The sequence below is a fragment of the Talpa occidentalis genome, unplaced genomic scaffold, assembly GCF_014898055.3.
Source record: "Talpa occidentalis isolate TD23 unplaced genomic scaffold, MPIMG_talOcc4v2.1 talOcc4.2, whole genome shotgun sequence".
NCBI lineage: Eukaryota > Metazoa > Chordata > Mammalia > Eulipotyphla > Talpidae > Talpa > Talpa occidentalis.
This window is the reverse complement of record NW_023602073.1, coordinates 24,070,326-24,141,258: the sequence shown is the minus strand read 5'-3', so window position 1 is coordinate 24,141,258 and position 70,933 is coordinate 24,070,326. Positions and strand designations below refer to the sequence as shown.

Sequence of the window (70,933 nt, the reverse complement as noted above, 5' to 3'; positions counted from 1 at the left end):
GCTCCACCTTTTGCTATGAGTTGGCGATGAGCGTGGCCACTGGCTCAGAGGCTGTTTTTTCAGCAGAAGCAGAGGGTCCTCCCCTCAGGTTAGGTCCTGCTCTGCTCCGCATCCTACCTTGTGGGTCCTGCCTTCTAAATTCACCAGTTCTGTCTCCTGATCTTTGTTCTTATTGTCAGCATCTTACTCTAAGCCTTTGTTTTCTCTTCCTAGATCAGGGATTGTAAAATGTTTTCTTTAAGAGCTGGATGGTAAATATTTCAGGCTTCATGGACATACAGTCTATCCCAACGACTCAAGCCTGTGGTGGTAGCAGCAGCCATGGAAGGCATGTCGGTGAATCGATGTGGCTGAGTTCCAGCAAGCTCCAGGCCGCAGGCTGAGTCTAACCCTCAAATATAATTTTCCCTGAAAGTGTGCTTCAACCACCTCACCCTGCTCCTGGCTTGTGGCTTTTTTTTTTGTTTCTAATACCTATATCCCCAGGTCCTCCTGGTGCCTGGCACCTAAGAGACATTCAGTAACTGTGGAGAGAGTGAGGGAGTCCCCTAGCCCAAGCATGCACTCTTGGGGTGTTGCTCTGCTTCCAAGCTGCCAAATATTATTTTTAATTTCATGAACTTAAGATGAAAAACTTGGGAGCTCTTATTAGATTTACAAAAAATTAGAAATCCGTTTGCTTTTTAATAACACAATCTTTCTATTTATTTCTTGTCCTGTGAATGGGCTGTGAATGGTGTGCCGTATCTCTTTATGGTAAACATGTAGTTGTTTTGTTTTATTTTTTGCATAGAAGAACTGGCGTGTAGGCCAGAGGTGTAGGGTGGGAGGGTGCATGTGTGAGAGGATTCACCAGAGACAGAGTGGGGAGCAGAGCAGGCCGATTGACTGAAATACACTGCTGAGGGGAGCAGCGGGAGAGACAGGAGAGGTCTGCTGTGCCATAAGTGGGTCAGCTCCTTCCTGGGGGAAGGAATTCAGGCCATAGAGGTGAGAGTGTGGAGACTGAACTCCGAGGCCACCAGGGAGGCCCTTGGTAAGCATTTTAAAAACCTTTCCCCTTGGTGGTAAGTTTGATCAGAGCCCAAACAAGAGGTGTTTTGTTTTCTGTTGAAACAAGAGCACTGCAGACATAGGTGAAGGATGAGGAGATCTGCTCCTGGTGGAAGAATATCATACCCTTGAACTTTGAGTTTGGCCAAGCATATTTAGCATATCTGTAGTGTTAATCATTCTCAGAGGAAATTCCTTACCTATTTACTCTATGTCACAGCAGAAAGGTTTTGCTCCAGCTGTTGGCTTTCACGAGGCAGGGTTGCCAAGGGCACACAGTTTCATTCTGCCTATACCTTACAGTGAGCTGAATGGATGGTGCCCTGACTTGTGGCTGGCATGAACTTGTGCATCCTGTGCCGGGTGAGTACACCCACAGCCAGAATGCAACTCTACATCAGAGTAAGGTTTGGGCTAATTCTTTGCTTGCTCCATCGGTCAACTTGCCCAAGCTACCGTGTTTTGACTAACTATTAGAAGATCATGTAGCCAGAACACTTCCCCAATGCAAAGCAGGCTCGGACCTGGCACCCTGTGCATGCCCAGGAACCCGCGAGATGCTAGAACCAGCCTCCATGCTCACTCAGAGCCATTTGTGTACATCTCCCAGGGACTCCACATTGGTGGTGTGAACTCAGCCATGGGGTGGAGTATCTGCCCCATGGAAATAGGTAAACCATACCCGACAAGACTGTCCCTGGGAGAAAATTGTTTAACCTTTCTTAGTCCACCACTGAATGTGTTAGACACAAGCAACTGACCCAACTAGAGTATTATTTCTAATGGATGTTGGAAAGATCAATATTACTTGATCCCTCCCCTTAAGGAGTCCGTCTGGCAGATGAAATGGGTGTGTGAGGAGAGAATTAATGTTAGCTTCTCAAAGTGTGAAGTTTCTTCAATTCCCTGCAGCTTGGTTTTTCCTTCTGTAAAATGGGGATAAAGATACCTCCTAGAGGAGATAGGAGGATTGGATTATATCATATATACATAAAGCATCTAGCATGTAGCAAGGCTGATAGCTTAATAAAAAGCTATTAATTGAAGAAAAAAGAGGTTGGTGATGAGGAGAGTAGCAGGAAATGAAGACTTGAGGCAGGTAAGCCTGTGACATCTGTTTCCATCTAGAGACACACAACAGTGAAAAAGTCAAGGTCGGACACCTGGTCTATCCCTGAGGTCCTGGTAGCATTTGAACTTGGGGAAGGAGGTGGGGTTGGTTCTGCTTTTGGCTCTCACATCACTTCTGCTGTGACTTCAGGCTTCAGTCAGAGCTCATCTATCAAATAACCCCAAACAGGATCAGGACAGAAGCAGTGGTAGCCAAAACCTATCAGCTAGCCCTGCACAGGAGTCTCGGGAACCCACACAGTGTAGCTTAGTGTAAAGGAGGGAGCGACAGAACTGTGCCCTCCCCAGTGAAATTGGTGTCTTTGGAGAGCGGAAAAAAAAAAATCCCATGCCTTTTGGAACACGTTCTGAACTGGCTGCTTCTCTGCTGCTTTGAAAAGGAAGCTCTCGCTATGGTAACTGGGTCATTGTGGACACTGGGAGCAACCGAAAATGAGAAACAAACCGGGCTCTTGTTTCCTTCCGGGAAGCAGAGAATACTTCATGTGTGTTTTTGAAGGATTCGTTTAACCATTCAATTGACTTTTATACCTCCTTCACCATGGAAATGCAAATACATACAGAGAAAATGTTTTGAGTTTTTACACACCAGCTCTTAACTCATCTTTCTGTTGCTGTCACTCAGAAGGGATGACAAACGGGCAATGTGGTAACAATTGGCTTCTTTCAGATGGTATCACCTTTGGTAACTACTGGATGTGGGTGATCGTATCAATCAAGATTCGTGGTTGTAAGCAACAGAAACCAATTTTGTTATTTTAAGTAAAATGGGGATTGATATAAAAGTTATTGAGACGCTCAAAAACCCTGTCTCCCCACCCCCTCCATCATTATGCCACTGTGGCTACTGCCTCTACAGCGCTCTTGGCATTGGACATCAGCGGGCCCCAGATGCTCCTGCGACGAGTCACTGTCGCTGCAGTCCGTAGACAAGGGACAGAACACCTGTGTCCTCACTTGCCTGGGTCCTGCGCACTCTCTGTGCCTTCACACCACTAGCTCCTGACTCAGGGTTGGCACGGGATCACGTGACCGTGGCACCTAGGTGGCACGTCCAAGCTGAACTCTATGGGGGTTTTTGACCTGAGAGGTGTGCTCTGCCTTTTAAGGTGGGGCATGCCACAAATGTAAAGGGATCCAGCTCTGTACGAATGTTTTTCACTGCAGTACCAGCCCAGCCACTAAAACTGGCCTGAACGCGAAGGGCTTATTTTCTCCTATCATGAGACTCCCAGAAACAAGTGGTTCCACATTTGGTAAATTCAAATACAAACAAAGCTATTAAAGACCGAAGTGCTTCCCCTCTCTCGGCTCCCCCATCCACAGAGCACTGGTTTTCGTTTGGCCCCTTATGATTATGAGATGGTGCATTGCCCTGGACATTATATCTTCACCAAGAAAGTACCAGGTATGAAGCTTGGGGCTTCCCTCTGCGCTGTGTCGGGGAGGAAGCTTCTCCAGAAAGTGACAAGAGGCACTTCCTTTACCCATTCCTTTCCCCACCCCTGTGTCCCATGGACCAGGATTAGGACACATATCTTTGTCCTTGTTGCAAGGGACTAGGAAACTGAGTATCTGATGTTTTCAGCCCCCCTAAACCAGGGTAGACTCTGTCAAGAAAGAGGAAGAGTAAGGGTGGACCTGTTAGATAGACTTGTGTCAGGATCTGCCTGTGCCACCATCTTGGAAATATCTATGACCACAGGCTGATAATATAAAGTGGGATTGATCACCAGTGGATTTCACCCTACATAACAGCTCCAGTCAGTCAGCAACAGGGGCTTGGTGTTGGGAAGGATTCTGAGGTCACTCAACGGAATGAAGTCATCCCTCAGAGATGCTGCCATGGGAATGGGGCAAGGAAGCCCCAGCACAGGGGCTGCAGTTTGCCATACCCATTCTGGAAAGGGGCCAACGTGTTTTAGGAACATACTCCCTTTCCTTGCAAAGCATATCAGCCTGCTTTTGGAGAGCCTGGCACACTGGTGTCGTTCCAGGGGGACAGATGTGGGCCTGGAGCTGTTGTGGTGTCTCACCCACACACCACCACCCTGGATTGATCGCTCCCTGCCACACTTTTCCAGCTGAAATGATTGGCACAAACCCATGACCTAGGAATAAATGCTGGTTGGAATCAGTACTGGCGGGGAGAGTCAATCAGCTGTTATGGGTTGGACCCAAAGTTTTCTTCTCCAAACAGTTATTGCACCTGTAATAGCCTCTTTGTGTGAATTTGCTCTTATCTTATATGGTGTAAATTTTGCTCCCGATATCCAGGGATATTGGGCTCATTTCTGTGTTCTGGGGCAATATGTAGCTGACTCATTTGTCCTTTGTGCATGCCCAACTGCAAATACTATTATTTATTTATTAATGAGGTACAATTGTTTTACACCCTTGTTGATATTTTGACAGTGTAGGATTTCTCCCCTCCAGTGTAGTCGCTGTAGTTCTCCCACCTCCAAAGCATCTACAGTTCATCACCATAGTCCCTTGTGCTCTCTCTCCATTTACCCCTTCTTACCCCTTCTGTCCCCACCCCTCTTGATGCCTCAGATGTATGGTCATCTTTCGAGGGTTAGTTTCAGTGTTTGTCTTTGCGTGACGCTTTGGTTTCTATATAGTCCACATATAAGTGACACCACACAGTATTCATCTTCCTCCTTGTGACTTATTTCATTTCGTATAATCCTTTCCAGCTCCATTCATGTTGCCACAAATGGCGAGAGTTTATCTTTTTTTCGTTGCTGAGTAGTATTCCATTGTGTATATAGACCACATCTTTTTGATCCACTCATCTGTTTTTGGGCATTTAGTTTGTTTTCATATCTTGGCTATTGTAAATAGTGCTGCAATAAACATAGGAGTGCAGGTTTCCTTTCAAATTAGTGTTTTCATGTTCTTTGGGTGGATACCTAGGAGCGGGATTGCTGAGTCATATGGTAGCTCCATTTTTAGGGTTCTGAGGAACGTCCACACAGCTTTCCACAGTGGCTGGACCAGTTTGCATTCCCACCAGCAGTGTAAGAGGGTTCCTTTTTCTCCACATCCTCACCAGTATTTGTTGTCTCCAGTTTTTTTAATATGGGCTATTCTCGCAGATACGAGGTGCTACCTCATTGTGGTTTTGATGATAAATTTTGATGATAAGTGATGATGAGCATTTTTTCATGTGCCTGTGCACCATCTGTTTGCCTTCTTTGGAGAAGTGCCTATTTAGCCCTTCTGCCCATTTTTTGATTGAGTTATTTGTTTTCTTTTTGTTGAGTTGTATGAGCTCTATAAAGAAAACCATTAATAGTAAGCACTGACTATATACATAACTAATAATCAGTAACAAAACAGAGGAAACTTTACCGTTTACAAAGCACCTTCCTATACATGTTATTGCTTTAAATTTCAAGAGGGACGGCAGTCCTGTGGGCTAGTTTGTGTGGGTAATAATAATCGCTGACTTTTATTGAGTTCTCACAACCACCTTTTCATCACTGTGCTGTATTTACGTGTTTATATTCATGTGTAAGCATTTATGTGACTATACTCATTCATTTAATCCTTGCCACAATACCCTGAGGAAGACACTGCTGTTCTTCCCATTTGTCAAATGAGGAAATGGAAGCCCAAAGAATTTAAGTAACTTCCCCATGATCATACAATTTGCTAGTGGTGGAACCAGGACTCAGCTTCCAAAATCTAAGCCCTTATTCCTACACTAGTGTTCATTATCACCATCACGTCCTAAAATGATGGAGTTTTAGCATCATTGTTATTCCCACATGGGAGCTGAGGAAACTGATGCCCAATGAGGACTGGGAGGAACTCAACCAAGGACACCCAACTGGCAAAGGAAAGAGCCACCCACAGCTTCTTTTTCTGTTACCCCAAGGGCTGGAGACAGATGTTTGCTGCTAACAGGTAGGGTTGTAGCTTTCAGAGAAGTTAGAGATCCGGGCATTGTCTAGTTGCCTGATTCATCTGTTGTCACCACCTGACCCAGGCTCCCCAACAGAACCCCACACAGTGCAGCTGAGAGGCAATAAACCGGAAGGCAGACAGACCGGGAGCAGACCTTTGGTCTATTGCTGAAGGCAGAGATACCCAGCTCAGAATTTTGGTGAATTACTTAACCTCCCTGAGCTGGGGCTCTCTACTTGTGAAATACAACCTGTTTTATAGAATTAATGGGAGAATGACATGAGCTCATTTCGCCAGCCATCTCCACAGCACCTGACGCTTTTAATGACAATCCTTGGCCATCTCCACACACCTGTTTTATTTTCTCCGTTCCCAGAAGGCCTGTACTTCCTACATCCTCACCAGGGAATATTTCAGGAGGAAGCAAATCTATATGCACATAGATTTCCCCACGGGGTTGACCGGAAACTTTGACACTTTCATGGGGCCTTATAAAGCACAAAAATATATCAGATGCCCTGTCTTCACATCAGACAGTGAATACCAAATCTGACTGCACAAGTCCACCTGTGTTCAGGAACAGAGCTGTCTTCTTAAGTACCGGGGGGTCTCAAACCCAGGATTTTACAAGAAGATGAAGACAGAAGGCTAATGGCTAACAGGTAGTCAATTTATGCATTTACTCTCTTCAACGTCGACCCCCAAACCTTCAAATGCCAGCCACGACTTAGTCAGACCTTTGGCCAGTCTGCTGGTGATTAGGGACATGCCCCTGAAGGCAGCCTGCAAAGTTGGTCTCCAACAAAAGCAATTATTCCAGCAAGTAGGACTTAACGGGAAACAGAACATAAAAGAGAGTGGATGGCAGAGTGTGTTCATAGCAAGAACGAGGAAAACTAAGGGTCTCTGAATCCAAGCTATGGCCCTTATACACTCTGGAGGCCCCCACACCCCACTTCCATGGAGGGAAAACAGCATCGCCTCCCAGGGGAGCTGTGGGCAGTTGGGGTCCTGTGATGTGCCAATTTGCAAACCTCCCAATTTTGTTTAAAAAGGGCTTCCATGTATGTGTGTCCACACCTTCAAGACTCAAAAAGCAAAAGCGAGGAAAGCTCTGCTGTGGATGTTGTTGATGGGCACATGGGTGATTCCAGCTCCCCCACCGGAGATGCTGTGGGTAGGTGCCGTCCAGGCTGAGAGACCAGCGGTTCAAGAGCCGGTGCCACTTCCTTCTGGGTTTTTGACAAACTTTCCCTCTCAAATGACTTCAGCCCACATATAAAAAGAAAAACTGGATAAAGGAAGTGAGCTTCGAGGGTGACATCAGCCCCAGTCACAGCGGCCTCCTCCACAGGAGGGCCGAAGCCTGTCCCCCAGTGGTCACATCCACGCGACGTGTCCCTGCTTTCTCCAGTGAAGCCCCCGCCACCCTCAGCCACCCGACCTGGGTGTGAAGGCGGAAGCGGCACCAGAAGCAAAAAAAGGGCCATTTCTGGTTTTGCTCTTTTGACTGAACAAGATGATTAAGTATGAAACAGCAAAGAAATTTTTTCCCAGGTCTACTACCCCCTTGGGCAGTTAGCAAGAGCTTTGTCTCAAAACCCTACAGATTTTGCATGAAGCTGCCACTGGCATGTGAGGGCAGATGGACGCAGCCATTTAGAAACGACCTACCGTGTGCCGGCGCAGTGCGAGAGGGCCTTGCTGCCACTGCTCCTGACCCACCTGAAGCCCTGTGAGGGTGTGAGTGGCCTTGTTCATGCAAAGTGAGGGACCTGCAAGCTCAGGGAGCTCAGGGGACTCGCCCCAATTAGTAAAACTAATGAGAGTCGAGATCCAAATGTAAATACAACATTAAGTTTAAATAAGAATATTCAAGGACCTCCCTGGTGGTGCAAGGGGTTAATAAGCACAGCACTGTGAAGCTATCCTCAGACTCTGCAGCACGAATTTGATCCCAGGCCGGCCAAGGAGCTACTCACATGGCATGGCAGACCTCTCCTGGCTCGCCCGCTGCTCCCCTCAGCAGTGTATTTTCATCCTTCTGCCTGTTCTGCTCCCTGCTCTGTCTCTGGTGAATCCTCTCATCCCCCGCATCTCTGGCCTGTACCCCAGTTCTTGCATGCATAAATAAATAAATAAATCTTAACAGGTAAATAAGAATATTCAAGTGAGAAGGATATTCAAGAAGAAAGGCCGTGTGGAAAGTTTGACAGGTGGGCACATCGGCATGTCTGGCACAGGCCACAGAGAGGAAAGCGCTGGGACATGCGTGTGTCGTGACTCACTGGTCCTGCTTTAGATCATGCGTTTCTGTGCCTAAAACAACTTCTAGCAACACACCCAGCTTCTTCCTCTGGTGCCTCTTGTAATCAATCACCTGCAATGTTTGCTGGAGCCTTTACCGTTCAGCGTTTCCCAGCCTGGGGAATACTTGGCCACCAGGTATTATAAAATGGAGCCTAAAAAGTCTTGCACTGCACAGATTTAAATTAAGCAGGATGAAATAAACCACAGAGATGTATTTAATGCAGACATTCCATTTTGGGGGGGTCTTTCAGCTGCTATCAGGCAGGTTATGAACAGTCAAAAGGCTATGGCTTTCCTCAGGCTGATTTGAGTCCCTACTCTTTTTTGTTTTTGCCAAGCTTGGTAACATCTCCAAGAAGAGTGAGGGGCAGCATTTGGGGACGTGATGGCAGGATGGATTTGCTTCGGATCAGGTCAGTTGTTAGGGGCCACTTCTGCCTGGTACCTTGCTATAGTCCGGAAGTGCCAACAGATGAACCAGGAGCTTGTCCTGGGGGCCTAGTGCAACTGTTTCTCTCATTTGTTCCCGGAGAAAGTGAGTGGGCCTGGGTACCGGGAGCCCCAGGATGTTGGGCTGAGCGCCTGGAGGCCTCTGGGCACCTCCTCATCACAGAGTCAGCCAAACCTGCCCCCTACAGCTGAATCGCATCACCAGGAAGGAAGTGGGTCTCCAGATAATGGCATCCAGATCTTCCTACTCTTTTACAAGCAGCCATAAAGCACCACAGTTAATGGTGTGGGTTCTGGAGTCAGACTGCCAGGAGATCTTGGCTCCGCAGAAGACGCACACTCCCATAGAAACATGGGCAGAATATGTCCCTAGACCCCATCCCCCCATGGTGCTGGTGTGGGGTTGGAGGGCCTGCTCAGCCCGTGGCGTTTCCCTGCATGCTTTGGAGGAAGGTGCGGTCTCACAACCACGTTTTCTCCAGGGGTGATGGAGGTGGGGCCACCAGTTTTATGTCTGACCATTTGGGGCTGTTTATAAAACAGCCAAATTTCATTTCCCAAACTTATCATACACCGAGCTATTCACTGAGGTGGGTATTTCCCAGACATGATCTCATTTCATCCTACCAACAACCCCACATAGCAGGTATTATCACTCTCCCTGCTTTTTAGATGAGAAAATTGAGGCCAGGAAGCTGATGGACCTCATTGCTTGTGATGTTTGGATACACAGAAATGGCCCGAAAGTTATGCATGGAAGCAGTGTTGTGATTATTTCTAGATGTCCAGGTGATAAGTACTTGCATGTGTTTTCTCAACAAACAAACCCCAGAGTCATGCATCACATAACAACATGATGGTCAATGACAGGCCACGGGCACTGCGCTTGTCCCGAAGTGCAGCCCTGGTGTGTGGGCGTCTGTGCCGGGCAGGTGTGTGCAATTACATCCCAGGACACTTGCACAACCGCAGAATTGCCTAAGTGAGGTGTGAGTGTTCCTGGATAATTTTTAAATGGTAAAAAACTTTTAAGTGACAGTCATTCAGTAGGAGTTTATGGACAAGAGATTGCACAGCTGAAGAATTTAGCCAAAAATCTTTATCCTCCTCCCTTTCATTACATTTTATACATGAAAAAAAAATCAATGTTCACTTGCAAAATTATAACCAAATCTGAAAGCATCAAGATGGGTGGAAGAGCTAATAATCACTAGGATTTCAAAATCCACCCTCCCTCCCATGATGCTCTCTTATTCACCATCACCTTAGGATGAACGCAGCCTCTCGACCTGGGTCATCGAGTTCATCCCAGAGGATGCAGCCTTGGCCTCTTAGCAACCAACGTTGACGTGCTTTTTGTAAAGAGCCAGACAGTAAGTATTTTAGGCTTTAATGCCATAGGCTGTCACAACTACCCAATTCTGCCACTGTCACGTGAGTGGGGAGCCCTACACCCCAGTAAAACTCTGTACTAAAACAGGCACTTGACCTTGGAGATGTGGCTTGCCATTCCCAATTACAGACCCCTGCTTACTCAAAGTGTGGTCCCTGGACCAGCAACATCCACATCACTTGTCAGAAATGCAGAATCTCAAGCCCTTCCCCAGACGTGCTGACTGGAGTTTGTATTTTAGTGAGATGCCCCAGGGAGCTCCAGGTCTGCAAATGGCTGTTCCAGAAGCAGATGCCCAAGCAGGGCTGCTTCTTGTCTACTAAATTATCCCCCTGGGGAGGTATCCCTTTGGTGAGTTGTTTTTTAAAGTATCCCCTGTTGATTTTTAAAGATACTGATACCCAGAGATTCTGATCTATTTGGTGCAGGATAGACCAGGCACTGGGATTTTTAAAAGGTCCCAGGTTAGGCTACTGTGTGGCCAGGATTTTGACTCTACAGAGATGCCCATCGGAACATCGCTAATTGCACTTAGTCACGACACTGTCCATCAGGAAGATGAATTTAACATTCATCAGCCCTGGCTCAGCTACCGTGGGAGAAATGCCTGCTTGTTTCACCCTAGCAGGCCTGCACCCTAATCCTGGGATGACATCTTTGATGACCCCTAGGGGCAAGGGCAGCTGCCCCCTGCTGCGCCCATCCAGGTTCCCCCAGCCAGTTCCCACGTGGCTCTCAGACCCAGCCGTGGAACTGCAGAGCTGGGCACTGGGCCAACAACGAGGATCCAGGCACAAGGGCTGAGCCCTGGAGAAGCATGGAAATACTTAGATGCCATTAATCCAGAAAAGATGGATTGCTGTGGAAGTCAGGCAGAGCCCCACGATCAGAAAGTCTAGCCCTTAATGTCATCATAGCACGTATTTATAAAAAGAACAAACACAAAACTGCTGAGTAGCAGATGGAGTCCTTTGAAATCTCCAGGGGGTGGGCAGCGGGTGGGACTGGGACTTGCACTTGCTGCAGCCCAGATCTGTTTCGGGGTGGGGGTGGGAGGACCACCCAGGGTGAGGCACCCGTGGGAGTCAACAACATACTAGAAAATCGGATTGTGAATTGTGCAGAGCTTCCTCTGGAAGCGAGTACAGTGCAGCTAATGGTCATGACTCTAAGACCTGCTCCTGTGGCCCCCGAGGAGGAGTCCTGGGGAGCTGAAGTAGGGCCGATGTCAGAAGTGTCCACCTCTCCCCTCCAAACCTGAAACCTGCACACTGCTTCCAAAAATATACCTTGCAAGGATGCAAACCAAATGCACGGTCCACCTGGAAGGTTGGGATCCAGGTGACTGACAGGCACCTGCCTGGCCCTTCTAGGGGGGCAACTGCAGGACTTACCCGCTCCTCCAAGGCCTGTGGGCTTGTCAGGTCACTGCCCATAATCTCAGCAGTGGGGCCAGAAAACTCGGGGCTAGAAGTCGGAAGGCCTGGGGGACATGGACCACGATCCCCACTGGTGGGCTGGCGCTTCTCTCTCTGGGCTCTTCTCCAGATCGGACACACCTTTGGGATCCTGAAATCAGACAGTTCAGGCCCTGCTAAGCTTGCTAAAGCATAAGTCAAATGCGTGAACTTGACCTGTATGTGTTCGGGAAGTTTTGTGATGTGTCTGGGACTGGACCCTTAATACTTTGTAGCCACAGTTCATGCTTCATCTGCTGTGAGGATTCTGGGTGACCTGAAGTAGCCATTATTTTCTAAATCTGGAAGGAGAGTGGCTAGGAAGCTTTGGACAGGAAGACTGTCCCTTCTCTGACACCAATTAGCAAAGGAAACTAATCAGAGCAGAAATGTACATACTGTATTGGCCAAGTTGGGGCAACAGGCATGAGGTGGGGCTGCCCTGGACAAGCCCAGTGTCCTGTCCCTCCCTGCTCCCTGTCACCTGTGTCATTAGCCAGAGCAGCGAGGGAGGCCCCACACCGGGCAAGACGAGTGTGCCCAGTGTCCCCAGCACATTCAGACTGTGTGCGTGTCTCTCCCAGGCCACCAAGGCCTATTTTGACCCCTCTGCTGTCCAATGCTGTCTCTCTACCTTCTTCTGAGCCGTGTTGCTAAAGCACGATTGTTGGCCCAGGAGAGGAGGTGCAGCACGCCCCCCACCCCCTTTGCAGCCCTCTTTTTTTTTTTTTTTAAAGATTTATTTATTTATTTATTTATACAAGCACTGGGTACAGTCAGAAGCGTGGGAGGGTGAGAGGATTCACCAGAGACAGATTGGAGAGCAGAACAGGTAGACTGACGAAACACACTGTTGAGGGGAGCAGCAGGCGCAGCAGGAGAGGTCTGCATGCCTTGTGGGACCCTTGCCGGCAGCCGGGGATAGAACTGGCGCTGCAGAGGCTGTGGGCAGCTTCGCAGCCCAGCACTCAACCGCTGTGCCACCAGGGAGGCCCTGCAGCCCTCTTTTCCCGGTTTGTGCTGACTTGGGATGCACATGGGAGTCATGTCACCCCTAAAAATGCCCCTTTCATAGTGTTCACAAAATTCTGTGGTCCGGGGTGCATACACTCTGTGAAACGTGCTTAAGGACATTAAGTAAATGCCCTTAATGGATGATTTTTGATAGATTGTGCTCTGTTGCAGAGGGACGCGTAGCTTAGTTCTTCGTGCAGGCTGAGGTATGGATGCCCTGCGGGCAGGTTCATCAGGTGTAAAGAGCAGGGGTACTCTGCTTCTGGGCTCGTCCTGCAGGAGCAATGCCTCCTCACAGAAATGTACTTGGGGGATTATTGATGAACGTGGGGTAAATTAAAGCATATGTTTTCCCACTTAATTTGTTCTAAGAGCTTGACTGCTCAGATCTCGCTAAAGCCTCAATTTTCTTATCTGTAAAGTTGGAATGATCCTAGCATTTGGAGAGAAAAAGAGGTAATGCAGGCAGGCCCTCCTCGTGCCTGGCAGAGCTCAGGGTCAGGGCTTCATAACCGTCAGTCATTATTATTGTATATTTCATTACCTACGCATGGCAAGTCCTCCCCGGGCATGGACCTGCCTCAAGACTTCCTGGGGTTGTTGTCTGTTCCTGGATGACCTGACCCCTGCAAGCCAGGGGGATCCGGGGTCCATAGAAATCTGATCATTCTTGCTGGGTGTCAGCTTTATGTACACCCCCATCCCCTGCCTTGTTACGGCCACATTTGGCTCCCAGGGTGAAATGTCACCTGAATGCCCTCAGATACCTCAAAATCAACATATGAAATAAGAACACATGTGTTTTGGGGGGAGGTATAAAATGGTGTCACCACAGTGGAAAACAAAGACTTCCTCATAAAAGTAGCTGTGGAATTACCATTTGGTCCAGCAATTCCACTTTGGGGTAATTTACCTATAAGAATGAAAGCTGGGTCTTGAGTACATATTTGTACTCTCATGTTCATAGCATTATGCACAATAGCTAAAACATAGAAGCAGCCCAAGTGTCCATGGATGGATGAGCGGACAAGATGTGCGTTATACATGCAATGGAATATTACTTAGCCCTAAAAAGGAAGGCTCTTCTGATATAGGTTACAACATGGGTAAGCCTTGAGGAAATGATGCTAAGTGAAATAAACTAGCCACAAAATGCAAATATTTTATGATTCCACCAGAGGCAGGAAGCAGAAATGTGGCTGCAAGAAGAGAAGTGTGTGGGGGGTTAATGTCTAATGGGGGACAGTCTACAAGATGAAGAGTTCTGGAGATGGATATGATGATGTTTGTACAACAACAGGAATATTACATTAATCCTAATTGACCTACAATGAGGGCTATGAGTATAATTTATATGTGTTTTAATTTTCATACATATATTATACTGCAGTGAAAAAAATTGGGGAGAAAAGCCCCAGGTCTACCACATAGACCCTTCCTGCATTGTCTCCAACCTAAGTTGACAGCCCCGCTCCCACACACCTGGCACTCCAAGGACACATGTAGGTTTATAAGCCCTTCTGTGATGGCCCTTTCCTCTCCCCACGCTGGGCAAATCTGCCCTCTCTGAAATGCTCTTCCTTCCATTTCTCACTTTTGATCATATCAAACTCCGGATCCCCCTGGAAGGATCTACCCAGGAATCCCTTCCCAGTCCTGCTGCCTGCCCTGGGCTTTACGCACAGAGCTTTGAATTGTTTCCCCAGCACACTGTGGGGTGGGGCCGTGACCTAATGACCTTGGCACCTGGTTGCCTCTGCTCTCAGAGCCCCCCAGCTTACCTGTGCATGCAGGTAGCTCACCTCATTCACCTTTGCATCTTTCTCACTGTGCGGAGAGCCTGGATCCTTTCAGCTGCTCAGGAAACATCCTTTGAACAAAGGTGTGTCAGGCTGTAAAGGGAACAGCAGGCTGATAATAGTCAGGGCTGAGATTTCCCACTACCTACCAGGAAGGCCACAGAGATGGTTACAACCTTGTAGACTGGTTGGTCACAAGGACACTAGGCCCCACCCCCTTGTGCCCCTTTTTGTGTGCCGGTCTGCCCCCCAGTACCCTCAGATTTCACTATGAGCCAACACCTGAAGATGAAGATCTTGGGCCCAGCAGAGCCTCTGGCCCATCCTCAGCAGACGCCCTATCTGAAGGGCACATTCGTGTTGATGGTTTCAGGCCAGAACAAACGGGAGAGCAAAGAATGTCTGCAGGAGATCCCCATGTTCAGAGAACCCCGGGCTGAGCCTCTTGGAGTCCTTTCCCCACAGTTCAGCCCCGGGCCCTGGCCTATGAGCCCCAGACACTCGCTCACTCCTAGGAGAGGCCGAGAAGCCTGGGAACAAGCAGAAAAAAAAGGAGTGGGTGGCAGCCTCTGGACTCCAAAGTGCCCTTGGCTAGGGGAAGTGGGCAATGAATCACCCAGACTTTGGAGAGCTGCTGGCTGACATCCTCCCGGGCAGCTCTGACCAGTGCTGTCTGGAAGCAGAGTAACCAGACGTTGCACGGAGGCTGCAGGCCCAGGGGCGAACCCCCTTGGCCTGCTGAGCCCACCCCACAGAGAAAGAGCTTAGGGCATGCAGCTTTTTTCAGGGAGTACAAAGTGGGGTATTTCTTTTCCAGCAGCACAGAAATGCTGTGTGCCCCGTGCTCTAAGAGATTACCGCTGGTTACTTTCAAATGCAGACACCCTGAGTTACTTCAGGCTGGTTGGGACACGCAGGATCTGAAGAACAGCAAAGGGAGCACACAGGACCAATTAGGACACAAGTTGGTGCAATTTGTCAGACACGCCACGTGGACGCCAGGCTGAGTCTTACATGGTGGGGGAGACTGGGAGCTGTGGGGGAACCACTAAGGCTGGAGCCCACGGCAGGCATTCTGGCACCTTCCATCTAATGTGGCCTCTCAGCTAGTCAGCAGGACAGAAGTGCTGGTGTCCATCACAATGGGAAGTGTGACAGATAGTGACCCTGGATCCATAGGGAATGACACACGCACATGGCAAGAATATGCACTCATGCCTGATGTTGTCTAAAAATAACAAATGAACACAAACGTGGTTTTAAAAGCGGCTTGAATTTCAATCCTAAGTGAGGGGATGGACGTCACGGTGGCCTGACAGCAGGAGACCCGGGTCAGCTTCAGCTGCAGTTCAGCAGGCAGGCAGAGGCCTGGTGGGAGGACTTAGTCCCTGCGTGGTCTTGCAGGACCTCACCTGCCTGAAGTTATGCATCCCGGCTGATTTCACCTCCTTTTGTTTTCCTGGAAGGAATTTCAAGCTGCTACATGAAACTTATATTTAGTGGTGGGGAAAAAGGAAAAAAAAAAAAAAGCCATGAAAACCCCCCAAACAACCTCTCACCCCCACCCCCAGCTTTCTTGACTAACCCTCAGTATTGGGAAGAGACCTTGGGGGACCCGAGCACCCTCTGTCCTTGCTTCACTGGCAGGCCTCACTTACTGATCTGTTTACTCTGGGAGAAAAGAGCCCACAAAAAAAGGCTGTCTCCTGAATGCTGTGCTGTTGACCGAAACCACTCCTGGGAGAAGCAGGAGTCCGTGAGGAGGGGAGTTTGGGGGGGACACTGACTGGGGAGGTTGGAAGTGGGGCGGCGGACATGGCTGCATCCTGTGATGGATGTTCAGGTCTCCAGAGACCTGATGGCCCCCAAATATCTTCCCCGACTCAGGCTATCATGTTGGGCTCATCCTTGGGGTCCGACTGTGGTTCTCCGTCAATGATCTGGTTTAATGGTGGGGGTGGGTATGGGATCCCCTTTGCAAGGCTGCACAGAGGACTCTTGTGAACCGGCGGGGAGCCCTTCTGGACTAGTTCTCAGCTCCAGCCAGAGTCAGTGCAAGTTTTGGGAGAGTTCATGTTGTTGAAGGTGTCACTGGCACCTGCTTCTATTTTAACTTTAAAATAGCAAACGAACAAAGGAGTTATTCTGAGATTTCCCCCTTAACAACTAACCGCCTTGCATCTCTAAGTATTCAGAGGGGGAGCCTGCACAGGGGTTGGGGCTGCTGAGAATCTGACACCCGAGGCCAGCAGCACACATGGTTGTGGTGGCCCCCAGATTACATTCTTCTTCGTCCTTGTTTTACATAGTTTCGCTCACATCCATAGTGGACCCTAGTGAAATACACATGCATTTGGAATGTTGACATTTAAATACACGTTTATGAAGAAAATAACACAAGCATCCTTAAATCAGCCTCAAATATTTTGCCAGTTACATTTCTGAAAAGTAATACACAGAAACCCGATGTAAGAGGCTGGGAGGGTAGAAGAATTCCCGCGTATGCGCAGTCCGCACGTCAGGCCCCAAACGCCTGGCATCTCTGTGGGCCCCCTAAAAGCTATGGATGGGGGTGCTGGCTTTTATTCAGTCATGGGGGGGTGAGGGGGTGTTGGGTTCACATGTATCTCACCAGGAGACTGCACTTTCCAGATAGCTTTTTTGTTGTTGTTTGCGAAGAAATAATCAATTGCTTTTTGTTTGAGGTCGGTACATTGATTGAGTCCAAATTCTTAAAGGAAACCCAAGGAGTCCCCAGTGACACAAAACCATTGTCCAAAACAGAAAACATGGTGGCTAGTTTACCCAGTTGCTTTTCCATTTATTGAAAAGGAAACGTGTATTATCATTTTAATACAAAAATTCTAAAGATATTATGTCACATGGTCCATTGTTGAGGTTCTAGATATGACAGAATTTCGAATTGCACTTTAATATGAGTTGTTTGCCCTAAACCAAACATAACAGGTCACTTTGAAATTAGTTTGTCAACAAATTGTGCCTTTTACTATAAAAGTGTTTTTGTTTTTTAATAAATATTACAGATTGTTAAATAGTACAAGTAATTCATTAAGTGAGAAAAAGTAAAAATGCATCTACCAATAATTTATGACATCCATTGATATCACATGCATCTAAAATAAGATACAAAAATTAAATTAATTTTTGGTCAATGTCATGCAAAAATACTAAAATTAATTTTTTTTTATTTCGAAGGAGTTCTCCAGATTATTACACAAAAGAGGTATGTGGGAGTCAAAAACTTTTGGGACATACCGTCTTCACCCACAACTTAATTATTTATCAGAATAACACAGGGATCTTGTTAAATAGCAAACTTTGGTTCCCAGCCCAATCCCCCATCCCCAACACACAGCCGTGATTCAATCTCCTAGAGATGCCAGGGCACCTCTATTTTTAATAGGCACCCCAGATGATTCTGATAATGGGCCTGGTGTGGGAAACACCCACCTTGTTTCAGTTCCCTGAGGCAGAAAGGTGGCAGAAAAGCAAGTTTGTCAATTGGCAAAAGAACACACCAGACAGAACAGGCCAGCTCTGGGCATGGCCCTGCCCTGAGGATCTGAGAAAGCTGGTGAAGGGAGCGGGGTTAGGCGGGATTGAAGTGGTAGCTGTTGCGAGCCGGCAGACTGGGTTCCTGGCCTCACATCTGTCTCTAATCATGTGAAAGTCACTTGCCTCATGTTTCTTGTCTATCTAATGAGGATTTAAAAACAACACCAACAACAAAAAACAGCCATCTAGGATTGTGCTAAGAAATCTTGGAAACATAGCACTTGACTCAAGGAATCTAAATGTTAAATAGAAAACCCAAAGAGAGGCTGGAAATCACTCTTTAAAGAGTGATTTTGATTCTGCCTTGGACCTGTCTCAGTGAAATTATTGTATTTTCTGAAACTGTAACTTGCATCCTTTTCTTGTAGGGATGGGCTGCTTAGTTATTAATCCCACCAATCGGGGATTCCACGCCATTTCACCCACTGGCACGCCAGTGATTAAGTGTTCTCTTCAAGTCCTGAAATTACTCCTCGGGGTGATCAAGTTAGAACATCTTGGTGAGTGGGGTCCAACAATGCCGTGTTTGAAACACAGTTGCTTCAAGGTTCTCTGGGTGAAGATGAATGTTCTAGAGAAAGGCATTTTATACGGCACAAACTTTTCTGGAGCAATCGAAGAAGCAAGGTTGGGGGAATGGGGTGGGCATGCTGAGAGCTTTGATTTAATTCTCACTGCAAGGCATTCTTCCATTCAACATCTTTCAATGATGAAAATGCAATTGTTAGCCAGGCTTATAAATCGGAGGTACAATTCTAAGGAGCATAGAATAACTCACTTGGGAGCATACAGGCTGGTGATGAGATTAGAGGCTCAACTCTCAAATATCACACAGAATAAAATACATATTCAGGAAGCTGGAGATGGGTTCCTAGCATGGACCAGAAATATATTATGCAAATATAGTCGTCAGGGAAATGATGAAAAACAGCAAGAAAGTCATCTTGAGCCTTCCTTTGCCTTAAAGGTGCAGTGGGTCAGCTTCAGGGTTGTCCTTGGGAGAGGACCCAGGCTCTCTGGGCCACCGGCTGTTTCTGTAGCACGCAGATGGGTGGGTCTGGGGAGGCACATGCAAACGAACATTACCAGCTGCTGAAGATGCAAATGAAAAGGAGGGAAGAGAATGCAATGATGACTTGGTCCTGGTTCCTGATGGTTCACCTCTGTTAGAGCTGTTGGTGTTTTCTCCCCTTACCTTTCAACACAATGCCTGCACTGTGTAAAGTTACTAGTTCTGCAAAATTGCTTACAGCAGAAGTAGACCACACGGCCCTAATCCTATGCATCAGAAGCAGCCATTGGAAGTTCGGGACATCCTGTTGATACAGTTCCCATCCAGAGCTTCTCTCCTTGATGATTTATTTTTTCCCCCACCGATGTACAGGCTAACTCAACCTAGGACAAGAAACTTGTGCATGAATTTTATAAATATGGAATACCTGTTATGACAAATGTAAGGTGCTGTTTTAAATTCACTGTGGACTCCCTGGTGGTGCAAGGGGTTAAGTCTCAGCACCGTGAAGCTATTCACAGCCATTGCAGCATGAGTGCGATCCCCGGCCAGGGAGCTACCCACATGGTGCAGCAGACCTCTCCTGTTTCGCCTGCTGCTCCCCTCGGCAGTGTATTTCAGTACATCTGCCTGTTCTGCTCCCCACTATGTCTCTGGTGAATCCTCTCACCCCCCACACTTCTGGCCTTTACCCCAGCTTTTGTATGCATAAATAAATAAAATAAATCTTTAAAATAAATAAATTCACTGTGGAGAAAGTGTCCTTTAAAATGGGTGAGGAAATTGGTCCAGAAATAAATGGTCTGATGTTTGCGTTTTCCAAACAGCCTTGTCTAGAAGGTACAGCTGGTGCACAGGCACCAACTAGAAGTGAAACAGGTTTCTGGAGAACTCACGCTGATCGTGGCCAGACAGCAGTCCCCTTTGCTTACACTATGCACAACTTTCTTCTACGTTGAAAATTAAACCATGGCAGTATTAAAAATTGATATATGAAGTTATCGGAGGCACCAGATGATCAGCTTCTCAAATATCACCTCTCCTTTCTCGCAGCCCCCATGATCTCTTAGGCGAGCAAATCTGAATTTTAAAAACACAAATGAAAACCCTAAACACCTGGTTACTTCTCAAGACCCAGAGGGAATGTTTTCTTTTCTAAAGAAGCAGCCAAAAGTACAGAAGAATTCTCTGTTCCTCTCTGTGCTGCTCTCACTTGATTTACCACCTGGTGATAACAATGAATGAATGAATGAATGCATGAGCAATAAAGGAATGAAAGTGTGGACACAGAGGGAGAGAAAGACAGCGATACACAGATCTGTTTTAAAAATGAAACTGGAAGAGTGATAAAAATTTACACAGGTCAAAAAAAAAAATCACCAGTGCTTTGGGCAAATAGTCATAAGTTTTGCACCTGGAGTTAAATCAGTGAGCTGTAAACACAAAAAACAAAAATTTCTTCCCTCATGACTGCCAATAAAACCACAGAGGCATTTCGGAGTTTCATTTCCTTAGGAAGCATGCTCATTTCTACCATGGGGTCAGAGAAGCTTTTTTCAAAGTTTATGTTGTTCCACTGAAGACCCCAGGAGACCAGCGAGGACTGGATCAAGACACAAAATCCCCCTCTACCTTCCCCTCCCTCCATTCATTCACTCTTCGACCCAAAGAACTCCGACCTTTGCCGACGAGAGTTCCTGGAAATGCCTTTTGTTTTGAAACGCTGACTCTTCCTCCCTGGCAGTACCCAACCAGAGAAAAAGTCCAGCTTTGAGGAACAGCCTTGTCTGCAGAAGACACTACACTGGCTTTGAGAAGGCAGCACACTTCCTGCTCAAGGGGGTTAATTTGGGACATGTAGCTCTTTTTACCCACCAGACTAAGATGCTCTTAACTCTGTATTTGTATGTATCAGTTAAATGAAGGCTTGAAAAATGGCCCAAATAATACACTGGGGCATGTTGGTTTTCCTCTAAGCCTAGGATTTGAACCACCTCCCCTGGGCCATCAGCCTTCCTCACTCCTTGAACCTGGCCGGATCCAGGGGGGTGATGTCTTCCAGATAGGCCTCGATTCTACCCAGGTGTCTTAGCTGTGAATTTCATTCTTTTATTCGTTGTTTTGGAAGCCACTTCAAACCTTTTTGAGAATGAAATCGTTATGACAGACGGTTGAAAACTCTGTGTATGGGGGTTCTACTTTTCTTCTAACGTGGGACTTACGTCACTGGAATTACTCAAAAATATTCTCAATTCCATCTTTTTTTCCCTGAGTTTGAAAAAATCTAACGACGTGCCCACACCCGTTTTCCTGATTGTGACCAAAAGTAGCACAACTATCCCCAAGGAACTGTTGTCATTTGATGGAAAAGTAAGTGAGGCCTTGGAAGACCCGACCGTGTTCAACACCAGGAGGCTGTGGCTACTGGGTAGTGGGTGGCCATCTCGTGGCCCTGTCTGTCTGCCTGAAGCCCACCCACCCAGCCAAAAGGGTGACCACTATCTCAGGGAGATGGCCTTGAAGTGAAACCACCACACAGTGGGGTCTCGGGACATCAGGGGGTTGGGGGCACTTGGTCAGTGGCTTCTGTGTCCTCTTTGCCTTCCAAATCCAGTGCGCCTGCCAGCCAAGAAAACACCTTTCTGTCAGACTCGGATTTGCTGATGTGGAGCGTGGAGTTTCAGGCGTATAATCAGAACCAAGGGAGAGGCTAGGGAGCTGAACTTCAAAACAGGTTATTAAGAAAAAGCGAAGCCTGCTTGAGCAGCCTGCACCACGTAGCTTCGCGGCAGTAGCCGCAGCCCCAAGTCGGTCTTAGACCCAGCCCTGGTGTCCAGGATATAGATGCATATATTCGAGGTGGCTGGAAAGTCTCTCGAGTGTACGCATTCTACACAGACGCACTCCTTGACTGGAAGTTCAAAATAAGCATGATACACAATTAAAAGCACTTTAAAGAAAGGAAGCCAACATTCCAGCTATTCTTAGCTCCTTTCAATCATTGACCCGAATCGGATGTTTTGGGAAGCAGTGCTTTCTCCCTCTCTTTAAAAATGTATTTCCTGATTTTTTTTTTTTTTTCCCAATCTTGTGACTCCTGCTCTGGGCTACCAAGACCCGGTCATTTTGAATGTTCGAGTTAGAAAACCCTGGGGAAAAGAAACTTCAATTATTTTCCTGTCTGAGTAAGTGTCAGAACAATTCATCATAACAAGTACAAATGTACTTACTTCTCTAAAATTCAGCTCCGTGAACCGAGACGCTGGTATTTGCTCTGTTGCCCTGAGCATTTTTTTTTCTCTCCTGGTCTCAGCTCACTGACCCCTTTGTGCCTGGCAGGATGTGAGGCCCGCTGGTGAGTTATTCCAAGACAGGAGCCATGGGATACACAGAAATCTGACAATACGCTGAAGTACTTGGGATGTGCAGACAAGTCAGTTATGTAATTTGTTAGGCTGGTACTTGGGAGTAGGGATTCAGGCTGACGAGAGAGAGAAGGAGCGAAGGGTAAAATTAGAAGCTTTCCTGAATGTGGTCATGCCCACACTGAGAAAACCTTGGATGAAAATATAAATCTACACAAAGGCCAAAAAGAAAGTCAAGGCGTGTTTAGTTGCTTTAGAAAGGTGGGTGTGCATGGGGCTCTTCAAGTCTCTTACAGTGAGATAGCTTTGAATACTAGCTTTTTTTTTTTAGGGGGTGGTTATGTTAGGGGACAGGTTGAGGAGCACCCTAGGATCGCTAAACCTACATGCTATGTGTGGGTGCTGCCATCTGCCACTTAAAGACCAAACATGCTCTTTCCAATGGAAAAGAACTTTAATACAATTAGTGTGCAATAGAGAGAAGAGAAAGGAAAGAATATAGTTAAAATAGTTTCCACATGAAGCACCCAGGGTTACCCATCCCCTCATGGGTAAATGCCCAGCCAAACAGGCTTGGCCCAAAGCTAACCACTGAGGCCGGAAAGCCTGCTCCAAGTCTAAGGCTCCTTCTGGTGGGGCCAGTAAGTCTGGAAGGAAAAGAGCAAAATCAAAATCAAGATAAAGGCTGCCATTGTCAACCTCCCCACGGGTCTCTCACTCTCGTCTCTTCCAAGTGTCTCCTTCTAAGTGTCCCCAAGTTCCTAAGGCCAAGAAGCAAGTGTGGCTTCTTCACCATCTCTGCTTCCCTTCCTGCCCAGCTCCATCCTTGCCTACGGTAAGGCAGGGAACTTGGAACTTCCCTTTCCCCCAGGGATTACCCTGTTACAATTATCCATTTGAATTTTTAAATGGGGGTGTAAGTGTCAGAGCATTATATTAGTATAATGATTTGGTATTTGTGTACACTGTGCAATGCTCACCAGAACAATTCTACTTAATATCTATCGCCACACACCGTCACCAAAAGATTTCTTTTCTTATGATGCAAACGTTTAAGGTCTACTCTCTTAGCAACTTTCTAATGTGTGGCTCAGTGTAATTCACCATAGTCTCCATGTGCACAGGATACTCCCGGATTTATTAATTCTATAACTGAAAGTTGGTATCTTTTAACCTGCTTTAATCATCCCTACAGCTCCCATCCCCAGCAACCACTCTTCTGTCCCCTGTATCTGTGATCTGGGTTTGTTGTTGTTTTGTTTTTGCCTTTGGAATCCTCACAGAAGTGAGTTTTTACTCACTATACTCACTCAAGGATTTGTCTTTATTGCTTCAATCCATTTAATCGGGATGGGCAGCTTACACCATGGTGGTCCCGGGAGGCCAACCACCTAGCCCAAGTGTGTGGGAGGCTGGACCATCTTGGGTGTGTGATGACACCTTATGAGGTCTGCATAGCAGGGAAACCACCTGGAGATTCTCAGGATCTGCTCCTGTTGTTAATCGACACATGACTGTAATCCCCACCCTCACACCCTAGCACACCTAGTCCTTGCTACTCCATGCTGTCAGGAACAAACCCAAGTCCCTTTGTGTGGGTGGTGTTGAATGGCAAAATACCCCCATGGTACAAGTTCCTGTCCATGCTAATTTGATTTATAGAAATGTAATCAATCCATGTCTTTTGGTAAACATAGCTTCTTCATAAAGTGAGGGACACAGAGTTGACCTTAATCGCCACTGAGAGTTCTTGATCTCCCAACACCAAGGGCCGACGATGTGAATTGATTGACAGGGCACTAAGCGGACAAGATGGCGGGCGTGCCAGTGTGAGCATCGCAAACGCATGCGCAGTGAGCGCATCTCGGCCCACACTTTCCTGAAGAATCCTGACGTACCTCAGTTTCCATTTCATTCACTCATAAAATAAACAACTTACTGAGTACCAGTCTAGAGGGCCCATGTTATGTGGTGTAACTGATGCAAACACATTCAGGGGCCTATCTTTTCTCTCAGGATCATTCATAATATTATAACCAACATTACCACCATTAAATGCCATTAAAGTCCTTTTGGCTAGCAGTTTAGTTGAACATCTAACTGGGGGAGTTGGGGTATAAAAGGCAACATTGTGGACTTCCCTTGCAGGGGCTCGTCTCCCGTGGGGAGGGTGTGGGCAGGTCTGGGCGACTGGGGACCAAGGAGCCTTTAAACATGGCAGACAACGCCCTCTCCATCACCCCGTGTTGGGCATCACAGATGCAATGTTGGCCGATGTTGCTTTCCCCTTGACCTTTAAATCAGTGAATAGCGACCAATTGGGAACTAATTTTAGCATACTTGACAAAAACCCTTGACCGCTCATGCTTATATAGAATCTGAGTCCCTCACACTGATAGTATCAGCAGAAAGGTGTGGTCTTCTCAAGGCAGAATACGGGATTTCCGCCCTCTCTTCTCATTAATTTATGCCTTACTGATTCAAAATCACATTTAGGGCCTCCCCTGGTGGTGCAGGCGGTTTGAGCGCTGTGCTGTGAAGCTGTCCGCAGCCTCTGCCACACGGGTTCGACCCTGGCCGGCCAGCGAGAATCCTAAATGGAGCAGCAGACCTCTCCTGTTTCACCCGCTGCTCCCCTCAACAGTGCTTTCGGTCAGTCTGCCTGTTCTGCTCCCAGCTCTGTCTCTGGTGAATCTTCTCACCCTCCTGCGCATCTGGCCTGTACCCTGGTTCTTGTATGCATGAATAAATACATCTTTAAAAACAAAACAAAACAGGGCCTCCCGGGTGGCGCAGTGGTTGAGCCCTGGGCTGCGAAGCTGCCCGCAGCCTCTGCAGCTCCAGTTCCATCCCCGGGTATCCTTGAGGGTCCCCTATGCCCCTGCAGACTTCTCCTGCCACCAGCTGCTCCCCTCAGCAGTGTACTTCGTTAGTCTGCCTGTTCTGCTCTCCCCTCTGGCTCTGGTGAATTCTCTCACCTCCCGCGCTTCTGACTGTACCCAGTGCTTGTATAAACAAACAAACAAACAAATAAATAAATCTTTAAAAAACAAAACAAAACAAAATCACATTTAGATTTCCTAGATACTGCAAGGAGTGGGATTAAAATATGTGATTCAATTTGTATTTGTGAAAATCTTCAAATCTTCAGATAATGGAAAGAATAGAGTAATAAAATAAATCACTGACTCCTTTCTATTACTCACCAGTTATCTTTACTATATTCATTCATATATCCATCTCCTTCCTCCTTTTTTCTTTCTTTCCTTCTTACAGTGTTGTGGAGCCAATTGAAATAGGTTTAATTTTTGACATGATGACATTTCATTGCTAAGGGCTTTAGCATGCAAAACCTAAAAACAAGGACATTTCCATTACAAACTAATACTATTACACTTAAGAAAGCAAACAAAAATTCTGAAATACCATCTAACGTCCTGTTTATATTTCCTCCCAATGGTCTAGGAATGACTCTTTAAAAAAAAAAAAAATTGAGGTAACATTGGTTTGCAACACTGTACATTTCAGGTAGTTTCACAACTTGACATCTGAGTGCACCACCCCGAGCCCACCACAGGTCTGGTTTGCAGCCACACCATCCAATTGACCCCTCTATCAGTTCCACCACCCCACCCTTCCCCTTGGGGAACCACCACTGTTGTCAGAATCTACGGCTCGTTTTTGTTTTGTTTATTCATTTGCTTTGATTCCTTACCTTCCTCGCATGAGTGAAATCATACAGTATTTGTCTTTCTTGGTGTGACCTCACTGTTACTTAGAATGGCCCACCTGGACATGGCACGGGGGCATCTCCTGGCAGCTGGTCAGAAATGCAGAGTCTCAGGCCTCACCCGAACTGCTGAATCAGGATCTGCCTTATAACAGTCTCCCCAAGAATCCCCTGTGCTTAGGGTTTGAGAGTGAGTGGGGTGGCTGGGCATAAGGCCCAGGCGATGGAGGGAGGGGCCAGCAGCCAGGCTGGGAGTGAGCATTCTTGGGTAGGAAGGTGCTTGGCATTTGGAGCAGGTGAAGGAAGGCCAGTGTGGCTGTGACTAAGGCCAGCTGAGCAGGTGGGGTCAGCAGGGAGGCCCCCAAGGAGGGCTCACCATGGGTTTGAGACCATCAGACACCCCCTACCCCACAGCCAGCCTCCCATTGTATCATCTGCTGAGGAGCAAATACCACCTCCCCCCATGCCTGAGGACTCCCGTGAGGCTCAGATCAGTTAATAAGTGTGTGAAGGCTCACAACCCTTAGGCCCCATCCTTGTTCACCTTCTGATGAGAAACTGGGCTGTGGCTGGTGGGGCACTCTTGGCATTTCCTTGGTGTGTCTACCATAATTTTGGAAAAAAAAAAAAAAAAACTCAGTTGAGTAACTTGTGGTGCCCGGATGAATATCAAACTCAAACTCGCCCCAGGCATAGGGAGTCCCGAAAAAGACTTTAGAACTCTAATCTTGCATATCAGAGAAGGTAGAGCTGGGGAGGGAAGCCACAAATCGTGGAACCTGTGGGGTTGGCGCTACCTGGAGCCAGGATCACCACCCTCACCCCAGTCTCACTACCAGGCTTTGGGCTATTGGGGAAGGACTCCATCTTAGTTTCCAGAATCCAGCAGTGCAGCTTCCTATTATATCAGAGCAGAGTGAGTGCGGCAGAGAGGGTGACCCCCAGGGATGAACCCCACCCTCCACACTGTCACTCTCTTAACTTTGAGGGCCAGGGAGAAATGATTAAAAAAAAAATCGGAGCCAAAACAAAGCAGCTGCTGAAGGAAAATAAACAGAAAACCAGACATCCCCTCAAAAGCCCAGGCCTCAAATTGCATGGCCTTCTCTTCCCATTATTTACTCTTATTAATCGGCTCCATGTATCTGGTTTCCAGCTCTCTTACCCACAGCCAGGGCGCCTCCTCGGATGCACCTGTGTCATTCTACACCTGGCTTAGAAGACGAGCAGGTGACCCAGAGAGCTGCTTTGTTCTCCATTGTCACTAGCTATTCTGCCCAGCCGGGCACTGAACCAGCTAATCGGCTTGATTTACAACCTGAAACCACTCCACCGCCTGGGTCTCCGTTGCTAACATTTATGCAACATAGGCCCTCAAAGGTGTTTACAGCACACTTTCAGTCATTTCATGAGTCCCTACAGCAATGGTGGGCTTTAACTAATTTTTGTTTTAAATTCCTAATTCACAGAAAGGCAAATCCAGGCAAAGAAAGTTCAGGTGAGCAGTTTGAGTTTATAGGCTGGAGTTAGCGGCTGGGCAGAGCCAGTAGTCCAGAGTTCTCATCCTTCCCTCACAGACACTTGCATCATCATGGTCAGAAAATATTTAAGCAACAAAAAAAAAAGACTAACAAAATCTCAAGGACATTTATTCCCACCACTGAGAGTCAAGCGCTGCTAACCACCTGTCGGGTGCTTGCAGGCCACGCCCACCACCTTGCCCCTTTATATATCACACCAGTGCTGTGTGCATTCATTGAATTCAGAGATACTGGAGGTCTGGCTCCAGATGACCACAGTAATGCAAATAATGCAATAAAGAGAGCCCTACAACTGCTTTGGTTTCCCCGTGCATATAAAACTTTGTTTATACAACACTGTGGTCTATTAAGCATGCAGTGACATTATGTCTTAAACAGCGTACACACCTTAATTAAATGTGACACAGACAAAGTGAGCACCTGCTGTTGGAATAAAAGCACCAACAGACTTGCTCACTGAGAGGTTACCACACACTCCTAGGCTGTCAAAAACATAACATCTGGGAGTGCAGCAAAGAACATTCTAGAAAATGCAAAAGTCCTTCTTCATACTCTCCTACTCTGCTATCTTGACTGGTTGATGACCACAAGGTGCCTCAGTGGGCTTGGCAGGTATTTTCCAAATGTAGTCATTTGCACTGACAATTTTTCCACTGTCATTTTGTTCCTGAGATCTAACTATACTTTTATTATGGATTCATTTTTTATGGCTCTGTAATATTCCATCTTATGCAAATGTCTCTAATTTCTTTGTTCCCCTTTGGGTTTACATTTAAGTCATTTCCAGTTTCTCTCTGTGGCACACACTGCAATGATGAATGTTTCTGGCCAGTGCTCTTAGTGCCAATGTGGAATGTTTCCTAGAATGGAATCCCAGGAGGGGAATGGCTGATGGACACAAGTTATGTGCATTTTCAGTCTTAACTGCTCTTGCTAACCTGCCTCTCAAAGAGCCTTTCCAAACACTGAGCCAAAAAATTGCCTGTTTTTGTCAGACTTGTCCAAGTATAATATTCAAAAGTTTAAAAAAATGACTCTCAAATATGTCTTTACAAATATGGTCTGCACATGTGGAACACTTATTCAATGTATTCATCAGTGAGAAACTTTGTAAGATGACAAACCGATTCAAAGACCACTTGGGGAAATGGGTTTATATGGGTCTTTAAAAAGTATGAAAGTACAATTGTTAGGTGAGATATAAAAATGGTTAATGTCCTACAGGGTGATAAATTATAACCTTGGAGGTTATCTTTTCTTTGGGACAAAAATAATTTGCATCCCTACTAGGCACAAACCTATAAGTTAATTTATAACCTTACTGAGTCTTAGCCTTTCATTAGTTGTAAATAGTAACATCAAAGAGTGGAATATTCTAGAAAATTACATAGTCCTTGGGCTCTTAAATGATGTTTCAATTTTTTTTTTAAATTTTTTATACACGAACTAGGGTACAGGCCAGAGGTGTGGGGTGGGGGGATGGTAACAGGATTCACCAGAAACAGAACAGGGGAGCAGAACAGGCAGACTGACTGAAATACACTTCTGAGGGAAGCAGCAGGAGAGGCAGGAGAGGTCTGCTGTGCCCTGTGGGCCACCTCCCTGGCCGGGGATTGAACTCATGTTGCAGTGACTACAGATTGCTTCATAGTGCTGCATCTTAACCTCTTGTGCCACCAGGGAGGCCCCTGATGTTTCAATATTAAAAGGACAAACAGGGCCTCCCTGGTGGTGCAAGGGGTTAAGCGCTGCACTATGAAGCAATCCGAAGTCTCTGCAGCACAAGTTCAATCCCCGGTCGGCCAGGGAGCAACCCACATGGCGTAACAGACCTCTCCTGTCTCACCCGCTGCTCCCCTCAGCAGTGTATTGCACTTAGTCTGCCTGTTCTGTTCCCTACTCTGTCTCTGGTGAATCCTCTTACCGCCCCCCTCAACCTCCACATCTCTGGCCTGTACCCCAGCTCCTGTATGCATAAATAAATAAATCTTAAAAGAAAAAAATAAAAGGACAAACATTGAGAGGATGACTTCTTGGCCTTATTTGCAGATTTTGGGTAATTTCCCTTAACAGGTTTTTGAACTCGGTATCAATGCAATGGATTTAGGAATGGAAGTTCTTTGTGTTTTGATATGAATCTTTGTCATTATTAGTGACTTTTGGCAATTTGTTTTTACATGACCATCTAGCTTCCTTTGTTTCAGATCTCTTTAATAAAGCAACCAACATCCCTGACATGAAAATAGTCTCCTAGTGACCAGGGATGCTTGGCACACAGGGAGGGACAACTTTGCAGACTTAGACCTTAGGCGACAGGGGGATGAAGACCTGATTGTTCTTTGGAAGGATTTAGCACAGCAAAAGGTGTCCAGAAAACTCCATGCATGAAATACCAGGGAATCTGGCCTGTAAAGTCCCAGAAATTGGTTGGTTTATCCATCATCCAACTCACTCAACACTTGTGGAAGCCACAGTTGGGGGTGAGAGGCAGTGTTTTGCCAGAGGCTGAACAGCACCTCCCCCAAGTTCACAGGTAAATGGGGGATGCCAAAGAGAGGTAGATAAACCTTGATGAATTTTGAGGATAGGACATGTAAAGCCGGGTGGTGGGGTGGGGGTGGGGGTTGACCCAGACCGTTTGGATCTAGTCAGGACTGGCCAGTTGCCCTCAGCCCCTAAACGTGCCCACGCTCCAGCTGGCCACTGGAGACTTGCCAGAACCAAGCGCAGAAGGGCCAGACTTTGGCTATCCCGCCCCTGCCTAGGGCGATGTGAGGTCACTGGGAACACTCCTGGAACCGACTTCCAATTCTTAAACTATCGCTTGAAATTATCTTCCAATTAGGAACAGCCTGAGGACCAGGAGGCGGTGAATCCACGCTGCCCTGAATTCCAGCTTTCCAAGTGGGCGGTTTCCCCAGCTTGACCCCGAAACCCCTGCGTCTCACAAACCACCAGCTCACGCGGGGACGCTCTTTCCCAGGAGACCCTCATTTCCACCACCAATTTGTCCCACTTTTTAGCAAGGAGAGGGGGTCCCCTGGCATTGTGAGGGGCGCCCCCTTGGCTGGTGAGCCCAAGTCCTCGGGGAGACGCCCCTTCCCTGGCACGGGCCTGCCCCGTTGTCCGTGTGTCCCGCCACGTCGCAGTTGGTCTGCGCCGGCCTCCTGGCCCTGGCCCTGCCGAGGCACGACTGGAATGCGCGGGAGGACGCGGGGCGGGGACGCCGGGCTGGCCAGCACCGGCCCCGGGCTCCCGGCCCCCGGCCCAGCCCAGGGTGGGTGGGCGGTGGCGCAGAGATGGGCTCCAGGCCCCCGGCCCCGGCGCGCCCGGCCCTCGCCACCGCAGCCTCGCCCCGCCAGCCCCCGGCCCTGCCCCAGCCCCGTGGCGGGCGGGTGGGGCGCGCAGCCCCCGGCCGGAGAGTTCCCGGGATCGAGAAACGGAAAGAGAAAAAACTCCTCCGAGAAGCCCGGGGGCGCAGTCCCGCCCCGCGCGCCCTCCCTGTCCCGCGTCCCGCCGCGGGCTCGCAACTCCCGGGCCGGCGGGGAGGGAGCGGCGGGGGCGGGCCGGGCGGGGGCCGGGGGCGCGGAGGCGGGGCGGGGCGCTCGGGTTTCAGCCCAGCTCGGGGGTCTGGGGTGCTCCGCGGCCGGGCTGCGCGGGCCCGGGGTAGGGGCGGGGGCGCTCGGCCCGGCCACCCCTAGCGCGCGAGCCGGGCGCGTCCCCTCCCGGAGGCGGGGGGAGGCGGACGCGGCCGAGGCCTCGACGTCGCCCGCACGGGAAGCGCCTTATAAAGCCGCGGCTCCGCGGGGCCCCAGCAAGTCGCCTGCGCGCCGCCGGGAGTGCGCGCCGAGGCCGGGAGCGCCCAGACAGCCCCTGGCGACTCCGCCTCCCGGCCCGCCTCGGCCGGACTCCGCCGGGGACAGCCCCGTCCCGAACCCGCGCCGGTCTCAGCCCGGGACAGGCCGCGACCGGGACAGACCTCGGGTCCGGGTGGACCTGGGTGGACCCCGCGGGGCCCTGGAGCGCCCCGACTTCGGATAGACCCTGACTCTCGGCGGGTCCCGGGCGGATCTCAGCCGCGGACAGAGCCCGGCTCCGGACAGACCCGGCCCGGGACAGACCTCGGACCGCCCCGGCGCTGGGGGGACCCCAGTGAGACCCTGGAGCGCCCCGACTTCGGATAGACCCTGACTCTCGGCGGGTCCCGGGCGGATCCCAGTCGCAGGCGGGCCCCGGCCCGGGACGGCCCGCGGAGGGACGCGCGCCACCCCCGGGGGCCCCGGCCGGGCCCCTGCGCGGCGGGGGCATGCGCGGCCCCCGGCATGGCCTCGGCGGTGTTTGAGGGCACGTCGCTCGTGAACATGTTCGTGCGCGGCTGCTGGGTGAACGGCGTCCGGCGGCTGGTGGTCAGCCGGCGCGGCGACGAGGAGGAGTTCTTCGAGATCCGCACCGAGTGGTCGGACCGCAGCGTGCTCTACCTGCACCGCAGCCTCGCCGACCTCGGCCGCCTGTGGCGGCGCCTCCGCGACGCCTTCCCCGAGGACCGGCCCGAGCTGGCGCGCGTGCCGCTGCGGCAAGGTTTGGGGGGACTCGGCGTGGGGGGCTGGGGGGGACCCGGGGGGGACACGGTCGCGAGTTGTTTTGCAGCGCAGCGCCGGGAAGGGGAAGTTACTCCGACCGCGATGGCGGGGCGAGGACGCTGGGACCGGCCGCCCGCAGAGGAGGGGCGCCCCGGGCGCCGTGGGCGAGGACGAGGGGCCGCCCCTGGACGGAGGCCGATGGCACAGGGCGCGTCAGCGACCGGCCGGGCCGCCTCCCTCACTCCCTCACCAGCCTCGGGAGAGCCGGGACCCCCGCCCGGCCCCGCCCCGCCCGCTGGAGGGGTTGGGGAGCCCCTAGGGAAGGGTGAGCAACAGGGTCCCCCTGGGGTGCGCACTGGGGTCCTCCCCTGGACCGGGCAGCGCCTCCTGGCCACGCCGAGACCGCAGCCTGAGCGCTCGGGGCTGCGCGGGGCCTGGCGTTGCTCTGCAGGCGGGGGCCTCGCAGTGCAGCCGGGTTCCCACCCCAGGGTGGGTGCGCTTCGGCCTTGATGAGCTGCAGCGGCCTCCTTGGCTTCGTGGCGGGTCCTGCCTAGGGGGTCTCGAGTTTCCTTCTGAGCCTGCAAGAGGCAGGAGGAGGAGGCTGGCAGACCGAGGCGGAGACAGAAGGCTTGGGAAGTGGGGCTCCTGAGCTGCCCCCTCTCCCCAGCAGGTGACCACCTGCGGCTCTGAGAGTGGGGACCCTTCCCCCAGAAGCCTCTCTTTCTGCACTTCTCTAAGGAACTTGGAGCCCTGGGGGCACCTTTGGGGGGGGGGTTTGCTGGAGGGTCTCCTAGGCTACCAGTCTGCCTCAGGGGCTGAGGTGGCCTCTTCCCCCCTGACAGCCACAGCCCCTGCCCCGCAGTGTGTGTGCAGTAGCGCAACCAGCTGGCTGCTCCTGACGCATCCTCTGGCCGACACACTCTTCCGAAAGGCTCGCACAGCCAGCGAGCTGGGAGGCCCCAGGTGCGAGGGTGTGCGGCCCAGGCATCCCAGGCATCCCTTCCTCCGGAGCTGCCCTTTAGTGGAGTCTGGAAATAGGTTAGCGTGATGTCAAGCATGGCTGCGGGTTTCCTTGGGGTTGCCCTTTGGCTGTGTACTGATGGCCTTTTTAATGTAACAAATGAAGCCCAAATCCCAAATCAGGAAAGCTTAGCTGAAGGACAGCAGTTTCTGTGAAGACTTAAGTCCTTTCTGGAACAGCACCCAGGCCCCTGCCCTCCGCTCTGCCCCCCAGAACTCACTGCGGTCCGGTCAGGTGGTGAGTGAGGGGCCCCGCAGGCTGGGTGGAACCCGGCTCCCCATCTGACTGTCTGACTGCTGCCTGTTGCCTACCTGGTTTGGGGAGGGTCCAGTGTGTGTTGGGGCATCTGGCCACAGTAAGCAGGTTTGTCCCCTCAGCATCAGCTGGTTCTGGCAGGAGGTGGGGGAGGAGGGTGTGGCTTTGGCACTTCTGGACAGGGCAGAGAACCACAGAGCCTGGGGCAGAAGGGAGGTGGGTTGGAATCTCCACCCCTGCACACACCCGGCTCTGTCCTTCTGTGCTCCGGGGAGTTGTGCTGGGCTGGTAGATGACGATTACCACAGAGAACAGACGGGAGGGACAGGAGAGCCCCTGCTAAGTGGGGCACAGACCCCCAAGTAAATGGATATTGCTGCCAAGAGCATCCTGTGAAGTTTTTGTCTTCCCAGTGCATATAAGAGTCACATTTAATGAGGCTGTGGCTTATCAAAACTCTGCACAGACCTTCATGAGACAGACACAAGGGGAGCCCCTGCTGTTTGCTGGAACACTGCTCCCGTCAGGTTGCTCATCCCGGGGTGCTGCAAACCTCACTTGTGTCAAAAACACACTCCCTGGGGTGCAACAAAGTGAGGCATGCCTGCATCTAAATAGGGAAAAAAATCCCAAATAGGGATTGCATGTGGTTCTATGGGTGTGTGTGTGGGGGGGTGGGATGGGTTCCAGGATGGGCAGGGCTTCAGTTGCTGGCTCAGCTGCAGCCCCGTCCTGCGGCACCTCCTGCGGGGCTGGCTCAGCACCCCTCGAAGGGCATGAAGGTCCAGGCCTGGGACAGGAGGGTGACCCGAATCTCCTGAGCAAGCCCTCAATTCTCTGTGAGGAAGAGAACCCGGTCCCCCAGCACCTCCCGAGCATCCCCGTACAATCCCAGCTCAAACTCTTTTCCTTCCTTAGATCCTGTTAAGTTCAGGGAAATTGTGAAGTAAAATACATCCCAGTCACAGGAAAAAGAGATCCCACCTTATTTCCATGTGGTTATTTGCATAAGATTATTTGGATACACAAACTGTCAACACAATGGGCACCCAGATGTGTGTTTGGAGGAAACACCAGGTTTCTCTGCCATTTGCCATCTGAGTCCTTTGGATTAAATGTGGGGAACTATTTCTGGGCAGGTGATGCATGACCAGGCTTTTGGGGTAAATTGGGCTTCTGAGCAGACTGGGGCTCCTGTAAATGTGGCCTGAACTCCCTCAGAAGGCACAGCCGGGCCCGCTTTCGAATTCTTGAATCTGCATGCAGGGGATACAGCCCTTTTTCTGGCCCCTCGAGTGTTGCCTTGGGGAGACAGATGGTTTACCAGGCAAGAAGGCCTCTTGTGCCTCTTGCACACACCTGGTGTCGTGCTTGGTGGCTGTGGTGTTTCACGGTGACACCTGAGCAGAGACATCGAGACCTCAGCCTGGTGTGGGAGGCTTGGGCTCACGAACGCCCCTTCCCGGCTTCTGTTGGGGGTTCGGGCCTCAGCACAAGTCCTGCTCCCCTCACCTGTGCTTCTGCTCGGGAGCCTGCCCTCTGCCCTCACTTCTCCTTCACCTGGGTCTGATACAGCCTCTTCCTTCCGGTGCTCCACCCAGGCCAGGAGGCAGCTGCCTGCTGTGGATCTTCTCTCGGGGTCACCAAGGTGTTCACCCTTTTCTTCCTGTATATGGTGACCCTAGTGGGACCCAGTCTTTAATGTCAACCTCTGCCATGAAATATTTCTCATGGCTGAGGCATATTCCTGATCAGATGGTGGCCGTGGTCCTGTGCCTCTTACTTTTATTCCTCGGAAGGTTTATACTTTAAAACCCAAATGTGCAAAATTTCCCCTTGGGGTGTCTGGAGGCTTGTGGACTCATCTGGTCCTTTTTTGTAGCATCTATTTCAGGCCTTGTGAAGTCTGAGCCACCTGCGTCACCCCTACAGCAGCAGACCCTACAAAGTAACCAGGCAGCTGAGTTTTGATGACTGTGACATCAACAGTTTGGTTTCCACCCATGTATCCACCCACCCATCCACCCACCTGTCTATTCATGCACTCATCCACCTAGCGGGTGACTGCTGAGTGCCTACCAGGCACCGGGCATTATTCTAGCTGTTAGGGACTCAGCAGCGATTTAAACAGACAAATCCTTGCCCTTACCTTATATTCTGGTTTGGAGAAATTCCATAATAAGCAAGACAAGTATAAAATATATTAGTGAGAAATCTTCAAAGGAAAACTAGTGAGCAGGGAGAGGGGCGGCTTGGGGGGGCAGCTGTCAGACCGGGTGGAGTAGAGGTCCGAGGGGGGATGGGGATACTCTGTGGGTGCCCGGGAAAAGCACCGAGGCAGAGGGATGAGCAGTGCGCAGGCCCCAGGCCCGCGTGCCTGGTGGGTGTGTGTCCGGGGTCTTGTGGCTGGAGTGGCAGGAAGGAGGTGGAGGGTAGCGGGGAAGACTGGGCGGTGGGGAGGGCTCAGCTGACCGTCAGGTTGGGGGGTGCTCAGAGACAGGGGCTGTTGCAGAGGGGAGCGGAATCTGACTCAGTGCTGGCTGCTGCGCTGAGGAGGATGGGGCGGCGGGAGAGGCGCAGGCCCAGGTATGGCAGGGAGGCAGAGCAGGTGTGAGGGGCGTCCGGCCGGGAGGTGTCTGGAGAGAAGAACGCCACGGGGCTGACAGAGACCAGATGTGGGGGTAGAGGGTGGCAGCCACGCACCGGGCTTTGGGCCTGGGGGGCCTTTGGGCCGGTGTCTAGCGCCTTCCCTGAGACGGGACCCCGAGCCCGGCTGGGTGGGGCCGGCCTTGAATGTGGTGTTTTGGCCCATCCAAGGGCCTGTGTGGCGCGGAGCCCTCAGGCGTGCTCCCCTTTAGTGGGGGACATCTCTGCGCTTGCAGACCTGAGGATGGACAGGGTGAGCCCCCAGGGTGTCACCAGAGGGCCTGGGCGCAGAAACGCTCTCCAGATATCCACCGCCTGGCGGCCCCATGGATACACCCCGTCCTCAGGCTGAGCCCGCTCACTTGTCTCCTGCAGACAAAGAGGGGTCACCTCCCCTGGCGCTCTAGGTTCACTCCAGTGGAAGTGACTGGAAGAGCAGAGACCACCCAGGTCCTGCACAGCTGAGCAGGGTCTTGGGGTGCCACAGTCACCAGGGAGGGAGGGTTTGGAGGACACCGCCTCCCCCCAGCTTCACTTCAGGGCATCCACTCCTTCCAACCAACACGGACAGTTCTCACTTCTCAGGGGATTTGGGGTCTTTCTTACTCAGACCTATTTTGGAATCTCTTCCATCCATTATTCTCCAGGCTGGGGTGCATGTCCCAGTCCCTCTGCCCTCTGGGTGGGAAGCTGCCACCCCGGCTTCCTCTGATTTCCCGTCCAGTGCTCTGGGGTCTCTCCTTTCTCCGTAAGTGGTTGTGGGGCCCGGTTGGGGTCCGAGGGGCCCTGAGAAGCTCTCAGCTGGAGCAGGACCCGCAGAAACATGCACAGTTGGCAGACGGCCTGTTGTGGGTCCGGGTTACTCCCTGCTGAGTTTCCAAGAGGAGAGCAGGTTCTGGGTCGGGATCAGCAGCGCCCTGAACCACCGGCAGCATCTTGAGGACATGGCCCCTTCCATCCCCCCCCCCTTTGCCACAGGAGTTGGTTTCTCTGCTGCCTGTTGATTTTCTCAAAAGGCAAAAGATGTATCTGCTTAGGAACCACCCAGATGGGGGAGGCCCGACAGGTGAGTTAAGGGGCACCTGGAAGCTGAGCGGGAAGCTCTGTCTGGGCTGGGCATGGGAGAGAGGAGAGGCGGGTAGTGAGTTGGGAACCCCACACCCATTGCCCACAGGGTAACAACAGACACCCGGGCCTCGGGCTCCTCTGCGCCGGTGTCTAGCGGCTGGCTGGCTCTGCCTCTCGTAGGTGTTTTGTTCACTTTCACTGGCCTGGGTGACAGTCGGCCTCCACTGGTCCCTTTGGTTACTGACAAGGCCTGACAAGCCCCCAGAGTGCCTGTCCTTGGTGGGAGGGACGGGTGCAGGCAAGGGGCCTGCTCTCAGCCGGCCTCACAGCCGCAGGCAGACACACCCACTTCCCACTTGCTGGATTGTCACTTTCCAAACTGGTGCCTCCAGCCTGGCCCCACCCGCCTTCTATGGAGTTCAGAGGTGGACGTAGCCGCAGGTGCTGCAGCGGACACGGGCCTGCCTGTCCACTGTGAGAGGAGGCATCTTCATGGCCCTTTGCTGATGTGTGACTTAGAATGCAGGCCACAGGGGCGATGCTTAACCCCAGGGCCACCAGGGAGGCCCCATGTTGTAATTTGTAAGTTCACTTCACAGAAAGTTTCGTGAGGGTTCTACTGGGCCAGAGACGGGTGTTCATTGGGAAAAGATTCTCCTTTGCGCTTCCAAAGGAACAGCCTTCCTTCTCACCCACCCCTCTTCTGATTTATAAAACTGGGTACCAGTGGATCAGACCTTGAGTTAGATCAGACCTCTCGGTCTTTCTGTGAGGAAGCTGGGGTTGGGCACCAGAGGGGCTCAGCCTGGGGACAGGCGCCAGAGGGGCTCAGCCTGGGGACAGACACCAAAGGGGCTTAGCCTGGAGCCTCCATTCACTAAAAAAGTGGGACTTTGGACCCACATTCCCCAGATTAGGAAACAGGCTTGTTGATGTTGCATCACTGATGATCTTTGCACTGATACTGGAATGTCCACTTTGGGTTCCAAGAATAAATCAGGTGTTCACATTTGGATAAAGAAACGAATCCTGAAACCAACAGAAATACCTTTTGTGTTCTCAGTTTTGCAGGCTACTCTAGATTTAAAAGAGAGGGCACCCCGGTGCTCTAGGCAGCCCCCAAAACTAAGTAAGATTGGCACACTGAAATTTATATCCTAGGGGATTGTCACTCTTTTGGTTTCTAAGTCTTAACTGTTTGGGTTGAATCTGGATAAAAAATCCTCACAAATTGTAGAGTGTGAAATTTTAAAAACTGAGGTTACGTTAGTGACTATGTCAGAAATTAGGACCGTTTCCAGGGGGCAAGCGAAGTCAGTCAGCTTCTGATAGAACTTAAATGCGCCCCCCTCTCACTCCACCCCAGGCGGAGATGAACCAGGCCGCGTCGCAGGGTGCTCGCGCCCCCTGTTGGCAAGGCCAGGAACGACAGCCTCATTACAAAGGGGTACCTGTTGCAGGTTTTTCTGCTCAACTTGGGCAAATGCACTTAACCCACCTGCACTTTTTTTTTTTTTTTTTTTTTAAATTTTTTTTAACAACATGTTTTTTTTTTTTAAACTTTATTTATTTATTTATTTATACAAGCACTGGGTACAGTCAGAAGCACAGGAGGGTGAGAGAATTCACCAGAGCCAGAGTGGGGAACAGAACAGGCAGAGTGACGAAATACACTGCTGAGGGGAGCAGTGGACGCGGCAGGAGAGGTCTGTTGCGCCATGTGGGACCCTCGCCCGCGGCCAGGGATCGAACCGGCGCCGCAGAGGCTGCAGGCAGCTTCGCAGCCCAGTGCTCAACCGCTGCGCCACCAGGGGAGGCCCAACCCACCTGCACTTTTTATCACGACGACCTCACAGAGCCAAAACAAGCCAAGAAGATACCCACAGAAGTCTCATTCTGTCAACAGTGTTTGGAATATAGAGACTAAGCTTTAGCTAATCCTAAATTACTGCATTGGAGCAAAGTTTTGGGGAAAATAGTTTAAAATCACTCCTCACTGTAAACAGCTGGAGCCTGGGAAAGTTCCACCGACCATGACAGGCCAGAGGAACACGACAGCCAATCGGTCAGCATGTGACATGGACGCTGGCGGGTTCGGCTCACCCTTCAGCGTCAAATTAATGTGGGGTGTTGCCAGCAGCTATTTCAGGCCCCCATCCTCAGTGAGGGCGAGAAACCTAAAGGCAGGAACCCCTAAGGTGGACAATTTGGGGGGAGGTATTTCTAATGTTTTCCTTCCATTTTGCATACCTTTGGTGTGATGGTGCTGTCCAGGGCCAGGAGAGGGAAACTGAGGGCTGGTGTTTCAAGGGGGTCGGGCTGTGGAGGCCACTTGGCTGTGGTTTGGGGCCCTGATTTGGGAGTTGGGGCCTCTGGGCGGGCGGCTGAGCTCCCAGCCAGCCCCATCCTCCTGCTGTTAGGCGGGTGCCAGGGTTCAACTGAAGCCATCACTTCCAACCTGGCCTTTTACAGCCCCTCCTGGAGAGCCTGCGTGCTCCTGGCAACCCGGTGGATGGCTCCATCCCAGGGTGACTGGCACCCGGCAGCCCTGATGGCGCTTCTCTTTCTGGAACACAGAAATGGAAGAAGGAAGCAACAGTCCTCATTCTTCCTCAAATAACCTTAAGCCAGGAGAGTGTGACAGTTTAGGGGGCCTGACTTTGCAGGAGGCAGCCCTCTCCTGAGAGCTGAGGCCTGGGCCTGGCTGGCTGGCCAGGTCCACACAGTCGTGGGCAGCGGGAGCTGAGCCATAGCCTGGGGAGTGGGGAACACCCACCACTGTGCTCCCGTCCCGCCTTGGCTCTGCCAGCGAGCTGCGCCTACTGCTGGTGACAGTGGGCTGAACTGCACCCTGCACCCCTGCCCTCAAGTGCATCAGACCTGGGGAGACCCCTGAGTGAGGGTTGGCAGGTGCAGCATGGGGAGTCTGCGGGGGTCGGGATGGAGTCCTCTGGAGCCTGCAGGCACACCCCCAACCCCATTGCCTGTGTGTTGAAGGCTTCCCGAGCAGATGCCGCAGCTTTGAGGGCAAGTGGGGTTTTCCTGCAGGGGCACCTGGCTCGGGGGTTGTGTCTGGGTGGCTGGGCCTGTGGGGGAAGGGGCAGGGTCACACTGTGCCAGTGTGTGCACTGAGGGGAGGTGCGGCTTCCCGAGGCCTGGCCAAGTTTTTCTGGAAGACAAACCAGAAAGAAGGTAAAGTTGCTAGATAAATACACGACCCCAAGTTAAGTCTGCATTTCAGATCAACAAAGAACAACTTTCTAGTCTGTCTGTCCTTCTGTTGCATTGTTCATTGTTGATCTGGAATTCAAATGTAACCAGCTGTCCTGTGTTTTATTGGCTACGCCTCGCCTAGATCAGATAGAGCAGAGGGCATTTATCCGACTGGATGTTACTGGGGAGGTTGGAAGGTCAGCCAGAGCTGACCAGTCACTAAGTCAAAGATGTGACCACAAATACGCTGCTACTGTAAAGATCTGAGAAGGATAAACTTCTATGCTCATTTTAAATTGTTACATTTGACTTTACATCCTATAAAATGGGTATTAGTGTAATGGTGTCATGTAGGCACCAACAACACGAGAGGCTAATTTTCCTACCACTTGTACCTACAGAACAGACACATGTGTCACCACAGCGGCCAGTTTTAAAACTGATGTTCTAACTGGAGTCAGAGTTGAAATATATTTATTATAATATCTTCATTTGCCATCAAGATTTGAAGCACTTGTGGGAATGATTTATAGAATTGTCCCATCTTTAAAAACAGTGATTTGGGAGATTTTGAGTTGGTTTTCCTTTTCTCTGTGGACTGAACCCTAACAAGTAAGAAATCAAAATGTTTTGGTACAAAAGGCGGTGTGTGTGTGTGTCTGTCTCTGTGTCTCTGCGTGTATGTGTCTGTGTGTCTCTGTGTCTGTGGTTTGTGTGTGTACGTCTGTGTATCTGTATCTGTCTTTGTGTGGTGTGTGTGTGTGTCTGTGTGTGTGTCTGTACTTATTTGAAATTCTAAGCAAGGAATTTAGGGCTGGGGAGGAGGCATGCTGGGGATCTGGCCCCTTGTTTACTTTCCTACTCCTCGCTTCCCCAACACGCAGAGCGCTGTGGTGAGGGCCAGGCAGCCCGAGGAAAAGGGGAGATGGCAGCCCCCTCCTCTTCTCTGGGGCGTGAGTACTGGCTGTGTAGACAGAGGCCGGGGACTTCTGGCCTGGGCTCTAGAAGTGGGGATGCCCTCTCGCCTTGGCTCCAGCTGCCATGGTGCAGGTACCCCCTGCAGCCCAGGCTTGGGGCCTGTGCTCGCCTATGTTGGGGAGGGGGCACCCCTGGTTTCTCTGGGCCACCTGTCCTGGGGACAGGACATGATTAATTTTAATCATGTAGTTTAGGAAATGACTTGCATTGTTTATGTAGACTCGGTGGCGAGCTGTCAACAACCAACACCTTCTCCGGTAGAACAAAGGGAACCAGAATGTCGGGGTGACTTAGATGGGGTGACTGGGAGTAGCTTGGGACTCCCTTCAGCTGCGGGGGATTGGTGGTCTCTGGGGTTTGGTTGGAGCACATGGAGTCATCGGGGTCACGGGAGGGGTGGGAGCAACCCTCTGTCGGTGGGTCTCACATCCCCATCCCCGAGAAGCCGGCGTGTAGAAACTGGATCGGGAAGACTTGTGTTCTGCTCCCGGGGAGACAGAAACACACCCCGAGTCTCTGTGCAAACTGTCGTATTTAAAAAGTAAAACCACTGCATTTTTAAACAGCCCTTGAGACTTCTGGTAACTATATCTGACACACACTCAGCTTCTGGGACAGTGCAAGGAGTCACACCCACTTTGGTTAAAAATCGGCTTTTCCCTCCCAAACCCAGCATTTAAGTAACTGGTCTGAACTGGGGGGGCTGTGTTGGGGCCCTGTGGTCGGGGCCGTTGGTGTCAGCTCTGTCACATCTGGTGGGTGGTCTCGGCAGAGCTCGCCCCGTGTGGGTGTCTAGGGAGCCCCTGGCTGGCCCCTGGGTCTTTGATGGTCTGTGTGTGGCATCGGCTGCTTCTTGGGGGGACACTCCAGTGTCGCCCCTGCATGCAGGCACATGGTCCCTTGAGCCCCTGAAAGGTGAATGAAGTTTAGAGCTGGGCTTTCGGGATGGGGTCTGGCCTCCCCGTGGGACTGATCCTTGTCCACACCAGGGGCCCTTCCCGGGCTGTGTTCCTGACGCAGGCCTTTCTGTCTGACTCCAGGGCTGGTGGACATAAAGGACGCCCGCGACATCGAGGTCAGGCTCAACGAGGTGGAGAAGCTGCTGAAGACCATCATCAGCCTGCCCTGCAAGGTATGTGCCGATGCCTCCTGGGCCCCCCACCCTGGGGAGGGGGTGCCTCTGTCCTCTGTCCTCCTCCCTCTGAGAAGTAGAAGTGGGGGTCAGGGAGGCTCTGAGCGGTGCTGAGTGGTCTTGCTTTCTTGCCTCCGCTCAGAAGTCTAGGGTCTTGCTGATGGGCATTTAGAGCAGGGCTGTGGGGGCCCAGGGGTGTGGGCACCCCCACCTGGGGTGTGCATTTTGTGTGAAGTTTGCATTTTGTGTTGGGGGAGTGAGGACCTGGGCTTGAGCTCAGTGGACACCCTAACTCTCAGGACTAAGAAGGAGTAGTTCAGGAACAGCAGGGGCCACGTCTGCAGGCCTGGACCCCAGAATGTGGTCCCTGCTGGAAGTGGGGTCAGTGGGATGTGTTCCATGATGGCGGGGGAGCAGGCGTGAGCCCAGGGAAAGCACCTGTGGGTGTGTAAAGGTCCTGAGACCCCGCTGGACAACTTCCAAGGCCAGGTGGTCCCCAGCCTCGCTCTCCGCCCTGGTGATCAACCCCATAAAACAGGACCTCCTGCCCCTCTCACCCAGGAGTGAGGCTCAGGGCAGCAGCTGGCTCTCCCCTGCTGTGTGACCCCCAGTAAACTGTCTTCGCTTGAAATAGCTCTTGCCTTCTTCAGAATCTGTGTGGGACAGGTTGGTGAAAGTGACAAAGGCCCCCCCAGAGCTGAGTGGGGCCGGGGGCCACCTGGCGGGAAGGGTCCCCTTTGTGATGAAGCTTCCTTCCCAGTATTCCAGGTCGGAGGTTGTGCTCACCTTCTTCGAAAGGTCTCCCCTGGACCAGGTGTTAAGAAATGATAATGTCCATAAAATCCAACCCAGCTTCCAGAGTCCTGTCAAAATCTCAGGTAAGAGCATCTGTGTGGCAGGGGTTGGGGGTGGGGGGCGCCCTTGTGGATGCCGTGGGTTCCAGAAACACTGTGGCTCCTTGACCAAGTGACTGGACACACCTCCTGCCCTCAGTCTCAGAAAGACACCCAGCAGAGCGGCGACATTAGTGGGTGCAGGCAACCCCCGGTTATCACGTGCCCACCTGCAATTTCCACTCTTCCTGCTTCACCAATGAGTTATTTGGCGCAAACGCTGGACCTCGCTTAAGAGAGGAGGCATTTGGAAGCAGCCCCCGAATCTGCAGCCTCGCCTGCTGAATGAGAGGCCTCACCCTCAGGGGGTGCCTGGCTTTAGGGTGGCCAGGGCGAGGGGGGCACCTAGTTAGGCCCCGTTGGCTTTGACCTTGGAGCCCTCTCCTCACATGAACAGGCAGATTCCAGCCGCAAGGTGTGCTGAGAAGCGAGGCCCGGGCTCACTGTGGCCAGAGGGAAAGGAAGGGGCCCCTGATGCCCCTGCTTCCAGGGTCTGGGCCGCTGTGTGCTGGCTGCGGTGCTGCCCTGGGCATGGCTGCTGAGGAGCAGAGCTCCGTCTCGGGAGCACGGGATTCCCGGGAGACCAGAAGCCACCTTGTCTGGGTCTGGGCCTCAGGGGCTTTCTGGTCAGGCCCAACAGGTGTGTGGGGGGGAGGCAGGGTGTTGGGGGGATGTCAGGAAGGCTGTTTCAAGAGGAGATAACGCAGATGAGAGTTTGCAGGACATCTTGGTTGTAAGGGGAGGGAAGCAGGGATTCTCTCCGTGTTGCTTTTCTGAGTGGCGAGGGGGCCCGAGGGGCGCGGAGGAGTGCGGTGGAGAAGGTGGAGGGGACTCAGAAGGAGGCCAGCAGGGACGGCGCCTGAGCCCACAGCCACCTCCTAGGAAGAAACGTAGCCACAGTGACGTGGAGGCAGAGGATTGACAAACAGGGTGGCGACTGATGTGACTGGTGTGAGCATGTCCTGGGGGAGATTCCTAATTGCATGCTGGCAGAGGGGCACGTTCTGGAACCTGGAGTGGAAAAGGTGAGCAGACTGGGCCTCAGGCCACCCACTGGCGATTCCCACCCAAGATAGCTTCCTGTGTGTTCTGGAAAGGAGAGCGAGGAGGTTCTGAATGCCCTCTGCGCTGGCGCCTGGCACCAGAACCCTCTATGAAGAAGAGTGAAAATCAGAGACCCTGCCCCTGTTGGCTGTCCATGAGCCCGAGTCTCTGGGGCTGGGAGAGGACTCGGTCCTCCCACTGTTGCTCCTGCTGGGCTTTGCCTGCTGCCACCTGGACCCTGGCAAGCCTGGGCTCCTCAGGCCTGAGTGTCTCTGTTTTGAGAGCAATGCTTCTGACTGAGTAACTCCTGAGCACAGCCTGTCACACTCCCTGCCCCTGCCCTGTGTTTTCTGTGACGTGGGTAAATGCACAGCCATGTGTGCAGGGAAACTGCAAAGTCCCAAGGCCTGACTGACTTGCTGTGCCGTTCTTTGGGGACCGAGGACGAGGTTCTAGCTCATGGATGTATGAGGGCCTTGCATGTGTGGCCCAAGGCCCAGCGCCCAGACCTTGAAAGGCCGGCATCTTGGCCCTGTGTAAGCTAGGACCCCAATCATTTGGGGGTGGTGGAGTGGTGTCACACTCAGCCCAGGGACATGGCTGTGGGTAGAGCAGCAGCCCAGAACATTGTGTCACAGCTGCAGCAGGACCCTGGTGACAGTGGGTTCGTAAACATCTGTCACACGTCTGTGTCTGAAAGCCTCAAGCCTCAGGACGAAGGCACCCCTGCATGAGCTGGCTGGCAGGGGACGCCTGTCCTAGCCATCCAGAGCAAAGATTCTCTCCGGGAGGTGTGTCTGCTGTGCCTGGCCAGGCCCAGGTCCGGGGCTGCCCCTTGGAAGCTTTGTCATCTGGAACATCCCATCTTTGCTCCGGGAGTAGCTGGTCCTCACCCTGCTGGGGTCACATGGTCAGCTCCCCTCTCAGCCTGACCCCTCCATGCCACTTCCAGGCCCCATCATGGCCTCTTGCAGACTGAGGAGTTCTAGTGGCTGGGGCCTCCACCAGGTGGCGCCAGGCGCCCGTTGGTATGCGCACCCCACCCTGCTGGGCTGGGGGCCAGGACATGGGGAAATGGCCTGGCCTCTTTGCAGATGCTGGGGCCCAAGCAACCTTAAACAGCCCTCCCCCCAGCTTAATATAAGTGCTTGAAAAGTCTAAGAAAATAAAATATTCCCATACCCTGGCTGTGTCTGTGCAGCCTAAGAGGTAGTTGACCTGGCTACTTGGACAAATGGATTTCAGCCACAAGATCTGGTCATTCAGGGTTGGGGGAATTGGATTATAATATGGTTTTTCATTAATTAGGCATCTGTGCAATCTCCAGCCTAATTTCCATTTTATGGGGTAAATCCAACTGGCCAGTTAATAAGAAGGCTTCATTCTGGTTTTGTTCCCTGAGGCTGGGCACTGGAAGTGTGCGGGAGAGGATTCCAAAGCAGGAGGGCTACGTTGTGCATGTAGGGCTGAGAATCACTGTCTGCAGAAAAAGGGAATCTGAGCTTCTGACCTGGAGGAATGTGGGCCTTACTAGCACATGCAGCTGACAAAACAGAACAACCTCGTTAGGCAGACACCCCAGTGGGAATCTTTTTTTTAAAAAAAGATTTATTTACACATACAAGAGCTGGGGTGCAGGCCAGAGATGCGGGGGCTAAGAGGATTCACCAGAGACAGAGTGGGGAGCAGAACAGGCAGATTGACTGAAATACACTGCTGAGGGGAGCAGCGGGCGAGACAGGAGAGGTCTGCTGCGCCATGTGGGTAGCTCCCTGGCCAGGAATCGAACCCATGCTGCAGTGGCTGAGGATAGCTTCATAGTGTTGAGATTTAATCCCTTGGCCTTGGGAGGCCCCCCCCCGTGGGAATCTTTGCAGGAGGAACCACCCCTCAATGCTGAGGTGAGTGGGTGCACATTTAGGGGGAAGCAGAATTCCAGTCTCAGTGCATCTTCCCTGAGATAATGTCGATCAGCTACAAAGGTAGTGACTGTGCAGAAAACCGGCAGAAACCCCCTTCCCTCATGGTCCAGGCTGCTACCCAGGGCAGCTGTCCACCCCCCGTGGGGGGGGCCTCTGTCCACCAGGGCTGAAGGTAGGGTGGACTTCTGTCTACCCCCCATGGGCTGAAGGTGGGGTAGACTGAGCCCTGTGTCTGTCAGCCTGGGGCGGGGTCCTGGAGCCTGGCTTACTGCTCTGGGGTTTGCAAGGTCTCCCAGTCTTCAGAGTTCTTCCCTGCCTCCAGGCCGGGTCTGGCTATCTAGCGCCCTGGGGTGCTGTGAGGCGGAAGGAGGAGCTGGTGAGGATGGTGACACGATTATGTTATTTTGGTGACTCTCTTGTCATTTTACAATTTGCTCAAAACAAAAAATGGCAAAGCAGGACCCTCAGGCCACAAGGTAGCTTGAACACAGAGTCTCCCGTGGACTCGGCCATGTATGTCACTGGGCCGTTAAATTGGCCAGTGGTTTTTGCGACAGGGACTAAACTGACTTTGAAGAAACTTACACTTAAGGTGTGTGTGAAGATGGGTGTCACATGTGATACTGAGGCTCTTTTTTATTCACATGACACACAGTAGTAGTAAAACAACTCTCTTTTGAGCTCCCAGAATTTGTCAGACTCTTTACAGACCTCATTTGCTCAAACAGAAATTGTAATTTCTATTTTCCCGATGAGCCGCAGGTGGCCTGCTCCCTGACCTAAGGAGCAGATGTGGGTTCCTGAGGGTCCCACTGGTCCTGCCAAGGATTAAATCACATTTCCGTGCTTAGCGGCCTCTTTGCCAGGCACTTAGGGAATGACCTATTACAGATCCATCTGGGGGGCTGCCAAAGATTCCTTTTTCCAGAAACGGAAATCTACATTTTACATTGCCAGCAGACTCACCTACCCTGGTCCCTGATCAGAGAGGTGTGGGAGAAGAGGTGGGCTGTCAGGAGGCTGCCCTGAAGTTGCTTTGAAGCTTTTTGTGCATCTAGCGACAGATCTGAGTCAGAGTCAATAAAAGCCAAGGACCAGAGTGGTTCTCTGTGGCCATGCATTTTATTTTATTTTTTTAAAAAGATTTATTTATTTATGCATAGAGAGGATTCACCAGAGACAGTGGGGAGCAGAACAGGCAGATCTACTTAAATACTTAAATACACTGCTGAGGGGAGCAGCAGGCAAGACAGGAGAGGTCTGCTGCGCCATGTGGATTGCTCCCTGGCTAGGGATCGAACTCGTGCTGCAGTATCTGCGGTACCTTCACAGTGCTGCGACTTCACCCCTTGTGCTACAAGGGAGTCCCCATCCATGTATTTTAAATTGAGGGGTGAGGGCACCTGAATCTTCCTTGTGAAGAGTTAGTCAAATGCTCATTCTGACTTCGGTTAACTTCTTGACCTTCAGGACCTAGGATATACTTGACCCTGGAGGTTCAAACACCAACTTTTTGTTGGTCTTTGATGTTTATTCTTAAGATTTGTAGGCTCCCTTGGGCCTCCCTGGTGGCGCAGCGGTTGAGCGCTGGGTTGCGAAGCTGCCCGCAGCCTCTGCAGCGACGGTTCGATCCCCGGCTGCTCCCCGGCCACTGGAAGAGGGTCCTGCATGGTGCGCAGACCTCTCCTGCCGCCCGCTGCTCCCCTCAGCAGTGTACTTTGGTCCTTCTGCCTGCTCTGCTCCCCGCTCTGGCTCTGGTGAATTCTCTCACCCTCCTGCGCTTCTGACTATACCCAGTGCTTGTATAAATAAATAAAAATCTTTAAAAAAAAAAAAAAAGACTTGTAGGCTCCCGCAGGGAGGCCGGGTGGGCGTGGGAGACACTGGCAATGGGGCTGACTGGGGTTCTGGGGCCTGTGAGTAACAGGCTGACATGGCCAGAGTCCAACATGGGCTCTCGCTTCTTCGCAAAGTCAAGTGGAAATTTTAGCCGTTGCTTGGCAAATCTGAATGACGGTCATTTTAATCCCATGGAGGTGAGGAGGAAACCTCATTTTCTTTCTTCCTTTTTGTGTAGTTTTGCTAATTCTCTTTAGATGGGAAAAAAAAAATCAAAGAACTGAGAACCAAATGCCTTGGAAGATGAAACATAAACAGGAAGCGACGATTTCGCATGAGAAAAGCAAATCCATACATGGGAATAAAATAACCTAAATTATGGTAACATGCAAGAAGGAGAGAACAAGCTCCAGACAACAAGACCTCACATGCCTGGAGCCTGTGGGCCCAGGGATATTCCTGTGAGTGTGGCGAAGGAGGAAGCTATTTCAAGCGGCGTGTTCATGGGCGTTAGGTCCGGAATGGCAAGAAGCCTTTGACTGGGGGAGCACCAGGGGATTGTGAAAGATGTTAAGTGTTTTTTTTTTTTTTTTTAAGATGAGGTAACGAAAGGGTCTGATTTGAGAGGACACCCCAGGGCCTTAATACAGAGCCCAGCCAGCTGTGGGTGAACCAGCCTCACAGGAGAGGGCCGGGATAGGCAGCAGTTCCATGTCTCTTCTTGGAGATCACCTCCTGGAGGGACGTGACAGAGACAGAGCCCTCGGGAATAGAAATAAAATCTACAGCAGGTATTAGACGTGAATCAAAACCCACTGGCTATGCCTGTGCACGTGGAGCCGGTGACATGATGGAATCTGGACGATGGTAGGACCCTCAAGATCGTCGAAGACAGACAGACTGGACATTTTCCCAGCTGGGGAAGCTGAGACTCAAGATCACCCCTGCACCCCTTGTTGGGTGAACCCCAGGCCACCACCCTCCAGAGTGACACCGTGCAACCAAGTTCAATGTACATAATCATCTTCTTTCTTGATTTTTCTAAATCACCAAGATTTGTGCTTGTTGGTAAAATATCAATTTACATACAGAATTATGTACAATAGAAAAGTGAAATCCCCCATTTGGTTGAAATGCACACTGATCTCATTTGACTTCCCATCACCCAAGGGTGCTAGATCCTCCTGCGTAAGACCAGGAGAGAGCTTAGAAAGATCTGGGAACCCAGGCAAGCCCTGGGGCAGAGTATGACAGGCTTGGACAACCTCAGGGTGCCAGACTGCCACACGGTAGCCTGTTCACCTCACCTGTAAGCCCAGGGGAAAGCCGATGGGGAGGGAGCTCGGACCAACAGGGAGTCCCCTCAGGAGAGGGGAGCCCAGCTGGCACAGTGTGGGCAGGTGACTCTTGAGGAGGTTGTGCGGGCCCCTGATCTGCACGGCAGGGCCCCAGAAGGGGCCTGCAGGGTGCAGAGTAGGGTGCAGAGTTCACTGAAGCGGGGACAATAGGTAGAAGGGAATGTAGGAAGTTGGTATAACCTGACCCCTCCTGAGCATTTATCTTACTGCTTTCATTTTCAGAAATCATGAGGTCCAATGGGTTTTGTTTAGCAAATACAGAAACCATCGTCATCGACCACAGTTTACCAAATGGAAAAGACCAGCACCCAGGCGTGGACCCTACGGAGCACTTGTAAGTACTCGGATTTGAATATCATTTGCTGGAAGGGTGTTGGGGTCAGGGCTTGGCGACCCCATGGACCTCTGTAGGCCTGTGGCCAGAATGCCGAGCTGTCCCGGCCACATTTGGGTGCTTATTTAAAGTGTTCACATTTTCTAGAGGACACTGAGACCCTGGTTCAGAAACCTGGTGGGAGCAACATTCCTGTGACCCAGGAGGGCCTGCTGAGGGGAATGAGTTCAACTGGGAATAAGTTCACTGCGGAGAAAAAGAGCAAACCTGGGTGGGAACGGGCCCCCAGCTGGCCTGGGCTTTGCAGGGACATCATGAATGCATGGCCCCTGCTCCAGGACAGGACGCCTGGCCAACAGGGAAAGAAAGCAAGAGAGAACTTCTGTGACCCCAGGAAGGCTGAGCAAAGGATCTTAGCCTCTGGCCCGGGGATGTCTTGGCACATGGGTGCAGCTGAGTTGGTGGGCTGGACCAGGGACAAACACCCCACTGCCCCCACCCCAGACACCTTCCAGTCTCAGCTTCTGTGCAGCTTAGGAGCCCACTCAGGGGAAAGTCCATGCTGGGACTTGCCAGTGTCCCTGTGAGCCTGACCTGGGGCAGCAGGGCCTCGTCTCTCAGGAGCAGTCTGTTGTAACCTGTGTGCAGTGATGTTGGGGACAGGAGGTTACGGACAGTTGACCTTTGAGTAACTCAGGGGTTCAGGCTGTGGCTGTCCTTGGTGGCACTCAGGGGGACTGTTTGGTCCCAAGGCTGGATAGTCGATGCCTCAGGGCCTGCCTGGGACACATGCCCTGGACCCAGTCCCCACCTGTCCCGGCGGAGGGTGGGTACCAGTCAGTACCCAGGCCCAAGTGTGCCTGCCCAGGTGGGGGTGAGTCACAGGGCCACCTGGCTCTGGTTGGCCGGGGCTGGATTGTGTCTGCAGGTTCCTAGGAATTCATGGCAGAGCAAGGTGAGCCCCTGCTCTGTCCCTGTGGGTTGGGAACAGAGGTGTTGGGCAGACCCGGACCTCAGACTGGCTCTGGGACAGGTGCCCTGAGGGCTGCACGCGCTCACAGCTGGATCTTTCCGCGCAGTGTCCAGCTATGGGGGCTGGGTCAGGGCACGGACACTCACCTCTCCACACTCACCCTCACTGTTGTGGCCTGTCTGTCCCCTCCTCCTTGGCTGTTTACATGCATCTGCACCCCGAGGGAAGTGTCTCCCTAGAGCTGATTGTTGGAAGTCAGGGAGAATCTGCCCCGGGGATGTTGATACTGGGTTCCAATTCTCCACACCCCCAGGCGGCTCCTAGCTGGACAGCCAAGTCGGATGCTGGGTCCTGTGTAGTTTGGTCAGGCAAGTCGTGCCAAAGCTTCCCAGGTAGAACTGAGTTTTGCTAGTGCCACCTTCCAGGGTAGGGAATCGAGGCAGGGACACACTGTGTGGGGTGGACCAGGAGGCCCCTCTCCTCTCCTGTGACAACCTGTGCCCAAGCCAGCCTTGCCAGCCCCGCCCCCCCGGCCCCGCCCCCCACCCCACCCTCATGCCTGCCCCGCCCACCTCCCCACACCCTGCCCACTCTTCCCTGCCTGCTGCCCCCCCAACCCCCAACACAACCTGCCCTCCTTTGGACTCTTAGACTAAGGAAAATGTAGAGGCAGCAGCTGTGTGGCCCTCCCCGGGGATGTCCTTCACGCGCATCTTTCTTTGTAGGGCCTTTTTAAAACTTCTCTCTTGGCCGTCCTCCCCCTTAAAACCCCACCATGGGCCGTGCTGGCCCCGCGCCCCTGCTGCTCCCTGCACTCCTTGGTCACGCGTGCACGTGCACGGCCTCAGGGGCGAGTGAGCCCCTGACCTGAGCGCCTGGGTTGGTCTGAGGGGCCCAGCGTGGGGTGGGCTCCTGCCCTGAGGACGCCCCCAACCCCACTGTTACTGGCTGTGACAGAACAGCTGCTGGGTCGAGTGTTGCTCTGAACAGGCCCACCGTGTCCGCCGCCGTCACTGCTGGTGACCACTAGAGAGGCCCCGGTGCAAGCCAGAGCTGGGGCCTTATTCATGGCAGGGTCTGGGGTCCCCGGTTAGTTTGTAGTCCTGCCCCTTCCCGTCCTTCCCGACAGGCATTGCCAAGAGGGCAGGCAGAGGCTTTCCTGGCCTTTGCTGTTGATCCCTGAGCTCCTCCCTCCAAGGGACCCGCTGCCCTTCCCTCCCTGGCACCCGCTGGTTGGGGGCCCCTGAGCCACCCTCACCTCCCTCCGCTCCCATTGCAGGTTTGAGAACGGCGGCGAGTTCGCCTCAGAGCTGGAGGACGGAGACGACCCCGCGGCCTACGTCACCAACCTGTCCTACTACCACCTGGTCCCCTTCGAGACAGATATTTTGGACTGAGACTCCATCGGGCCGCCTCTGCGGCGGTGGCTGCTGGCTCTGCCGCTGTCCACTGCGCTGGCTTCGATGACCACGCCACAGCCCAGGCCCGGGTCCAGTGGGGCGGCTGTGACCCGTGTGGATCGCCCCTAGCCCCCAGCCAGCCGCCTGCACTGCGAGGCCTGGGGGTCCTGCCAGGTGAGCAGCAGGGGTGGCGGTGGTCAGGCCTGGCCCCCAAGTCTCCAGCATCAGGAGTCGGGTCACAGGAGCTGACCGAGGGGTCTCCTCTCCCTTGCACACCACCAGCCTGTTTCTTCATTCCCGGGACTCACTCCCCACAACCAAGTGCCTGCGGGACCATCTTGCTGCTGCCGGGGGGCCTCGGGGCCTGGCCTGGGTTCTTCCCCGCTGTTACTGCTTCCTGGGGAGGCGCCTTCCTCCCGGTACAGCGGCCTGGGTGGCCTGGCTCCCCCTCACTCCCCCACTCCCTCACTCGACAAGCACACAGAACATTCCACATGAGATTTTGCTGAGTCACCAAGTGCCAGGGATATTAAGTCACCCAGGATGTCCCTGGGAACCAGGGTGTGTGGCTTCTATTTCTGTTTTTCATGTTCTCTCCGGAAACTCGGGGCTTTGTGTCAGTCAAAGGGGGTGATTGTGAAGGAGGAGAATTAGCTTCTGGGAGCGGCCACTGGGGGTTAATGACGCTCCTGGAGAGAGAAGCCTCAGCCCTGCGGTGTGGGCAGCAGAGCCGGCCGCCCTGTGCCCCCAGCGCCCGGGATGTGGCTGCCTTGTTAATGCACAGGCATCAAGAGGCAGGCCCTGGGTGCCCCCACCCCTTTTGCAGTGGGGAGGCTCTGGGTGCTGTGTGCCTGCCTCCTCCACAGTGTCTACTAACGACCAACTTTTGCTAATGTAAATAATAGTAAATTATTGAGAATCCTAATTCTTTTACATAGTCTGTTTTTAATCTATTTTAATGAAATAAAATCGATTACTCTATCTCTTTAAGGTGTTTGCATGTAAGAGCGAGGCTCCCTAGTGCCTGCCCCTCAGACTGTTGTGGGGCTGCTTGTCTCCTTGCTATTTAGGAGGTGTCTCATGTTCCCACCGCAGGGATCCAAACCGAAAAAGGAGTGAGCAGCTGGTTTTGTTTGGGGCTGCTGCTTCTCTGTTTTCCTCCTTGACAGCCCAGGAAACCTCTCCTGGGACCCAGATGCACAGCAAATGGGACTTTGTGGAGTTTGCAAGTCCCTTGTGCCTTCCAGCTGTGTCCAGGTCAATGCATCCTGCTTTCAGATAGGCAATCGGGTGGCTGATGGGGGTTGACCAGTTGTCTTCAGTTTGCACAAGAATAGGGACACTGGTCTAGCAGTTAGGGTTAGAATCTACAACCGCATTCAGTTAATTACTTTCCAAGTCTCTGTTGTTCATCCGTAGGTTTTCTTTGTTGTATCCCTGTCCCGAGGAGGCACTTCTCCCAGCTGTCAGGTCACTGTGACACAGCTCCCTGAGCTCATCTGCTTACTTGGACAGAGCTCAAGGTTGGCTCCCTAAGCCCCCACTGGTTGCACAATGAAATCTGTAAAGTAGGGAACAGATGTTTGGATATATCTATGGCCTCCATTTTTTTTCTGGAAAAGTCTGATAGTCTTCATATTCCCACATTTGAAAGAACCATATGCACAGATAAACATTTCTTTAAGTATGGTGACAAGTGGTTACTAACACTCAGTCTGACTCTATGAAGACAATATGGAGTGGTGGGAACTGTGGCATACTGGCACACTCATGCACTATGTAAGGAGAATGGCTCAGTTTAGTTGGTTGCTTCACTTGATAATGTGGGCCACTATGCTAGATCTCCTGGTTTTTCCTTAGAAGCTAGAAACCAACTTGTTATGTGAAATATCCTAATTTTGAGGTGTTGGAAAAAACACCAATCAGAAACAACCAAGTAAAAGAGTCAGGAATTTATAGCCTCTAAGCCCTCAGTTCAGAGAATCAACCCCAGGATTCAGGTTCCTGCATGAAGTTCACACTCGTGCCCATACATTTCTCTAGAGACTGTTCTAGAATAACCTCACACTGTCCTTATTTCCTTGGTGGCAGGTCCCTCATGCCCCTCTGGTCACCAGGAGACCCCTTGGCAGCTGTGGCCCAGAGACTCTATTACTGACAGTTGTCTGAGGGCTGCTGCCGGGATCCCTGTGTGTTAGGGTATTTAAGCTCCTGCAAAGTACGTTAAAACAAATTAAAAATAATCTTTTTTTTTTTTGCAAATCAAATGATTTCAGCCACCTATGTTTCCTATTTGAAAGGAGCCCTTGGCAGACGCTATGCAGAGGAGGAATCATCCCCTCTCGGGTTGGTAACTAGGTGCTGGAATTCTGGTAGGAGGCTCCTTGGAAGGGGCGTGCAGGAGGCCTCAGAGGATGCCGGCAGAATTGACATGCTGGCGGCACTTGGCCTAGCTGGGGGACAGCAGACAAGCACAAACTGCTGGGTACCTGAGCAGGCCGGGAGCGCATTAATAAACACACACTTCCCACGATGTAACACTCGTCAGTAGAGACGCATGCAGCGGGGCTGGCAACCGCCACATCTGTGCTAACCTGGGCCACTCCTCCAGCTGCAGACAGAAACTTCCTGGTCCTCAGTTAAAAGGGCATCCTTGTTAGGGGAGCTGGGGGGTTCCCGCCCCACTTAGCTATGGGAGGAGCTGCGTGGCCAGGCAAGGCTCTGTAACTCAGGAGGTGGGTGGGCCCAGGCAGATGCATGGAGAAGGCACGCTTGCTTCCGGCTTTGGGCTTGCACCAGGGATTTGGAAGACCTGCAGGAGATGCTTGGAAGAGACATGGGGGAGGGCAGTGTGGGAAAATGGAATAGTTCAGGCTTTGTTTCTCCTCCAAAGCGCGTGGGCCACTTTGGCCGCCACCAGCAGTTTTATTTTCCTCCTGGGTGTCATTACCCACTCGTGACGTTGTGTTATTGCAAAAAGTCTCTTGGGAGCATGAGCATGGCTTGCACACCTGTGATTATGGCCACAGGGCCGAGAAGCTGGAGGGCACGGGGCTTGCACACCTATCAGTATGGACACCTGGCGTGAGAGATTATTACGAGAGAGTGAAGGGAAGCCAGGGGGAGAGCGTAGAGATCGTGGGGGCTGTGAGGTTCAGTTGCTCCCTGTCCCCAGCCCCCTGCCTCCCTGCCTGCTGCCTCCCTGCCTGCTGGACTGCCTGTGCCTGCGTCCCTGATGCAGCATTAAAGGCCTAAGGATCCACCTGAGGATCCACAATTCCTGTCCGTCTGCCTGAATCTACAGTGAACCTGTGTGCCCTACTGTGTGCACCACAGACAGCCTTTATCTCAACTTGTGTTTTGATTTGGCTCTTTTCCTTCCACACTTGCCTGGCTCCTCCTGTCCCTTCCCCATGGGTCCCCACCAGAAATTGCCTTAGACTTGGGGCGCAGGCTCTTGGGCCTCAGTGGATGACTTCAGGCCAACCCCTTCTTGCTGGCACTTACCCACGAGGGGATGAGTGACCTTGGGTGTTTCACTGGGAAATTATTATCCTTTCTTTTCTCTCTCTCTGCACAATCATTCTATTAAAGGGCCTTTCATACTAAGACTCTCCTTTGTCTTTATGTGCACAGATGGTCAGACCCCTTGGAGAGTGAAAATTTGGGGGACCCCAGTCATGAGCTAACATTCTCTTTAATTACATGCATTTTTATTGCAACTGAAATTCCAGTCCCATCTGGCTGTGTATGGCACCTGCTGCAGACCAGACCGCTACTCAGCCTCATGGTGTTGTAAAATGTAGATTTTAATATTATTTGGGTGATTTTTTTTAAAGATTTATTTATGCATACAATACCTGGGGTACAGGCCAGAAGTGCAGGGGGTGAGAGGATTTACCAGAGACAGAGTGGGCAACAGAACAGGCAGATTGACTGAAATACGCTGCTGAGGGGAGCAGCAGGCGAGACAGGAGAGGTCTGCCGCGCCATGTGGGTATCTCCCAGCCGGTCGGGATTGAACTGGGGCTGCAGAGGCTGTGGACAGCTTCACAGCACTGCGCTCAACCGCCTGCGCCACCAAGGGAGGCCCTTGGGTGACTTTTTAAAAAAGATTTTATTTATTTATTTTTGCATAGAAGAACTGGGGTGTAGGTGCAGGTGATGAGAGCTTCAGGTATGACTGAGCTCATTGATGATCAGGAGACAAGTGTCACTGAAGAGACTAGTCATGGATCTGGGGGCTGGAGGCCCACTATGGCCACTGAGGGCAGCCCCAAGGCCAATTGGGAAACAGAGGGCTGGGAGCCTGGAGACAAGAGCCTTTATCATAGTTTCTAGAAAGCAAACAGGCGAGGCAGGATGAGTGGGGTTAATATTAACTACTTGGAATAACTTCAGTGGGCTCCGGGGTGCAGAGGCGTGCCTGGGTGCCGGGTACTTGGCCCTGGCTGATTGGGGCTCAGGACTGTGGCCTGAGTATGAGAGCCCCACAGAGAAAGGGCAAGTGGGGTGGCCCCATTGTTTGGTTTGCATATCAAAGTAAAATAGTTCATTCTGGCCAGGGTTGGCTGTCCCGGGAGGGGCAGGCCCTCCAGAGTCTGCAAGGCCTGAAAACATTAGCACATCAGTTACAGAGCCTAAAAGATCTGGTGCTCACACTGCTGACCTGTGAATTCTCTGGCTATGAGGATCTGACTTTCTCCTCTGCTGTGGACATGGAGAAAACCATGTGGCAATTCTGTGTGTCCCATGCAGGGAACTCCCAACAGTGCAAGGGCCTATAAGGATGAAAATTTACTTTTTCTTAGATGATTTTTTTAGGTTAATGCAATTTTTCAGTTAACATTGATTTACAACACAGTATACGATTTAGGGGAACAGGCTCACCCCTCAGGCTCACCCCCACCACCAAGGCCCCCTCGGTCTTTCACCCTAGATCTTTGCCCTCCCAACCTCCCTCATTGATTTTCCACCTCTCCTTCTCCCTCTAGTAGCCTCGATTTTGCAGCCATATTTTTAGTTTATTTTGGTTTGATTTTATCTGTTTCTTTGTTTTATTTCTCTATATTCCACCTGTGAGTGAAATCATCTGGTATTTGTCTTTCTCTGCTTGTTTCACTGAGCATCACCCCCACCAGGCCCTGCTGGTTAATAGTCCCATGGCCCAAAAATCAAAATGATTTAAAAGGTTTTTCCATAGAAAGTGTCGGTCCTATTGTGTCCCCGTCCCATCCCTCCAAACATGGATTATTTTCTCCTGTATCCTTCTAATATTTTTGCAAATACCAAACAAAGACAACAGACACTTTGAAGACAATACCTAAATGGATTCCTCTGGAGTCTGTATGATCTAGATTGGTGGTTAATAATAATGTGTCTTGAAGCACTTCAGAAATAGGTGATCTGCTCCAACCTGATAAGTTTGCTTCTAATTGAAAAGTGTGAATGACTCCAGGGCCTGGCTGATGGGAGGCGTGTCATTTCTTAGAATTAATTGTATTAGACTTCTGGGCAGAGTATTAGCATTTCTGTTATTTGCTCCTGTGTGTTTTGGGGGTGGGGTAAGGAGATGGGGAATGCCACAAGCTAGAGGCTGCTTCAGGTCTGCCTGATAGTAACGAGGAACAGTCTCCTCTGGCATAGTCATGTTCAACAACCTCAGGCAGATGCCCAGACACCTTAGTGCTGACCGCGTATTTATTTACAATAGAAACAACTGACCAGAAATCAGTAAGCTCTGAAGTCTGTGAGCGGGAAAAGTCGAATAATGATTTAAAGCGCGCTCCGGGGATATGGAAATTGGAAAAAGGGATTAATTAGATTAATTACCACTGAAAATATCACAGGTACCCCAACTGACCTCTCCCACTTCCCTCAAGTCCTTCTGTCTTAGCGGAGTTATTCCAGATGGTGTCTGAAGCCATCAAGTTACTCCGTCAAGCTGGGTCTCTCTTAACTAACTTTTGGCTTTTTTCATCTTTTCAATCTGTTTGATGCTTCTTCAGTTATTTTGCCAGCCTAGGAGAACCCAGATGGGCATGGGATGATTGATCTCCTTTGTACCCCGATACCTCCATCCCCCCAACCTGGGCAGCTACCTTGCATGTGAACTTCAGCTAAATCCACATTTCCTTGTCCAAACCCACTTTGCAATCAATAAAATGTAACTCCTTCCTTCTCAATCCTGCCTCCCAAACCTATAAAACCTCATTTCTTTCTTAATTGGGGAGGTAGAGTTCAACTTATCTCCTAGCAGATCAATTAGCAATTAAGCTTTCTCTGCTCAAAACACCAGCATCATTGCCGGGTTCATGGTGTCAGGCAGAAAGCCCATTTGTTCTGTAACATTCTGCCACATCTCCTTTTGGGGCAATTCATAATAGAGTTGGACCTAAAACAATTTATATCTGTTCCCTTAAAGCTACAGCAACCTTTCGTAATCATAAACACAGTTATAGTTTAAATACATGGAGAAGGACTAGGATGATTGCAGTTTGCATATCTGCAACTGGTTTCAGAAGGAAGCCAGAAAATAAAAGGGGGGGGGGTCACAGGAGTGATGTCTGGTTTGGGAGGCAGGCGCAGACACTGCCCTCCCATCTGCAGCCTGAGCTGGCTGGATCATTGGGTTGAGTAGGTGTAGGCTAAGTGAAAAAGAATCAGGATTTTCTCCCCTCCTGCTATTAGCATTAGTGATGGGTCCCTGCGGTCCTACATGCATGCCTGATGGCAGGCACCTGGAGTAGGGTGTGGGCATGCTTAGGTGGGCACATCTGGGCTGAGACTGGGCTTTTAAGGGCAGCGGCATGGGATGCCAGCAGAACCAAGAGAAAGAGGAGCAGAACGAGAGAACGAGAACAGAACCAGCAGAGAAGCAGAGACACGAGAGAACTCCAGAGAGCCCAGAAAGAATGAAGATTCATCAGGGTTGGGAGGCCTGCCAGCCTCCACACACACACACACACACACACACGCACACGCACACACGCGTGCGCGCGCGCACACACACACACCCCACCCCCACCCACCGCCTTGTAAAAAGCTCAGTAAAAGCCTGAAAAAGCCACCCAGGGCTCTGGGACTCTCCTTTACCCTTCTGACTGGATCATAAAGATCCTACCCTGTGCCTTCCTGTCACTACAGTGGGGCTTTCTTACGTTTTCGTGGATAATTCTGATGTACCTGAAAAATCTGCTCACTGAACAGGACAGAGAGAAATAGGAGGGATGGAGGAAAAGGGTGAGGGTCGCTGATTTTGAATGTACCAGCTTTTGCTCATCACTATTCGGACGCACAAGCAGACTCCCGATGTCGTGGGCGCTGCAGTCTCCCAGGTGAGCATCCCTGTGCCGCTTCTCACCCCAGGCGCACATCTGTGCTTCCGTGCGTGGGCGACAGCCGCTGCCGCGCTGCTTATTTACAATACCCCGACCAGGAGTCACTCCTTCCCTGGGGATTGAAACTGTGATTCCCAAATCCCAAACTAAAGGGAGGAGACCCTGATGGTTGGATTTCAGGGCTCAACCTGTGGGCAGGGGGTGTAGGGTAAATAAATTAATCAGACTTTTTATGCCCCTAGCCTCTGTGGCCACCACCTGAGGCCTGGATTGTGTTGATGCAGAAGGCGCGTGGGCGTGGGGCACCTGAGCCTGGGTGTGTGCGCATGTGCAAGTGTGCACACCTGAGCCTGGAGGGAGGGGATTAAAAAGGCGGCGTCACCCTGGGGGAGGGAGCGCAAGTTGCAGTCTCCCTGCTGGCCTTGAAACCTGTGAAGATAATGATGCCAAAGTCTCCAAAATTCTCTTTTAAGCTATTAGAACCTATGGTGACCCTACCAGGCCTGGGGTGGTTGCCCAGTGGGGGTGGGGTGTGTGTGTCAGAATTCAACCCAGAAGCTGCCTCCATAACCCAGGGTTGGGTCTGGCCCACAGTGGTCTCAGCCAGGCTGCGAGATGCCAGGCTTTGCCTTCAGACTGAAAATCTGATTTCCCTCATGATTAGACCTGGCTGTGGGGTGAACCTGTCAGGAAAATACTGTCTCCCATTGCCAAGTCCAGCCTGCAGTTTTGGCCAGTCTGCAGAAGGACACTGAGATTTGAGTTTAGGCAAAGCCAGCATGGGCTGTGATCGTGCACCCAGAAGCCCTTCCGCCTTGTCCCCTGCTTTCCTCCTGCCGCAAGCTGCTAAGCTCAAGAGGGCCTGGGCCTGGGGTCAGGCAGATGCGGGTTTAAATCCCAGTTCGTGCCTGCATTTGATCAATCACATCAAGCAAGTGATGAGCACTGGGGTCAGGAGAATGAGAAGCAGCCGAGGCTGTGGCCACGGGCATGGTTTCTGGCCACAATGTGCAAGGACACTGTCCCTGTGGTCCAGCAGGAGCAGGCCACAAACCCTCCTGACCTGGGGGCCTGTGGGGTCTCCTGAGGGGGTAGCCGTGAAGCTGCACTATGGAGGGAGGTCTGGGAGGGATGGGTGGAAGGGCAGGGAAGGAGTGGGGAGGGCACACTTCAGTTTCCTAGCCTCCTCCCAAAACTGCTCAGGCGGAGTGAAAACAGCGACTCTTGCTCAGTGCTGGCACATAGTAGGACCTCTCTTCTTCCCCGGTACTCTGAATGCTTGCCTTCTTATTAAAGCCTTAGTAGGTTTGTATTTGCCCCAAGAGTGATTGCTTTAGAACTTAGACGCTTTTGCAGCGAGGGAGGGCCAGGAGCCAGCAGCCGGGCACCCTGGCGGGGGAAGTGAAATTGTGTGGGGAGGCTGGAGTGCAGCCCCCAGGTAGAGAGGTGCCGCCTCCGCCTCCGTGAGACCCCCGTGCTGGATGGTTGTCTTCCCTGCCTTCCATCCACCCTTCCATCACCCTGCATGGAAAAGTCAAGTAACTGTAGGATTTCTCAGCTATAGGTCTCAACTGAGCCTTAATTATTCATATGCACTGGGTTAATTATTCAAGAGGAGGAATTGGCGTGTGCGGCCTGGGTTTGCTAGTAAACGGGGCATTGAGAACAGCGTTTGGCAGGAGAGAAGGGACCTGCTGTCTCCTTGATGATTTAAGTGGTGTGGGGAGAGAGGGGTTCGGCCAGCAAGGACAAACCCTAACTTTGGGGCTCTTCTTGCTGTGACTTGGCTAATATTTTCTGGACAGGCAGGAGTAGTGCGGTTACCCCCCAGCCCCCAGGGCAGGCCTCCCAGGGCCGGATTACATTTGATCTTAAATGGGTGGCCTCTCTGCCAAGATTTCCTGTGTTGGCAGTTTTGATGGCTTGTTGTGAAATGTGTTCATTTGTAGTCATGAAACAGACTCTGGCACAGGTTCTGTCTCAGCGTGTGTGAAATTGGAAATTGAGGGAGCCCAGGAAAAGGAGCTCCAGCCCCGGACACCTCCGCCCATGAGGCGGCTGGGATTCTCTGAGCATCCCACCGGGAAGCGGGAGGCTCCCTAAGCCCTGCTCCTGCCCGACACCACCTCGGCACTGGGACAGAACTGCTAGGCCCTAGTGTTGCAGAGCAACCCCGATATAAAACGGGTTGCCTGACTGTGGGTCCTCACTGCGTGTTTAAAGGGGGCTTGTGAAAGCTCAACTGCAGACACACACAAAAGGTTGCTAAAAGGTTTCTTTACAAGGGAAGGAGAAATGGGGAAATGAGTAACTCAGGGAGAAAAAGAGGGAGATAAGTTCATAAAAGCTTCCTGCCCGTTCCGCTGACCTGGAATCCCAATGACCCGCAGAGCTGGTGAAAAACTGAGAACACAAGCGTGGCCAAGAGAGCGACCCCTGGCCACATGGCCAGTTAAATACTCAAACAGATAACTTAGTTGCCTAACTCTGCCCTCAGGTCCTCGCAACCTTCCCTTTGGGGATCATGGGATCTGTAGTTCCCAGTGTCTTGCTGGGGTGGGGGTGGAGTCCACAAAGCCTGTATGGAGTTTGCTCAGCACATCCTTTCCCCCATAACACTAGGACCCCACTTTCCTTGCATCCCTTGAAGGGGAGGTTGCTCGCTTTCCTATTCTGAAGCCTGCACATCGCCAGCGGAGGACTGTCCCTCTCTCCCCTCGCAAGCGAGGCTGGAGCTGCCCTTCCGGAGCAGGGACTGCCCCTAGCCTCGCCTCCTGCTTCCAGGGATGTGGGCAAGCGCTTGGCGCCTTCATCTCCTTCCCTCTAGTAATGTTATTTTGCCCCACCCCCACCCCTCACCCTAGACAAATTACCTGAAACCGCACCAGCTCCAAAATGAAGGCGGACTCGCTGCCCTCAGGCTGCAACCTCTCTTCTTTTGAGTTCACTTGCTTATTGATTCTCACTGTAAAAAAGCCTATGGTGTATAGTGGCAGAATATATACAACATAAAAATTAGCATCCAGGCACTGTCAGTGCACAGCTCACAGGCATCCAGAAACCCCGAGTTAAAACACTGACTCCTCCAGGTCGCAAGGCCCAACTGACACAGGGTCCTGCTCTCAGTTCCAGACACTGCTGACCCCTGCACCCCCTTTGGCCAGCCTGGGCTTTGGGTGCCTTTGCAGGACCAGCTCTGCTCTGAGCTGGCAGCCCTGGGAGGCTAGGGCAGCTCTGTGCCCCCGACCTGCTGGGCCAGTTCCAGTGGGGATGTGGGGACTCCCACACCCTGGCCTCAAGCAGGGTGCCCCCCCCCCGCCATTCCCATCACAGGACAGAGCAGCAGGTTCCAGAGGTCCAGGTATCAGCCTCCTAAGACTGAGGCACCTAGCCACAAGCCCCAGGCAGTTTCTGACCCGCCAAGGGGCTAAAGAGTGGGGGTCTCCCACACCCTCCTCAGACTTCAGACAGTGTGTGCTTCTGCCAATCTATCCCAGCTTCGCGGGAACCCCTTCTCAGTTTCAATCAATTTGCTGCAACAGCTCATAGAACTCAGGAAACCTGTTTTCTCACTAATCTCCAATTTATTACAAGAGATATTAAAGGATGAGGCTCAATAGCCAGATAAGGAGAAACACAAGGCGTGGTGTGGGGGTAAGGGCAGGGCTTCCGGGTCCCCTCCAGGCATGCTGTTCCCCCAGATCTTAGTTCTCCACCCTGGAAGCTCTGAGGTATCTCCCTCTTCTGTCTTTATGGAGGCATCAGGTCAGCAGGGGTGATTAACTCACTGGCCATTGGTGACTGAACTATAGCCCCGCTCCCCTCAGGAAATCATGGAGTGGGTTGAAAGGCATATTGGTTTCCATGGCAACCAGCCCTCCTCAGGCGTTGTCCCAAAGTTAATCTCATTAATGCAACAAGAGACACCTTGCACCTTCTCAAGACATTCCAAGGGGAACTATGAACCAGGAATGTGGATGAAGACCAATTAGATGTGAAAAATAAATGTGGTCACTGGAATGATCAAACGTATGGACTTCCTGGACTTCCCAGGTGTGCACACTTGCACAGACCCAAGGGCCTCGGTGTTGGGACAGGTGGTTCCAGCCCTTGAGAAGAATGGCTGACACTGACCAGCTCCCTTGTAATCTAAAGCTTTAGAAGGAAGCTTTAGATGTTCATCAACTGACTTCTTGCCACCCTCATTAGTAGCAAAGTTGCCACCATGAAGGAAGAAAATCACTCTGATTCTAACAGCCCAGCCCCAGGCTGCCCTGAATAAACAGGCCCTGAATAAACAGGGGTGTAAGAGGAACTGTGAGGCAACCTCCCAGCCAGTGGGGGACGCTCACAGGCTCCTCCCCCGACTCCCTGAACAGAGAGAGGGTCCTGGGCCTGGAGGCCCAGACTCTTAACAAGACCCAGCCAGGCAGTCTGCTGTTTTTTGGGGTTTTTTTTTGGCTTCTGCTGGTGTCCCGTCTCCCCTCTGCTGCCACAGGACAAGGCGCATGCCCTTCAGTAAACCTCCTCTCAGCTTTCCCTTTCCTTGCTCCTATATAATTAAATCCTTTGACATCTTTAATTGCTCTGTGTGTCAGCTTTGGGTCTTATCCTGTATGCTTTAGAGCTTGCAGGCGAGGACCCACAAACCAGGCCATTCCCTGAATGTCCACCTCAGGCACCGATCACGTGGACTCACAAGCTGGCCCGTGGCTGGGGGGCTCCCCGTCCGGGCTGGTCACTGCATGCAGGGCTCTCACCACCGTCACCACGGGACGGGCCTGAGCTTTGAGTCCAAAGCAGACACATCAGCAAGCGAGGAACACCCCCTGGGTCCCAAACGGGTGACCTAAGCAGGGGGGCGCTGGGCAGCTGAGGTGGGCAGGGTCACCGTAGGGGTCTCCAGGGAATGCACGTGGAAGGTGCGGATGGCTGGGGCCTGGGGGAAGCAGAAATCCAGATGTGAGACCCCGAGTGTGTGAGATTGAAGAGGGGTTTCCCCAGCTCCCCCTCACCCAGGGGTCTGGACTGAGAGGCCACTCCCCAGCCTCCCGGCCCTCACTGGACAGTTGCGCTTGTCATTTCCAGCACGTGTCGATGCCACCTCTCCAGCACCAGCTGGGCGTCCTGCTATTCTGTTTAATCCAGACAGTAACTTCCCGGACCAGTGTCCAGGGCCAACTGTGACAGGGCGGAGTCGCATCAAGGAGACTGCCCTAGGCTAAGATGGCGCCTGCACTCCCCACCCAGGCCATCTGCACTTCTCTCTGACGTGGCTACAAATTCAGGCTTTCTTACAGTGACTCACTAGTCACTAGAATGACGCAAGGGACTCAGGGCTGAGGGGCACTTAGGACTACAGTGTTTGTACACAGGGCAAGGATGGGGTGGAGGGGACACAGGGCTTCTGTGCCCTTTCCTGTGGAATCTGGGCAAGCTCCCTCCCAGCACATCAACATGTCCCCCAACCAGGAAGCTCTACTGATCCTCTTTGCCTCACCATCCATGCTTTTTTTTGGGGGGGGGGCTTTCATTACATAGGCACCCCCAATCAGATCATAGGCCGGACAATTCAGCTCCATCTCCAGCCCTTCTTCCTTCCCTGAAGCCCAACAATGGAATATCCCAACCCTCTATTCATGTGACTGGTCTTTCTGGTGATCAGCCGGCATCCTGGAGTCATTTAGCAGGGAACCTGGAGGCACCTCATTGCATAACAAAACACGTGCCCCCCCACCCCCACCCCATCACTAAATGGAATTCCAAAAGATTTTGAAACTCCTGACCAGGAACTGGTGGTTCTTAGACAACTTTTCACAAATGAAATTGATTCTATTTTTTTTTTTTAAGATTTATTTATGCATATGAGAACTGGGGTGTAGGCCAGAGGTGCAGGGTGGGGGGGCAGTGAGAAGATTCACCAGAGACAGAGTGGGGAGCAGAACAGGCAGATTGATTGAAGTACACTGCTGAGGGGAGCAGTGGGCGAGTCAGGAGAGGTCTGCTGTGCCATGTGGGTAGCCCCCTGGCTGGGGTTCAAACTCGTGCTGCAGTGGTTGGCGATATCTAGCTAGACAGTGCTGTCTTTAACTCCTGCGCCATGAGGGAGGCCTATGAAATTGATTCTTTATGACATTCTGTGCTTAAGGTTTGTTTCTCCCCTAGGTCTGTAAGTTTCCATGTTGTTCTTGCTGCACTGTACACTTAGCAGGTAGTGCCATGTCTGGCACTTAGTTAGATGTTTGCAGAGTGGGTGAGCAGTGAGGGGAAGAAGACGGGCATGGTGTCTTGGGACCATGACACGCTCCGTGGCCTTGAATGTTTCCAGGGCCTTGCGCCTTTCATTTCAGTAACTGCGACGAAGCATTGCTGGCCGGATTTGTAAAGTTGCCCAGCTTTGCTCGGGCTCATGGATACCCCTTTGCAGCATCCGTTTTATAAAGTCTGGGAGGAGGTGAGGGGCCAGATGACTCAACATTTAATTGCAGTAACGGGTGTGAACGTATCTAGGAGTCGAGGCAGAAAGGGCCAAAAATACAAAATGTGGTGAGATTTGTCTCTCTCATGTTTAACAGTGTGAGAAGTGATAAAAAGAAGAATTAAAAATGAAGTGCTGAGGGCCTCAGCCAAGAGCGAGGGAAGGGGACCAGCGCTGGTTTCCACCGAGCTCCCGGCTGAGGTCAGTCTGGGAGGAGGAGAGACTGAGATTCTTCTGGCGTCTCCAGAAGCAATGGATGCAGCTTTAAAGGTTCAGTTCACAAGCTGCCACCCTCCCACCCCCCACCGGTCATGTCAGAGAAAAGAAAATAAATTGATGCTATTCATGAAAACAAGCAGTGAAGAGGGTGACTGCGCTGTGTTGGGGTAGAGAGGGGCTCACCCCAGCAGAATTCGAGGGGCTGTAACTACTCACGTAATGGTCTCCATTTTTCATCTTATCTGCCTGTGTGGACTCAGCTTCATGCCCAGCCAAGGATCATTGAATGTTGGATTTAGAAGAAATTGCAAAGGCCATTATTTGTAGCCCTAGCGCACAGGCTAGAGACCTAGGAGTGGAACTGCTGGATGTTATGGAAGATTTATTTTTAATATTTTGAGAAACCGCCATACTGTTTTCCATAAAGGCTGGACCAATCTACGGTTCCATCAACGGTGTATGAAGGTTCCTTTTCCTCCACACCCTCACCTGCACTTGTGAAAGATGACAACATTTTAATACAGCAATAACAGGGAAGGTGGAGGGGGTTAGATGTCCTTGCCTTTTTGAGGAATAGCATGAAAATGCTGATTAGTTCTACGTGTCTATAAAATATAACTTAGGAATGGCATATCAGAAACGAGGTAATTGAATAGAAATGGAATGTTTAGCTTCAAAAAAAATAGAGAAGAAAAATGTAATAAAGGAAGTTCAGTAGAAAGAAGGAAAGCACAAAGGGAAAAAAACACAATATAAACAAAACACAAAATATGGTAAAATCTAAATATCAATGCACTCGAAGTAAACGCATCTATTTCAAAACAATTCTCTCAAATTGGATTAAAAAAACCTCAAAATCCAGTGAACTGATTTCACAAAAAATACACCTAAAATTTAATAATCCAATAAGATTTTTACTGGCTAAAAGGAAGGCAAAATAGCACAATTTATGTCAGAAAAAGATAGATTATAAGAAGAGCCCTATTAGAGATACAGAAAGTCAATAATGAATGCTAAAACCCCATACCTACAAGAATATGTGAAAGTGGTGCATTTGTCTGCCTTTAAAACATTGCCTCGCAGTATACGCAATGGAGACACCTACAAGGAGAAGTCCATGAACTCACAATGTTCTCTGGAAATTTTAATGAACATGACAGACAGTGCCTTTTCTTACTGGCTAACAATATTGCTGAGGGGCAGGAGGATGGATTGGTCCATCAAGGCCTTGGGTTGGCATTTAGAAGGTCCTCCCTCATTTTGGAGTCATCTTTTTTAAATATATGCAGTTTGTTTCCGTGAACCTGTTTCATGGCCGCGTCTTTTTCTTTCCTTCTAATATGAAAAGTACAGGAAGTTTGCTCGGAGACCTGAATGTCCCCTGTTGGGTAGTGACTTTCTTTGTTTTAAAGACTTGTTTATTTATGCATACAAGAACTGGGGTGCAGGCCAGAGGTGTGGGGGGAGGTGAGAGGATTCACCAGAGACAGAGTGGGGTGCAGAACAGGAGGATCCACTGAAATACATTGCTGAAGGGAACAGTGGGAGAGTCAGGAGAGGTCTGCTGTGCCATGTGGGTAGCTCCCTGGCCGGGGATCGAACTCGTGCTGCAGTGGCTGTGGATAGCTTCACAGTGCTGAGACTTAACCCCTTGTGCCACCAAGGAAGCCCTGGGGAATGACTTTCATGGGAGAACCTCAAGAATACTTGTTTTACCTAATTTGAAACAGCTTTGGGGAAAAAGGGAGAGGAAATGTGTCTATGACACCGAAAGGTCAACTGAGATAGCTGAAGCCACAGAGCACACCAGTAATCCAGCCTGGGCACAGATTAATTTAGGAGCTCCAGTCTGGGGCCAGCTCCTGTTCATGTCACTCATCCCTTACCCACCTACACCTCCATGTTCCACACCTTTCAGCCTTATGTGTCTATATGGCACATATGCTGGGGCTGTTCTGGCATTTTCTATTAAGGATCTAATTTTTTTTTTTAGTATTTCTATTATATTTATTTATTTTTTTTAATTTTTTTTTTTTTTTATAGAGGCATGCTTTTATTTATTTATTTATTTGTTTGTTTGTTTTGTTTATACAAGCACTGGGTACAGTCAGAAGCGCGGGAGGGTGAGAGAATTCACCAGAGCCAGAGCGGGGAGCAGAGCAGGCAGAAGGACCAAAGGACACTGCTGAGGGGAGCAGCGGGTGGCAGGAGAGGTCTGCACGCCATGTGGGACCCTCCTCCGGTGGCCGGGGAGCAGCTGGGGATCGAACCGGCGCCGCAGAGGCTGCTGGCAGCTTCGCAACCCAGCGCTCAACCGCTGCGCCACCGGGGAGGCCCTATTATATTTATTTTTAAAGAAGCCATGGACAACCTCTTTTTGAAGCTCTCTCGTACATAATCTTACCTATTTGGAAGGTATTTGATTCTTAAATTTTTGTAATCACATAAACAATGTTTATGGTGACTCAGCAATTTTATGGCTACTTTTATTGACAACTCAGTCTCTACATATATACAGCATAGCTCACATTATAAGTAGACTGAGTGATTTTAAAGACAGAACATCATGTGCACTTCCATAAAGGTACTGCTCTAGGTTGTGGTGGGTTTTGTGCCAGTAAATTGGTAAATAAGACAAAGGAACTTAGCAACTTCAGTTCATGAGGACCCAGATTCCCAAAAAAACAGCATATGTTATTTCCTAGAACACTTACTAAGTCAAGCCCAGGAAAATCAATAACTGAATAACAAAAGGAATGTCGTTAGAGAAAAGTTGGTGATAAAAATGTTAGGTTAAAATAATCAGGTTTAAAAATATTAACAACTGAACTTAACAATCCAGAAAGTGTATGCATATCAGAATTTATTTCATGATTGCTATTACCTTCTAAAAGGTCCTTCTTACATCATTTAAATGGACCAGTTCCATTTGTGAAAATAACGATAATTGTTTATTCCAAGTCTCCTTAATTCTGTCTCTCACTCCACATTTATGCTTCAGTGAAATTTACCTCTGAAAACCGTTGCCATGGTAATCCAGGAACTGTCTGGGTGAAACAAATCCATGACCTATAAATAAATAAATAAATAAATAAATAAATAAATAGAAGCAAATGTGATATATGGCAACTATATCCATCCTTTCTCAGCAGCAATCTGTCATATGCACAGCCATTGTGATATTTTAATGTTTTTGGTAGATTCAATTATAGTAAACCTAGATTCATACAGAGCCCCACCCAGAATCATGTACAAAATGGTTAAGCAAATACATCCATTTGAAATCATCTCCTGTGTTAGCTACCACCATCCAAGATGGCCCCCATGCTGTCCAAGATGGCCCCCATGCTGGTACGTACTCCCTCCATGGCTTAATTAAGATTTGGTCTGAGTGACTAGTACAATATGGCAGTGGTGGTAGAATGCCACTTCCAATAGTAGGTCATTAAAAGACAGGGTTTTTTTTTTAAGATTTATTTATTTGTGCATATAGGAGCTGGGGTACAGGCCAGAGGTGTGGGTGTGAGAGGATTTGCCTGAGACAGAGTGGGGAGCAGAACAGGCGGATCCACTGAAATACACTGCTGAGGGGAGCAGCAGGTGAGACAGGAGAGGTCTGCTGCACCATGTGGGTAGCTCCTGGCTGGGGATCAAACTCGTTCTGCAGTGGCTGTGGATTGCTTCATAGTGCTGTGCTTAACCCCTTACACCACCAGGGAGGCCCATAAAAACAGTTTCTGCATATCACACTCAAGGAAAATTCACTGTTGGGTCAGGAGATCCTTCAGTCAACAGGGAGGCTCCTGTGATGAGCTGGTCCCTGATCTGTGGCCATTGAAGACCGAGGCCCATGCAGCAGCATGTGAGTGAGTTTGGCAGCACGTCTCCCACCGATGGAGATCTGGACCCAGATGATGTGTTCCATCCACACCGTGGAACACTGCTTAGCTGTAAGGAAAGACGAAATGTCCCCATTAACAGCAAAATGGAAGGAGTTCAAGGGAATCATGTGCCGTAAAGCAAGTCAGGAAGACAGACAAATAAAAACTGTAAGTTTACATAGCAGAGGGTCTGACAAAGCAAAATGCTCATCAGAACTAGCAGATTTAATAAACTAAGTGAGGTCAAGAGGGAGAGGAGGGCTGGTTACAGAGGTGTAAGGGAGGGTGATGGGAAAAATAAAGATACCAACTCATCTATCTAAAAAAAAAAAGTTTCTTTTATTGCAACAGCTAAAAAAGGAGTGCCAAATGGGAAGGTACTCAGGTTGCAAAGTGCACACAGGTGATGTCAGCTCCGGAGGGTCCGATACTGGAGGTGGCCCCAGTGTCACTCCTGCGGTCCTGCATCTATGCCTTGTCAGATGTCAGGCGGCTGTCACAGGCTGAGCCAATCACCTTGTCTCTCCAGAGCCCAACACTGTCCCATGACCCAGAGGTGAGGATGATGGGACCAGGATTATGCTCAGGGTTGTTTTGCCATCTCCCACTTGGG

General features: G+C 51.0%; 1 protein-coding gene across 1 annotated transcript; it reads left to right on the top strand.

The window, feature by feature from the left end:
• The first annotated feature begins 32,057 nt into the window (after positions 1 to 32,057).
• Positions 32,058 to 59,837, top strand: PXDC1 (PX domain containing 1). Its single transcript, XM_037519190.2, has 5 exons — positions 32,058 to 32,324; positions 42,548 to 42,639; positions 43,400 to 43,517; positions 49,918 to 50,029; positions 52,282 to 59,837. Exons 1-5 carry the CDS (start codon positions 32,069 to 32,071, stop codon positions 52,397 to 52,399), a joined length of 696 nt encoding a protein of 231 aa, XP_037375087.1. The 5' UTR covers positions 32,058 to 32,068; the 3' UTR covers positions 52,400 to 59,837.
• The last annotated feature ends 11,096 nt before the right edge of the window (positions 59,838 to 70,933 follow it).

Excerpts from the sequence above, each read along its gene's own strand:
- PXDC1 (XM_037519190.2), top strand. The coding sequence starts at position 32,069 with ATGGCCTCGGCGGTGTTTGAGGGCACGTCGCTCGTGAACATGTTCGTG. Across the intron at positions 43,518-49,917 it reads GAGTCCTGTCAAAATCTCAG|AAATCATGAGGTCCAATGGG; the intron begins GTAAGAGCATCT and ends TTTCATTTTCAG. Across the intron at positions 50,030-52,281 it reads GTGGACCCTACGGAGCACTT|GTTTGAGAACGGCGGCGAGT; the intron begins GTAAGTACTCGG and ends CTCCCATTGCAG.